Raw genomic sequence first — 72,089 nt, 5'->3', positions numbered from 1 at the left:
TGTGTGTGTGTGTGTGTGTGTGTGTGTGTGTGTGTGTGTGTATCTTTTTTTAGACACCACTCTGTAAAACCTGTAAAGAAAGGTTGGAAAGCACAGGTGCCCTGACATGGATTAATAGTCATTTCCACTTTTTGCTAGGTTTGCTCTGGAAGTCTGGTGAGCTCATCAGTCAGTTCCTATGCCAGGCTGCAACAGCAGTTTGATTGTTAGGGTAATAAATGTACATTCATATGCGGCCCTTATATTGTAGTGTTTCATACGAACGGTCCCACTGTGAGGGTGGGGGTCAAAGATACAGATGACCTGCGGTGGCATGCAAAGGTTGTTGACCCTTTGACGATTTACTTACTGTACAGTACGTCACTGATATTATTATTAAATGGTGTGGTTGAAATACTAGTTCAGCAAAAATAAGAGGCTCAGGATTTCTTTTTAAATAAATAAACAGGCTACAGAGAGAACAAGATAAGCCAGAACCGGCCCACTTCTGACTGGCCCACGGTAGAGCCATTTAGATTGAAAGTAGGATAGTTGCAAAGTGAAAGATATTCATGAAAATCTTCACAAAATGTGACAAAATTATTCAGGTACTGACTTCTGTGGCCTACTGGCAGAGTGCAAACGAGCACTGATCGGTGTATTTGTTTACATACAAGCTGTGGACATGGACGTGTGGACAAAACATCGGGATTAATGCTCTTCTAGATGGCTTAACCTGCACTCACACCAAAAGCGACTTGGCGACCAAAACAAAAGATGAGAACATTTCAACGCCATGGTAGTGCGCAGCTATAGAGTCTATCGAATCTGTGGGACGGCCAATCAGGGCAGACATGCTTCATTTCCTTCCCTGTGATTTCAACCTTAAAATGTAGGAAACTATAAATTACATTGTTTCCAGACAAGCTGCCGTTATACTGTGCTACTATTACTAAGTAATAATGTGAAGAACTAGAGGTTCGCGGCCCTTCGGGCCGCTCACATCTAGAGTCCACGCCCGCTTCTTTACTAAAAAACTTTTTTTTTCAAAAAAAAAAAGTTTTTTGAAAAAAAAAAAGTAAAAAAAATAATAAAAAAAATTAAAAAAAAGTAAAAAAAAAAAAAAAAAATGGGGGGGGGGAACTATTGTGGCGGAACTATTGTGGCGGAACTATTGTGGCGGAACTATTGTGGCGCAGCGCACGTTTCCGGTCGGACATATTTGACCGCCGGACGCACTTCCGGTGTTGACGGCCGGACGCACTGGAGAGAAGTGACTGTTATGCCTCTGCTATTTCTCTGCCCTCACTGTGGAGGCAGCAGCAGCAGCACGCACATGCAAACACAGTGGTGTCAAATTTCACTCCACTTACTGCGACGCCCCCCTCTGTTGAAATTGGATCCGCCGGTCCCATAGCTGGGAATGAGCCAAAGGAGGGCTGTCACCATGGCGACGGGGGGCGAATGATAGCGTTAGGGGCGGTATTCCTTACGTCCTAGACGACTACCTATGAGTTGAAGTCGATGTAAAGGGGGCGTGAATGGGCTTGGAAGTGGGATGCGGCAATAGGAGGAATGTATATATAAGATGCTGCACCATTCACTTCATTCAACTGTCTGGAACTTTTAAAAAATAACAGGCATGTTATTGCAGTAGAACCCCCATTGCTGGGATCTTTGGAATGAGATTTTGAAAAAACTTTATAAAAAGCTAAGACTCAAGTCTGATACCCTCTCACATCTGAACATCTAATGTTTTAGTCACATGCAGACTGAAGATTTTGCAAAGACTGCAGGATCCTGCAGGGTCACTATTTGCAAGAATACAAGTAAATTCCTTTTAACATGATTTCCTATCATATTCCTGGTGGAAGAAAAGCAATGGAGCAGAAACAGAAGCAGCTTTTGGCAAAAGCTGCCCTGTGTGTGCGCACGTGGTTTGTTCTGAAAAACAGACAAAAAGAAAAAGAGAAGACACAGCAGAACGTGGATGTACTGCGAGAGTGCACCTGTTGACAATGTTTACGTCATTGCACTTCATATGTGTCTCCGACAAGACTAAAGACTTCCGATAACGTTAAACACGTTATATTTTATTGGAATGTCAAGTTGAGAAAGATATTACACCACAACTCTTGCAAAACCCATGATTTTATTCCAACATTGGAAATGTATCTGCGAGTTGTTTGATACTTTTTTAACAGAGAGATTGTTGGATATTCTCCAATGAAATTCTTATCTTGCCACATTGATATACTATAGTCTGAATGTGAATTTTGAAAGTGGGATTCTGTAGGAGTCTCCTTGCCATATTATGTCAAACAGTTCTACCATAATAGGCATTGATTATTATTATGTTTGCAATACAGCCACGTACGGCTCAAACCTAAAGCCAATACTTCCAAAAGCTTGGGAAACTCTAACCACAGAACTTGAAACTTCTCCTTTCTTTTTAGGGAAATAACCAGCCGACAGTCTAGTCCAGTCTAGCCTTCATTCATGCCACAGAGCAGAGGTTGTTTAGTCAGTGTGTGCACTGACTCTGGGAGTGCAGCACTCTGAATTTTCAAATGACGACGCACAGACTTCTCTGAATTTCCTAACGACCAGAAAGCACTTTAACCATGTACACCTGATTTATACTTTGTCGTACGATGGTGCCGTGCTGCAAAAATAGCCGATCTACAAGCTCACGTCCCATCACAATGCAACACATAGGCCTACGTATAATGACATGTCCAAAATAGGGATGCCAAATTGAAAGTGGTTGCTTACCCATCTTAATTTTCACTAATTTTAGCATGTATTTATACAACTGATCATATTTCAGACAGCATAGAGACGCAGATGGGAATTATAGATTTTGCCTTAATGTCGTTCGCTGTACACCATTCTAATGGCCAGTTTTCTATTAGCCTGAACTTCATTGTCTTATCTGGTCCAAATTAAAAACAAGAACATTTCAGAAATCCATCTTACTGTAAGACCTGCTTTGTCTAGTTCTAAACTGTGGTAAATTAAGAATATTTCTTTCAGACTCTAATAATAAAACAGTATGGTTTGCAATTCTTGTTTATTCTCGAGATGCAATAGGGAGAACATTTGTTACAGTTTATTATCCTAATGTTTTCCCTTCTCGCCATATACTAATACAACACAGCACCTAGCTGGCATAGTAATAACAGTAATCAAAGTTAACAAACCGTAAACTGATTCTAGCATGGGAATCTATCAAAATCTGCCATGGAAATATTGTGGATAATTGTTGAACAATACCTTTCATGAGTAGTGCTGAAACTTGGGAAGGGGCAATTTTTCTTTGTATTGAGCTAATTATAACCTGAATCATAGGAGGCATTTGGAAATGTTTGGTTTGGTTTAGGAAATGCACATATTGCTTTAGTTATTTTGGTTTCTAAGGTAATAGGAATAGGTGACCTGTTTTGATGCCCTGGTTTAGCCCCATGTTATATGGCGAGAATATGTATTACTGAACTATAACTGATAATTATAGCTAACAGAGCCTTTCCATTTTCATATCACATTTCAAAAATGATATTTATACAAATATAAATATCATATTTTCTACAAACTGTTATGAGGGTGTACAAACAATATTGTCTATTTGGAAGTTACTATTGCTGAGTTAGGATTGGTTATAGTTTACATTAACAATGGGGTAAATAATGGGCTTCACAGATGAATAATAATCCCTTAGTGTCCTTTGTATATCCCTGTAGTGTAAAGAAAAAGAAAGATGTCTGCTGTTTGAGGGTATACTATACAAACTTCGGGAAACCATTGTAACTTGCATTGTACAAATCCTTAGTGTTATTTTAACTCAGAAGAGTGTACAAATGGAACCAAGTGGACCTTAATGAGTCATTTTGGTTCTCTTTGGGATTTTATTGTGTAGTGAAATTATGCCAGTCTCGCGATGGGAGTAATCACTGTGTGTGTGTGTGTGTGTGTGTGTGTGTGTGTGTGTGTGTGTGTGTGTGTGTGTGTGTGTGTGTGTGTGTGTGTGTGTGTGTGTGTGTGTGTGTGTGTGTGTGTGTGTGTGTGTGTGTGTGTGTGTGTGTGTGTGTGTGTGCGCGCGCGTGCGGCGCGCGCGCACGTGCGTGCGTGTGTGCAGTGCTTGCAATCCCCTCTGTTCATTAGGGTAAAAAAACAGAATATACATCAACTTGACACAAACAGAAGTCTTGCAGTCTGGCATAATTAATCACCCTCTGACACAGCCTACATCTAATGAGCTATCCAAATTGTAAACAGTTTATCATAAAATGCCTCTCAAATATACATACAGTCTCCATATGCAATAAATAATAGGAGTATGTTTGTAATTATAATGGGAAAAAAATCTGACCAGAAACACCAAACCTTTGAGGTTCAAACGTCTCATTTGTGTGTTTGCATCCTAGGGGAGGTAGGAATTGGCCCTACTTGATTACAATGGAAAATCCTCACCCTTCAACAGCTAAATATATTACTGTGGTCACAGTCACGCATTCAGAAATTGAATATTCTCCACCCATTCACTTCCGTTCTCTGCGAGCAAAGGGGTTAATAAAATATTCTTTTACGGCGGTGGCTAAGCAAATTTGCATTTCTGCTTCACGTAGAGTTCAACTTTGTTGAACTTTTACAGGGACTCGCAGGCTCACTGGAAAACTTAAATCCCAGGAGGAGCTGTGTGTGGATGCACACTTGCACAGGTGCGTGTCTTTTCGGGTTTTGTGGGCGATTTTATTCCGTTTTTTGGGGGGAAATTCTATTTATATATATATATTTTTTTTCTTTCTTTTTCGGTTCTGCATGGCGGCAGAAGCAACAATAATTAATAGATCAATATAATGAATGTCTTACCATTTTGGGCATCAGCTCAAATATAAACACAACGGCAGTCTGGAGTGTGCTTACCAACAACAGGTGTTGTGTGTCACACACCCACGTACACACTGGTTCCTACCAACAACAAAAAAGGTTCTCGCAACCACCTGCTGCCCCAAAAGCACCGTACTTCCCGCACTACTGGGTAGTTGGACTCAACTAAAAACAAAGAAATCTGAGTAGGCCGGAAGTAGAAATTATGTTTTTGCCCCTGCCAGTCTGTGTGTGCATGAGTAAGACTGAGAACAGCTAATCGCGTCACTACTGAACCGATCAGCTTGAAACTTAGCACACACACACACTCCCATGGCCAAGGCCACCTTTTTCAAATCGGCTGCATGGTTTTGCTAAAAAAGGCTGCTTCAGAAATGTGTGGGTGGGGCCTATTTGATAACACCATATAGGCCAGGGGTCTTCAACGTTTTCAGGCCAAGGACCCCTTAGCTGAGAGAGAGTGGGATGAAGCAGGGACCCCCACAACCTTTTCGTAGATTCATGATTTGACAGCACAATCATCAGTGTATTTTGGATTCATGTCAATTTGTGTTTTCAGATATTTAACCACTTGAACCGTCAATAATTAATAAACTTGACCTTTCACTTGGTACTTAGTCTGCTCTTTTTCCCCTCTACACCAAACCTCTTTTCCAAAAATAGCAGATATAAAGTTCTGGATATGGACACTAGAGTTCAAGTGGTTAAAATAAAAAAGGAGAACAAAAAAACTTTCTATCACTCAAAGATTTGGAGGACCCCCTGTAGTAACTCTGAGGGCCCCCTAGGGGTCCCGGATCCCCTGTTGAATACCCCTGATATAGTACACAGCATCCAAAACTCATTTGAAGAGCATTTGATTCCCCTCTCCTAGCTGAAATTATCTTCAGTGAATCCTAAGGTTATGCCATTATTATGTCAAGGCATATACATTCAATAATTTTGATTCTGTCTGACCCTTTTCTCCTTAGTGGGTTGAGCAAACCTCCACACAGGTATTGACCATTACCATGCAGACTGTAATGGAGCCAATTTTCTCTTTCCTCAAATTTAAGCTGTTTATTAGTGTCTGTGTAAACGGCAGAGATTCTGAGTTCCTGCGCAGGTGCTTTGGGCTCTGTTGTCACGGTTACCGTCCCCACAGAATCTCTAGCTGCTGGGTGGACTAGCTTTGGGCCTACATACTGTACACACAATGCCACACAGACAACGGCAGACAGCGCTGCAAAGTTTCAAAGGACTTTGAATTGGCGGCCGTGCCCACACAGGCTGACTGAGGGCCGCTTTGGATATCATGTCCATAGCACTCGCACGCACATTGACACGCTTCGATGCTGGGTCGTAACTGACCGGATTGTCACACATGCCACACCACAAGTCTAACCAAAAGCCTGCATATAGTTTGGGTGCGCATAATCCCTGGGTGTGGATGTATCATTTTTAAATCCCTGACAACAGTTGCAGTATCTGTATATAGATACACTATGTATTATTATGGGTATGGGTGGGACATTGTCTGTAAAAACTATATATAATAATTGCGGAACTGCCATGATATTCTACTAGTTATGAATTGACATTGTCCATCCATCTTCATGTCCCAAAATAAACATAAACTTACTTTGGTTGTACATTATGTCCCTCCATACACGCACGCACACACACACACGCACACGCACACGCACACACGCACACACACACACACACACACACACACACACAGTTATACGTACAGTATGTAGACACGTTCTCCATTCCCCCAAGTGTCCTCATTTCCATTGTATGTCCATTTCAACTCCAACGATCAGTGAAAGGAAACACATTTCCTGGTTGAAACCCATAACAGCACAGTGGAGCAGCTGTACAGTATGTATGTATGGATGGTACTGTATGGAAACTAGAGTGGGCGGTCACTATAGAGCCTTCATTACTCCAGTCCTGAGAGAGCAGCACTAAGCCATGTGCATGCAGCCGAGGATGGTAGGCTGGGAATATTCAGGGATGGTTTCCAACATGGAATATTAAGGAAAGGAACTTCATATTCGTACATATTCACCAACATTCTGACATCTCAGCAACTGGGAGACACCTGAATGTTTTACCAGCAGCAGCTGTTGTCATTCAAATTCCCTTCAAATCGACAAAATATTGACATTGGTGGCGGAGCCATCTAAAAGAATGTTCGCTCTAAAATTAACAGTGTGCAAGGAAAAGTCATGCACATGAGAGGGAGCATATAATATTCAACATTGAGGAGAACCGGGAAGAACAGACAGATTTTGATGACAGAGTTTTGCTTATTTATACAGTGTGTGGGATAATAAAACAACAAGGAGGGTAGCAAATACATTTGTTCAGGAAAACAAGATACTAGAATAATGTTTGACCCTTGGTTCTAGCTCTTAAGGTGCTTGAAGGAACTGTGCACGGTTTTGTTGCTTAACTTATAAGCATCTATCTAGGTGCCATTGTCCGTGGCTTTGTATGACACTGACTCTAACCTCAGATAAGCCGTTGTGTGGGGTGTGGGGGTGTGGGGGGTCTGGCTTCCACTGGCAGGTAAAGGCCAGGGTGAGGAGAGGTGGGATGTGGTTACTTTGTGTTGTGTAGAATATAGTCTCGCGAGGCCAGACTATTGCCTTCGTGATTTGGGCAAATGTACCCGGCATACAGTCTGGCAAACGGAAATAGAAACGATGAGTGCGAGATAAAGCGGATGTGACGCAACCGCTCCCTTGGTGGAGTAACAACAACATGTCCTACTGGAAGCGTTAAGTCACCTTTCAATATTTTTTGGGGTGTTATTTTGTCTTTCTCTGGTGTTATTGGTGTTACCTCCATGATGTTTTAAAACGTTTTCTTAAACTATACACCCATAATAACAACAGGCCGCTCGAATGACTTTGTCTGAGCTATTGTGCTTCTGTTATGTTTCCAGTGGGACTACAGTTCAGTGCAGCACTGGCTACTTCCGATACTCGCAGTTCGGGAGCTGCCGTTCCAGACTCTATATAGCATTCGGAGATTGTGGAATAGTTGTCTGGCTACGCGAGACTATGTAGAATAAGGACAATGCAGTTGGCCAATAAAAACAAAAAGTGAGCTCATGAGGTTAATGTATACTGGTTTGTTATACTTGGTTGAAATAGCGTAAGGTCAGAAGGGAAAGGGATTATTGGAGACCAAACCACTGGCTGTTGCTCTGTTAAAGATGGTAATCTACTGTAAATCAATAGAGCCTCACACTATTGGCATGACTGGGAGCTGACACAGCTTAATTACCAACCGGTCTGCCCTTTAAATCACATGAACGAGATCAAATAAATAATGACCAGTTAAAGTGCCGCTGTCCATGCGCCTCCGTCAAAACCGGCCAACGCGAATGAATTGCAAATGTATGGAAATGCAACAAGCACAGGAGGAATGCCTCGCGTCTTGGCTGACAAATTGTACGCGGGGAAACACCCCAAACTGTCTGCCTCACTGCCAAGTAAGACAGTTAATCTCTAGTGAGTCCCAGGCCACTTTATTCCCCCTGAAATGTGGGCTACTCTCCTCTCTCCGTCCCATGCCATCTTCTGCTATGACTGCAATGTCTAATTTATACTCTGTCGCTTGATGGTATCATGCACTGAAAATCGCTGATGGCATGGGAGCTTGCAGCCTGTAGCCTGTATCAGTTATTTTCAACACGCGACACCATCATACGATGAAGTATTATTGGGCTTAATTTGGTGTGCATTGACAGAAGGAAATTTGATTAGGCCTAGATATTGACAGTAACTATTCCTCTGTGGGCTTAATAACTTAAAGACCTCAGATGGGGATGAATAATTATATGCTTTATAGTGTCCCTCAACAAGGCTAAATGGAACATAATGAATAACATTATGCATCGTGTTTATGCACAGAACTTGACATTATAGTCATGCTGCGACGCATTGTGAGCTTGTAGATCTACTATTTTTGCTGCCCTACACTACACACACAACTAAGTATAAATCGTCCTTTATTTTATCAAAACCTCAAAGTCACGGTATGCACCTATTGACTACCATATAGTTGACAACATGATGTAGTGGTGACAGTGCAATGGATCCTGAGCTGATGTTTTTTCAGCTGGGCAGCAAACTCAATTTCCAGAAGTCTCTATTGATTTCAGTTTTCCTTCTTATTTTTTCTTATTTTTTTTTTTACCCCTCGTATGTTTGTAAGAGATGTGTGACAGGTGTCCGTGGGGACATTTGTATAAACTGGGTGTAAACATAATCTGCATTGCTTTCAAGACAGAGTTTGGAATGTATTAAAGCGAGAAAAAAGCAAGAAGCAAAATATACAACATGTTTGATGACAGCGGTGGCTTGATGTCAGATAATAATGACAGGAGCAGAAGCTTCTTTGGTAACAGACACTTAGATATAGGGGCCATTATAATGGGTTTCCCTAAAGTTCAGAAACCATAATTATATGCTGACCCTCAAAGGTCTGTTTGTACCTCAGAGCTTTGAGCATAATCATTGTTACCCTCATTTCTAGTCATCTCCCATTATTTCCTTTTATCTTCCCAATTCTAATAGGCCTGAATAAGTGAAAAAAATACACAATTTATGCTCTCATTAGAAACATATACGTAGCCTTGTACACACTAATTTGCACAATAATCACAAAATAATAGCCTCCTCGTTGTATATGCATATGGGTTAAATTAAGCCTTACCATAATGACTGTGTAGGCCTCGCTGCGAGCTAGCCCACCAGCTAAACACTCCAGAACAAACTCCACGGAGAAAGCTTATGGTCTCAAGGAAGTTTACTGATCAGGAATTTGTGAAACTGCAACAACAAGCATAAAACAAAATACAAAAAAGCATGTGTGAAAAAGAGCCGATCTACATACACACAACATGTGAAAAAGAGCCGATCTACAAGCACATAACTGAGTTGCTGCCAATTATAATTATTATACAAATGCAACATGACAAAACATAAAGATAACCTGCTATCATGAAATCAAAACATTTGCTACTTACAGACATTGCTTTATAGACTGCAAGCAAAGAAAGGAACAGACAAACAGCCGTAGACAGGAGCTGGCATGACTGACTGACTAACTGCAGGCAAGGCAGGTGTTATATATTCTAATCATTGGAGGCAGCACAGGTGTACAGTATGCAGACACATATGGCAATCAAGAAAATACACCCTATATAAGAAACCACAGGGTGGTGCTATTTCACATTAAGAACTAAACATTGACCTCTACAGGGTAGGGGCAGAACACTCCCCGCTTGGGGTCTTCAAAGATCCCACACTAAACACTACTTAACAGAATCAGTCTTTGGAGACAGAAGCAGGACTACTTCTGTAATAGGACGAGAGAAAGTCTTCTTAGTTCCGTCCTTGATGACTTCCGCTTCGACCTTTCGTACGAGTCCATCTCCTCCTGGAAAGGTTTTCGTGATGATGGCCATGGGCCACTCATTTCTCTTCGCTTGCTTGTCTTTCAGTAGAATGATGTCCCCTTCTTGGAGGCATGGCCTTTTCCCTTGCCACTTGTGGCGAAGCTGCAAAGTTTTGAGGTATTCAGACCTCCACCTGTTCCAAAAGGTGTCAGCCAGGCTTTGAACCTGTTTCCATTCCTCCTTTAAGAGATCTGCTTCCTCGAACTTGCCTGGAGGGGGCGGAGGTGCAGAGCTTGTTTTGAGGGTAAGGAGCATTGCTGGGGTGAGGATTAGTGGCGAGTCTGGATCCGAGGACACAGGGATGAGGGGTCTTGCGTTCATGACTGCAGCTACCTCAGCCATGAGTGTTGTCAGGACTTCATGTGTCAGATGGATTCTTCTCTGTTCGAGCAGCATGCAGTCCAGAATACGCCGGGCAATGCCAATCATGCGTTCCCACGCGCCACCCATGTGGGACGCGTGGGGGGGATTGAAGACCCAGGTGCAGTTCTGTGCGTCCAGGTACTTCGACACCGTTGTGTCCATCCCGAGCTCTCGGGAAGCGCCGACAAAGTTCGTTCCACAGTCAGACCTTATCTGTTTTGCAGGTCCCCTGACTGCGAAGAACCTTCTTAAGGCATTGATGAAGCTGCTGGCACTCATTGTCTCGATCACTTCAATATGCACTGCCCGCGAGCACATGCAGGAAAACATCACAGCCCAACGTTTGGAGTTGGAGTGTCCTCCTCTTGTGCGGCGGGAGATGACATCCCACGGGCCAAAGACGTCGACACCCACGTAGGTGAAGGGCGGTGCTACTTGGAGACGTTCAGCAGGTAGGTCTGCCATCTGCTGATGTTCCGTTTTCCCCCTTAGCTTCCTGCAGGTGACGCATTTGAAGAGTAGACTGCTGATACAGCGTTTAGCTCCCACCAGCCAGAATCCAGCAGCACGTATGGCACCTTCGGTCAGATGCCGTCCCTGGTGTTTCACAGCTTCGTGGTGATGCCGCACCAGCAGGGCTGCCAGATGATGTCGGCCGGGAATGATAATGGGGTGAGTCTCGTCTGAGCACAGACCTGACTGTTCTATGCGACCTCCTACTCGCAGGACCCCATCAAGGTCTATGACAGGATGCAACTTCCACAGGCTGCTGGAAGATGGAATGTTGGTCCCTGAGGCGATGCACTTGAGCTCTTCTGCATAGTACTCGCTCTGGACACTCTTTACAATGCATACTTTGGCCTTCGTCAGCTCTTCCTCTGTAGGATGACAAATGTGCCAACCTTGACACTTGTCTTGGACAGAGTGGGTGAAAGTATGTGCTACGTGGATCAGGTGTGCCACTGCTGTGAGGAGAGTGCTGTACTTGGAGAAGCGTTCAAAGCGTTGAGGGTCTACCACATCTTTGGTAATGTGCGTGAGACTTGTTGTCACCTGGGGACGTACCTCATAGTCTGAGGTAGGGTCGATGAGGGTATAAGCCTCGTCAGGCTCACATGGGGGCATGGATGCTTTCTGAAGAAAGGCTGGGCCTGTGAGCCACGTTGTGCTGCTTAGGAGGGCTGATGGCACGGATCTTGATCCAACATCGGCTGGATTCAGGTCTGAGGGGACGTACTTCCACTGGCTAGGACTTGAGGATTGATGGATACGCTGCACTCTGTTATGCACGTAAACATAGAATCTCCTTGACTGGTTGTGGATGTATCCCAATACAACCTTGCTGTCCGTATAGTACGTAATGCTGTCAAAAGTCACATCCATCTCTGCAACAATCAGCTCAGTGATCTCCACAGCGAGTACAGCCGCGCACAGTTCCAGTCTTGGGATGGTCAGATCAGGCTGAGGAGCCAACTTCGTTTTCCCAAAGACGAAGCCGACTTCGGACTGTCCTTCATGGCTTGTCACTTTCATGTAGGCTACAGCTGCAATCGCTTTCACTGATGCGTCTGCGAAGACATAGAGTTCTCTTCTTTGGGCACCCGTGGTTGAGAAGGATGTGTAAGGGCGTGGTAGCTGGAGTTCTTGCAAGTCTTGGAGCGACTCCCTCCATCTGGTCCACTCCACTTCTGTGTCTTTAGGGAGTGGCGTGTCCCAATCTTCTGCTTGAGTGGTAAGCTCTCTGAGTATTAGTCTTCCTTGGACAGAGACAGGTGCGAGGAACCCAAGAGGGTCGTAGAGGCTATTCACAGCTGACAAAACCCCTCTGCGCGTGAAAGGCTTCTGGTCATTAGCAATCTGGAACGTGAAGGTGTCTGTACGCATATTCCAGGACAAGCCAAGGCTACGTTGGATGGGCAGGTCCTCCGCAAAGAGATCCAAGTCTTCAATGTCCTTGGAGCGGTCCTCAGGTGGGAATGCCTCGATGACTGCAGGTCGATTTGAAGCAATCTTGTGTAACCTGAGGTTAGAAGCTGCAAGCATCTTCTGTGCTCGTCCGAGAACACTGATGGCCTCTTCCTCGGTGTCGAAGGACTTCAGACCGTCATCAACGTAGAACTCACGGTCGATGAATTGCCTTGCGTCGCTGCCATAGTCGGCCTCTGCTTCTTTAGCTGCTCTCCGCATACCGTATATAGCGACGGCAGGAGAGGGACTGTTCCCGAAGAGGTGGACCCGCATCCTGTACTCCACGACATCACAGGTAAGGTCATTGTTCCTATACCACAGGAAACGGAGGAAATCTCGGTGGTCCTCCTTCACCACAAAGCAGTGGAACATGTGCTCGATGTCAGCGGTGATGGCTACTCGTTCTTTCCTGAACCTCATGAGCACTCCTAGCAAGCTGTTATTAAGGTCAGGGCCTGTGAGCAGGACATCATTTAGTGACACTCCTCCACATTGCGCACTTGAGTCGAAGACCACTCGGATCTTATCCGGCTTCCTGGGGTGGTACACACCGAACAGGGGCAGGTACCAGCACTCTTGTCCTTGCTGAAGAGGTGGTGCGACCTCTGCATGCTCTCTCCTGAGCATGTTCTCCATGAACTCTAGAAAGTGGGCCTTCATCTGCGGTCGTTTTTCCAGTGTGCGCCGAAGTGAGACAAGGCGGTCGTGAGCTTGTTTCCGGTTGTTAGGCAGCCGTTGTCTAGGCGACCGGAAGGGTAAAGGTCCGACCCAGTTGTTGGAGCTGTCCTGCTGGAACTCAGCTTCCATGATCTGAAGAAATCTTATGTCCTCCATCGAAGGTGCAAGTTTGTTATCTTCAGCAGTACGAGTGAAGATCGTCTGTCCCAGGCTGTCTCCCACGAGCGCCATCGAGCTGTATGTGGAGGTTAGCGCTGGTTGATGTTGATGCTTGGGTGCTTGACTGAACATCTCCTTCACTTTAATTTGGTTGCTGCACGGCTCTAGAAGACTTGTACGCCCGTTCTCTAGGATGCTTGTCTTGTAACTGCTCACCTGTAGCGGTCTGTGGGCACCTCCAAGGCATACGTCACCAACGACGACCCATCCTAGGTCGAGCCTTTGGGCGAACGGTGCATTGTCCGGACCACTTATCTGCTCACGGACTTTGTGTACCCTCAGGATATCTCTGCCCAGTAGGAGGAGTATGTTGGCGTCCGGATCGAGCGGTGGTATTTCATCGGCAATGCGTTTCAGGTGAGTATGATGGCGTGCTGCATTCGGGGTAGGTATCTCGGCGCGATTGTTAGGGACTTGGTTGCACTCGAGCAGTGTAGGTAGAGGAAAGCTTAGTTTTTGGTCCACTGACTCCACAGTGTAACCACAGGCTCTTCTCCCCGCAGTCTCTTTGAGTCCAGCGCACGTCTACAGCGTGTATGGGTAGGAACACCCGGAGATCTTGAAGACGTTGAAGAAGTCGGACCGTGCAAGAGAGCGGTTGCTCTGCTCATCCAATATAGCGTACATTCTCTTGGACTCCTCTCTGCGACCGGTTGGATACACACTAACGAGGCAGATCTTAGAACATGCTCTCGCACTGAGTCCTTCACCACACACTTGTGTGCACCTTGAGGTGACCTCCTGGGACTCTGCTTTGTCCTCCTCCCCGCCATGGTCTGAAAGGGGAGGGGACGACTTAGACTTCCAGGTGGCTGGTCCTGGGTGGAGCGCCGCTACATGGCCAGGGCTCCCACATTCCACACATTTCACCTCAGCTGAACAGTTCTTGGCAAGATGCTCGGTAGAGGAGCAGCATCGGAAGCAGATAGAGTGTTCTTTCAAGAGCTGTTTGCGCTCTTCAATACTCTTTTCCCGAAAGCCTCTGCATTTCTTAAGGGGATGAGGTTTTTTATGTATGGGGCAGTGTTTGTTGGGTTCTGCAGGTTTTTTAGCTTCTTCAGCTTCAGGTTTTTCTGTTGAAGACACTTGAGTCTTGTGAACATTCACAGGCATCTTCACAGGCCTCTCCCACTTGTTCTTTCTCTCTGTTGAAGCTTGAGTGGAGAAGTTGAAGCTGGGATCTGTGCGAGATTTCGCTTCTGTTTGAATGAACTCAACGAACACAGAAAACGGAGGGTAGCTGACATGATGTTCACGCTTGAATCTTGACCCGAAACTGATCCACTTTTCTTGAATATTGTACGGGAGTTTCTCAATGACTGGATTAACCCCTCTGGGGGTGTCAAGGTATGACAGGCCTGGCAGGTAGCCGTCCAGCTTGGCGGCTTCCAGTTCTGACAGCAGGTCTGCTAGATCACGCAGTTTCTGTGGATCTTTCATTGTAACCCTGGGGAAGCTCTCAAGCTTACTGAAGAGAGCCTGCTCAACTGCCTCAGGTGCTCCATATGTTTCGTCGAGTCGATCCCATGCCATCTTCAGTCCAATATGCGGATGTCTGATATTGACTGCTTTGATCCTTTTGACCTGTTCTTTAGAGTCTTTCCCTAGGTACTTGGCTAGCAGGTCAAGTTCCTCTTCAGCAGACAGGTCTAAACCAGCGATGGCACTGTGAAACGATGCTTTCCACGCCCAGTAGTTCATCGGCTGGTCGTCGTATGCAGTGAGTCCTGAGGTCACCAGGTTGCTGCGGGCGAGATATCTTGCAAGGCCACTGGTTTGAAAAGGGTCATAGGTTGCTACATTGGGAGTTCCATACTGTGTAGGAGATGGGGACTGCTGATTGAAGCTCTGTTGTAGCGGTACCCATTTTTGCTGAGTAGCCTGAGATGCATAATGGGGTGTAGTGGTGACAGGAGTAGCAGCTTGCACATGGCTAGACTGAGGGACATGTTGTGCATGACGAGGTGTAGCATTAGCAGAGGCAGCACCTTGCATTTGGCTATGCTGAGGAACATGTTGTGCATGCTGAGATGTAGTGTACACAGAGGCAGCACCTTGCATTTGGTTATTCAGAAAGGCATTCATTGCTTGACGAGGTGTAATGTACGATGAGGCAGCACCTTGACTGCGCTGAAGAGCATGCGCTGTGTGACTGAGTGTAACGTGAGCAGTGGCCACGTCTTGCGTTTGATTGGTATTGTGCAGATTTGATTTGGATTTGGTTTGCGTAATTGACACATCGCTCGGTGGAGGGGCCTTTGGGACAGCGTCTTCTGAGTTTGGGTCAGACAGTTGTCCTGTACTCATCCTGCTGGCCTGCTCTTCCACATATGCAGCGGTGCGCTGGTATTGGTTGCTTTTTAGCGATCCGGATACCTTACTGCGTACTTCAAAATCCATTTCTAATAAACCAGCTTGTAATGACTTTGCCTCTGCTATAGCAGCATCTCTTTCTTTTTCGTCGTCTAATGCTTCAATCATGGCTTGAATGCGTGCAGATTCAACTTTTAGTGCAACAGCCTTTTCTGAATGTGCTGCTCTGGCTTGCGCTGCTTCAGCTCTTGCATTTGCCATGGCGATTGCCAGATTAGCTTTTGTACTAAACGTTGTGCGATTTGATCGCGAGCCTACCGAGCGAACATCTTCACTTCTTTTGATTGAATTGGTGAATTCTTCCATAATGAAGATGTGTTAGGAATGGCAGAAAGATTGTTGGCGTGACGACTACAGAATGTCCTTTTGTCTGCCACTTAGCTGTTGGGGTTGTGTAGCTCCGTTTGATGGCTGTCTGGTTCTCCACCGCAGGCTGTGATGCTGTCTTTTCACTGTGTAGGCCTCGCTGCGAGCTAGCCCACCAGCTAAACACTCCAGAACAAACTCCACGGAGAAAGCTTATGGTCTCAAGGAAGTTTACTGATCAGGAATTTGTGAAACTGCAACAACAAGCATAAAACAAAATACAAAAAAGCATGTGTGAAAAAGAGCCGATCTACATACACACAACATGTGAAAAAGAGCCGATCTACAAGCACATAACTGAGTTGCTGCCAATTATAATTATTATACAAATGCAACATGACAAAACATAAAGATAACCTGCTATCATGAAATCAAAACATTTGCTACTTACAGACATTGCTTTATAGACTGCAAGCAAAGAAAGGAACAGACAAACAGCCGTAGACAGGAGCTGGCATGACTGACTGACTAACTGCAGGCAAGGCAGGTGTTATATATTCTAATCATTGGAGGCAGCACAGGTGTACAGTATGCAGACACATATGGCAATCAAGAAAATACACCCTATATAAGAAACCACAGGGTGGTGCTATCTAACATATAATTTAGCGAATGTCTGTCTGTCTGAGTGAGTGAGTGAGTGTCTGTCTGAGTGAGTGTCTGTCACAGCGTTTCTCCTCAGTGGCTGGAGCAATTGATCTGAAATCGCATCACCAATAGCATATGAACACACCTGACATAACTGTGAAGCCCTTTTTTCACTTTCACAAATCGTTTAATTGATATTAATTTATTAGTGAATACATTTTTCCCATTGACTTATAATGGGAATCGCAAAAACTCACATTCAATATTTTTTTTCTCGCAAACCATAGGGGCTACAGTTACAAAACTCTGAGAGGAGATTTATAATGATATCAAGGATTAAATAAAAAATAACTTTGTCAGTTGGCCTCATGGTGGCGCTATAACAGTCCACTTTACGTTTCGGCCTGTAACTCTTGAACCGTAGGTCGGAACATTAAAATTCTTTTTTCCCTGGATTCCTTGGGTCAATACGCATCTCCCGATATAGGCCCCGCCCATTTGCGTCAGGATAGATTTTCCGCCATTTTGAATTTTCTCCAAAACACACTTTTTGCTCCTTTTCCTACATATTTTCTTCAAATGTCACGAAAATGGGTACACATGATCTCTGAACCCATGCAATGAACATAGTCAAGGGATATTTTGATAGTCCATACCGTTCGTTCGTAACGGGCCTCCAAAGTTAGCGGGAGGGGCCCGTTTTGCAAACAATAGCCATAAATCACAAACAAAACGTCGAGTCAACACTGAATTTCTGCCACAGGTTGCGGGTGGCTTACTCAACGAATCCCCAGAAGCATTTCCAATTCGACCCGTAGAGGGCGTCACAAACGCGCAAAACGTAACCGTTTTGTTCCAAAACGCGTTTTTCAGGCGGACCGACCCTCTCAAAAAGAAACACAGACCACTCTGCGGATGGTCTCACGGTCCAAACCGCTGCACACACACACACACACACACACACACACACACACACACACACACACACACACACACACACACACATAGCCATTAAACGAAACGGGTATTTCTTACATTGATGCTCCTACATATTATCATGCAAGTACCAGTTAAAGTTACTTTCCATCCCTCATATACCGTGTGCACAGTGCACATCCCATAACCCACACACTGCACATCATTTCGGAGCTCATATCTTTGAACGGGTAAGGACTAGTTTCACATTAAGAACTAAACATTGACCTCTACAGGGTAGGGGCAGAACAATGACAAACTTCATTTGGAATGGTTATGCGGACATGTTTAGGTCAACTGCAGTTCACATATCAAGGTACGGCTAAAAAGAATCCATTGAATCCAGGTGGCACAAAGGACCGGCACAAAGGACTTTCCAAGTCTTTCGCACCTCCGTCCTGGGTAGCGGAAACGGTTGTTTCCTCTCATACTCCAGTAACCAAAGATCTCAGGGTAGAGGGGATGGGAGGAGTTCTCCAAGATGGCGACCAGCTTCCTAGCTGTACGCACCCTGGCTATTTCCTCCACCCCCTGTAAGGAGGACCCAACGACAGAGCCCGCCTTCCTCACCAGTCTGTTGAGGTTGGCAGTGTCACCCGCTCTGTTGCCCCCCCAGCAAGACATTCCAAAAAAGAGAACACTAGCCATAACTGACTCGTAGAACATCTGAACATCTTACTTGAGTATTTCCAATTCCCAATGCTTTTACTTCTACTCCACTACATCTCACATCCAAATACCTTTACTCCACTACAAATAATTTAGATACTAGTTACTTTTCAGATATAAATGATAAGAAGTTCACATCTAGAGTGAGGTCCTCAATTACATTGTACTGCGTAGTGTAAATGTAGTGAGTAAGGATGGTGTTGGTTTGAGCAATGAGTATGAATGATGTACGTGGACAATTGGGTATAAATGCATATGGTCAGTTGTTGATGGAAATGAGATAGCATTTTTGTTAGATGTCATGGTTTATTGTCATGTTGTAATATAGGACAGTATTTGTTGCAACATATAAATAGTTCTACAATGAAATGATATCCAGAATGACAGTATGTCAGTATGTAGTATTAACAGTGAAACAGTAATAGGAGCATCTGTGTGTTGTTTCAGGGGGGGAAATGGCAAAGATCCGTTGAAGAGTGAAGGTAATGTGTCGGTATGCATCCAGATAGTAGGAGAAAATGCAAAGTGTGTGAGGTAGGCAAAATATTGGGCAACAGCAACATTAAAAAAAGAATGATGATCAGCGAAGTGTCTCTATAGCAGTAGTAGTAACAGCAGAGTCACATTTTTAATGTAAAAAAAGCTATTTGAATGATTGTCTCTTGCTAATTAAAGGAGTTCGCTATAAACAATGTTGTCAGTAATGCGTAATTCCCTCGTCATTATCCACAATTAAAACTTTTACGGCGCTGGCTCTCTCCCCTGGAGAAGGCTGTGTAGAGTTGGCCATGAGCGAACACAGTTTTAGACAAGTAGATGACAACTCGTTCATTCTCTTGGCCCTGACCCTTATTGATGGTAACAGAGAAAGCTAAGCAGCAGATAGGGAACTTTCGTCTAATGAAGGTGAAGGGAAGCTCATCACCTCTGTCATAGTGAAGTATTCTTGGGAGAAAGATTGTTTCACCCCTATTTGTGCCCACTGCAATCTCAAACTCAATGACTTTGTCCATCATTTGCATTACCACCATTCTGGTGCCATTCTTGAGAGTGCGGTCGGGACCTACTGGGAGGTTTCTAAGATGCATGACTGGTGCGCTTACTTTCAACGTGAGGTTATGATGATCCGCGATTTCAGAGGGTGTCAGTGATCACTTGTCATCAGTAGGACTAAGTCTGTGCGTGTCAGTGTGACGTAAATCGCATATGTGCCCAAAACTGCCCATACAGTACATGGAGATCTCTGTATCTGTCAGTCCATAGGCCTATCCCTTTTAGGGGCATATTGGTTGGATTGGAGGTTCTACTAAAAATGTTGTTGGACAAATTACATACTATTAACATATTAATGTATGTTGAGCCATATCATTTAATCATGGAATATTTCTATCCTTCTTCTTCAGGTACATTAGATCCTAATTCAGCAATTCCCAACCTGTGGACCGGGGCCCACTGTTGGTCTCTGAGGGTATTGCAAGTGGACCCCCAAATATTTGGCAAACTAAGATTTTAATGATAATATAAAATGAACTGTTCTATTTATTTAATTTAACAGACAGCTGTAATTTGGTGTTGAAAGGCAGTTGAAGCTGAAACTGTCCAGAGTGCCTAACATCTATCTATAAATGCGACAAATCTCTGCGTGTATGTATCTCTGCGTGTATGTAACCCGCGTATCTCGAGAACCGTTCGTCCCACCGGCTTCAGATTCGGCACGCGCGTTCCCCGACGCGGCACGGAGTGCAGTGCCGAGCCTCGACCCGACCCGGCGCACGGTTTTCCGAAACCGGCGCAAAACGTTCGGAATCTCCTTATGCAGAGCTGATTGTTGACATCAGGCTGTTCCGGAGGAAATCGGCGCAAGTGCTGACTCATTGTGACATCACTTCATAAAAGGCTCTGACATCACGTACGCCGGCGCGAAACGTTCGGAATCACCATATGCCGAGCTGATTGTTGACATCAGGTGTTTTGGAGGAAACCGGCGCAATCGCTGACTCATTGTGACATCACTTCATAAAAGGCTCTGACATCACGTACTCCACATGAGTCAACAAAAAATCTCCGTGAATGTGTATGTATGTATGTAATCCGCGTATCTCGAGAACCCTTCTTCCCACCGGCACGCGCGTTCTCCAGATATGGGCATAAAATGAATGCCCGTATGCGGAGCTGATGTCTGACATCAGAGTTTTCCGCAACCGGTACTGTGTGTGCAGAGATCTCCATATATGGGCATAAGGGGACAAAGGCAAACAGATGGTCAAAACGGGTCCTATGACAACAGGTATATTGGGGTTTGCATTAAAGGGTGGGGACAAAGGCAAACAGATAGATGGTCAAAACGTGTCCTATGACAACAGGTATATTGGGGTTTGCATTAATGGGGTCCGCTCCAAAAAAGATAAAGAAAATAAAAGAGACAAGACAAACATAAGACAAGCAACAAAGCGTGGGACTGGGAGGATGACTTGAATGATGCAGATTTAAGCAGGCTGCGTATTCTGCTTAAAGAAGAAACAAACAAAAAGCGACAGAGATCTCATATATGGGCATAAAATGGACGCATATAAACAGATATCTCCATATGCTTAAAGAAGAAACAAACAAAAAGCGACAGAGATCTCATATATGGGCATAAAATGGACGCAGATAAAAAGATATCTCCATATATGGCATATATGGGCATAAAATGGATGCAGAATCACAAAGATCTCCATATACGGGCATAAAGGGACACAGACAGACATATACAGAGATCTCCATATATGGGCATAAAATGGATGCAAATAGACAGATATCTCCATATATGGCCATATATGGGCATAAAATGGACCCAGGATTATATCTGCAGTGATCTCCATATATGGACATAAAATGGACGCCGACAGACAGACAGATACAGATATCTCCATATATGGGCATAAATGGACACAGGCAAACAGATGGTCAAGACGGGTCCTATGACAACAGGTATAATGGGGTTTGCATTAAAGGGCGGGGCATTCATTCCCTATTTACATCGTTCCCGAGTTGGCCAGGTCGCCGACTAGACGCTGGGCCGCCCAAAGGGCGGCCCAGCTTCTAGTTGAATTTAATTTGATATGTGCATATACACAATAGTACATACATACACATCATATCATTTGTGACAGCAACCGTACTGTGGCACCATTAGAGTAGCATGTGCACTTTACTTTCCACCACTCCCAAGATTGCTGTCACAAGCCTGTCATTTATTTATTTATTATTGTCTCCGCTAGGCCGAAGGCGTGGCCGAGACTATGTTTTGCACACTGTCCATCCGTCCATCTGTCTGTCTGTCTGTGTGTGTGTCCGTCCTTCCATCTGTGAACAGCTAATCTCCGGCACCATTGGCCCGATTGAAGCGAAACTGTGCACACACACTCCCTGGATGCTCCCCGGAGCAGAACCTCTGCCCACATCTTTCACATTGGCTTGCTATAGCGCCACAAGGAGGCAGATTTTTGCTTAATTACCAATAAATATTGTATTATAAATTGTTCTAAGTCAAGGGGATGGCAAAGTTCACTCCACACCTATAACAAAATATAATGGTGAACGATATAGTTATAGCTATCGTTATAATTACAGTGCTCATTGTGAACAGTCCTATGTCTTCAGCCGGGAATCTAACAAGGCAGGGACGCGATTATGTTGTTCACACATTGACCAGCCAACTACTGGTATAAAGCCTAATCCGCAAATTGTTGTACAGCAACTATCAAATGTGCTAAACCAATGATGATAATTATGATGAGGTTATTCTGTGGAGGATTCACTGAAATAAATACCCACAGTTCTAGAAGCTTATTCCTATACTGTCTTCCAAGAAGGTTCAGCTAATTGTCTCTGGTGATTTGTGTCAGTGTCCACTAGTGACTGTTCCGTGCCAGCCCTGAGTTTTTGCTAACCACAGTTTAGGTTCCCCAGTCCAAGATAGTGTCCTGTTTACTGTCATGGTGTGGTAACAGAGAATGTTGGGAGCAAGAGTGCCCTTTTTTATCTGCCCTGCGTGGGTCATTAATAGCTCCCAAGGAAATGCTTCTGCCTGGTTCTCATTTATACATTAATCCTCTTTAATTAATTCTCTTTCATTTACCTTGGTTAGGAGAAATCAATACCACAGGTTTCACTTAATTTGACAAATGTTCTTTTGCTTAATCCCTTGGTGCCTAATAGTATGTGTGTGTGACTTAAATTTGTGCGTGCTCGTGTGTGTGCATGCGTGCGTGTGTGTGGAGGTTGGGTATCTGTTTGTGACGTGTGTATGTATGTATGTATGTATGTAAGTATTGTGCAGGTTTGCATGTGAAACTGAGTGAGTCTATGAAATGGTATTCAGTCCATTTTTGATGGTATGAATTATATTGTATGTCCTGTGAGAGTGAATCAAAGATTGTGAAATGAAGACAAATCCCAAGGTCTAAGCTAAATGTATATGTTAGTTCAACACCATGTCATTGTGATATGTTAAGTATGTCAAGTAATACAATATTTGATAGCCAGTCTGGTTCTGCAGTACCGGAGCTATCTTGACTCATTGTTTCTACAAGTACATGTTTTTAACGAAAGACGGATGCCTTGATCCTTTGAGCTCTTTGTCTCTTTCCTAGCATTTATATACTTTTTTTTTCTCCGAAGCTCAAAGAGCCAGTCCCAAAGGTTTCAATTAGAAAAGTGGAGAGCATTGTAGTGTATTCACTTTAATAGTAGGAAGTGATCTCCAGGGTGTGGTGAAAGTTTACTGCAGGAAGTGTTGCTCTGTGCTCTAACTCGGGTTAATTGGGTTCCTTTCAGCATCGGCCAGTAGTATAAGAGCACATCGGAAAAGGAACAATCCTTTTTATTGTGGGCTGCAAATCTTAGCCAAGTGTAGAATTCTAATGTGTCCTCCGTCTGTTCCTGATATACATGCTTCTAATGTTCCTTGGAGCCTGAAAATAGAATCAGGCAAGTGATTTTTCACTTTGGTAGGACATTCCCATTCTTAATACCTCCAAAAGAATTTGATCTATAACCTTAGCTGATTCAGTATGCCATTTTTGGGGAGGACATTATTATAAATTAGTTTCTTTGTTGTCGTCTGTTTATGAACTGGGCTCTGATTTCAACATAAGCTCGTTGACAGTGCATGAACTACTCTTGTTAGTGTAAAAAATTATCTGCAATAGTAAAATATGACCATTAATGTATGTTTAAAAAATGTATTATTTAAGTAATTTTCATACTGGCCTACTCTGGAGAAAGTAATTGAAACCACTGGGAACTCATTGAAATTCTGAGCAAACAAGAATTATGAATTAACAGTGCTTATTACTTTGTGGTAGAATGTTAGTGCTCACTTAAAATATATATATATTTTTTGGTTAGCAACACCCTTGTACGATGGAGTATAACTCAAGCATTATGTTTGCCCCGTTTGCCTCCTCTAAAACATTATGGACAGGACGCACTATGACTGTTTAACGGTTATCAGAACCGGTTGGCCTAGCGTTGCATGTTGATGATAATTGAGTAAAATATTTGCTCCCCGACTCAACTGCTTAATTCAACATCATAAACCACTTTCAAGAATTTTCTGGCCAATTAACATATAAACTTGCATGAAATTACACATTTCTGCAACAATCATTTACTCGTGAGAATTTACTGCATCCCAAACAGAGTTGCAGTTCAGAAACTATGGGTGATGACGGAGCAGCAGGGCCAGACCTGGACTCTTCATGGTGCAATAAAACCACGTGGGCAGAACTGAACACCAGGGGTGTCGCACCAAATTCTGGGCCCTGGGTACAAGGATTCACTGCGGGGCCCCTGTGCTTTAACTATTTGAAAAATAGCAGATATACAAGCTCACAGCGCGGCACCGAGTGCCGCGCTGCGACCTTGTAGATCTGCTATTTTTGGAAAATCTTTGAATATTCTTTTTTTTTTTGGAAAAACCTATGTTTCTATGTCAGTGGAGCTTAAACCTTTTCATGTGAAGGACCCCCAAAATGGTATCTATATGGCCACGGAACCCCATCTCAAAATATTGAGTTCCAGGGACCCCCCAGAAGCAACATTTGAGTTACAAATGTTCGCTTAAAAAATACAAATATTCAAAGATTTGCACTCATTTTCACGACTTTTCAAAAATAGCAGATCTACAAGCTCGCAGCGCGGCACTCGGTGCCGCGCTGTGAGCTTGTATATCTGCTATTTTTAAATAGCTAAAGTATAAAATAACTAAGGCCCCTCCACCACCTTGGGCCCTAGTAACTCAGTCCCACTGTCCTACCCCTTGTGACGCCCCTGCTGAACACTGACTGTAAAACATAGAATCGATGGCAGTGTTTCGCATGTTTCCTATCCCATTGATAGATTATTTCACGGATCACAGCAAACAAACTGTGACTCATTCAGCAGAGGGAGTGTCCGACTATTCTGTAATATGTTCTTCTGATTACTATAAAGCTGGAACTGTTGAGGGCTTTTTTTTTTTTCTTCTCCTTTTTCCTCTGGAGTGGAATTAGACGCAGTGAGGGTATATGGGAATGCTCCAGTTTGACATACTACAGATGCCAAAAAGAGACAGGCATAGAGGGAAAGGCACATAATCTAAGTCATTATCAGACATAAATGAACAGAATGTGCAACCATCTCAAACGAACAAAGTGATTTCACAGATCACTGATGCCCTTTTCGGGAGATGGCAAATTAATGGCTGCACTATATATTTTTTCCTGTACTGTGAAAGTCCCCCTGAATGCAATAGCACTGAGTGCTATAAGGCTTCCTATATCAAAAAGGTATTGTCTGCAGCCTGAGACATAGTGTAATAGTCAAGTGAATGAGGGGAATTGATAATGGGATTCTGCTAATTGTACATTAGCAGAGCCTTGTTAATAGGATTCTGCTAATTGTAGATTAATTTCACTATTGATTAATTCACTGCAGTAGGTGTAAGTAGATGTTGGAAGATAATTGCCTGCAACTTCAAATGAACAAGGACTGAATCAGTTGCCGTGTCATTAATCAAGCTGAACATTGTAAATATGAATGGTTATTTAGTTTAGGTTCACGTTAGTTCTTAACAGCATTATTATGATTATGGAATAATGACTTTTTTGCCATTTTCATCCGATGTGAGTTGTTTTGTGCATACCAAATGGATGAGATGTATCCCCCTTCCAAGACATTTTAATGAAATTTGGAGCAGTTGAAGGTGTCTCCTACATATAATCTGAACGTTAAATTCATGGATTATTTGAGGACATCGCTGAATCCATCTGTGGCTGATGCTTTCATAATTATTCAATCTGCATCTCGGGTGATTTTCTTTCATTTTTGTATTTCTTGCTTTGGGTAATAATCAAAATGCTTTGTAATATAGTGGCCCATGTCGTGACTTTAACATCAAAACTGTTACTTGATAATAATTATGAAAGTGCTCTATGATTAGGCCTATATGTATATATATACATCCATGTTGTTCACAGTCAAATGCTTTGCTTGGAAACATGATAATTCATGGATACCATAAACACACATTTGAATGTGGAACAAATGCATCACTGAGTTGCCCATGGATTGATTACTTCCTCTTCCATGTTTGACACGGAAACACGGTATTGTTATGAATGGAACTGTCCATTCTTTACATGCATTATGCTGTTTTTGAATGCTAATTCAATGTTAATTTCAAATAGAAAAATCTGATAGTGGATCTCGGTTGCTTTTATGGGAATGGGAATGGAATTGACTTCCATTACATTTAAATATTTCAAAAAGTATAAAACATACAGTTGAGGTACACACACACACACACACACACGCACACCCGCACACCCGCACACCCGCACACACGCACACACAGCTAGCCTTTTGCAGAGCCACGGAAACTATGAAGCCAAACATAGGCCTACATTTGTTATGTGTTTATCAATGTAAATTCAGCTCAGTATAAAGTTACTGTATATCCAGGTCTATCTCTATGTAAATAAAGGACTTAAAGGTTTTAACAAAGGCAACCAGGGCTGCACGATATGGACAAAATGTCATATCTCGGTATTTATAACAAATATTTCTATATGGATATACGATATTACATTTCATACTCAATATTTGTTGTGTTATTTGTAGTGTTCTAACAGTGAAAACTAAGCATTATTCAAAGAACAGCTTATAACAAGTCAATATCACTTGATTTTAAGAGCTATTGGGTTCCCACACTTGTTATTTGATATTCTAATTGTAGCAAAAGGCAACGATATGAGCAATATTGGCAATATGGGCAACTATATGGCGATACATCGGCTATCACAATATCGTCACCTTTTACGATACTGATATTGCGCATGGTCATACCTCGATACGATACGATAACGATATATTGTGCAGCCCTAGTTGAGAGAGATAATGTTTTTTTTTTCCTAGGTAGCCGGCCACCCAATGTTTTCAAAGACTCCATCCTGTTGGCAGAATGCTTATTAATGGTACTAGAAGAGCGTCTAGTCGGCGACCTGGCCAACTCGGGAACGATGTAAATAGGGAATGAATCCCCCGCCCTTTAATGCAAACCCCATTATACCTGTTGTCATAGAACCCGTTTTGACCATCTGTTTGCCTGTGTCCATTTATGCCCATATATGGAGATATCTGTATCTGTCTGTCTGTCGGCGTCCATTTTATGTCCATATATGGAGATCACTGCAGATATAGTTCTGGGTCCATTTTATGCCCATATGCCCATATATGGAGATATCTGTCTATTTGTGTCCATTTTATGCCCATATATGGAGATCTCTGTATCTGTCCGTCTGTGTCCCTTTATGCCCGTATATGGAGATATCTGTTTATCTGCGTCCATTTTATGCCCATATATGAGATCTCTGTCGCTTTTTGTTTGTTTCTTCTTTAAGCAGAATACACAGCCTGCTTAAATCTGCATCATTCAAGTCATCCTCCCAGTCCCACGCTTTGTCGCTTGTCTTATGTTTGTTTTTGTCTCTTTTATTTTCTTTTTTGGAGCGGACCCCATGAATGCCCCATCCTTTAATGCAAACCCCAATATACCTGTTGTCATAGGACCCGTTTTGACCATCTGTTAGCCTTTGTCCCCACCCTTTAATGCAAACCCCAATATACCTGTTGTCATAGGACCCGTTTTGACCATCTGTTTGCCTTTGTCCCCTTATGCCCATATATGGAGATCTCTGCACACACAGTACCGGTTGCGGAAAACTCTGATGTCAGACATCAGCTCCGCATTCGGGGATTCATTTTATGCCTATATCTGGAGAAAGCGTGTGCCGGTGGGAAGAACGGTTCTCGAGATTCACATACATACATACACATTCACAGAGATTTTTTGTTGACTCATGTGGCGTACGTGATGTCACAGCCTTTTATGAAGTGATGTCACAATGAGTCAGCGCTTGCGCCGATTTCCTCCGGAACAGCCTGATGTCAACAATCAGCTCCGCATAAGGAGATTCCGAACGTTTCGCGCCGGTTTCGGAAAACCGCGAGTCAGGTCGGGTCGAGGCCCTGCACTGCACTCCGCGCGGCGGCGGGGAACGCGCGTGCCGAATCTGAAGCCGGTGGGACGAACGGTTCTCGAGATACGTGGATTACAAACAAACAGACAGAGATTTGTCGCATTTATAGATAGATGAACCTTGTTCGAGACAATGCTCCAAGGTTGAGAAATGACTTTAATCATTTTCTTTTACTCCCTTTGAAAAGCAAGACAAAAGGGGCTGATTTTCTGCTTTTTGGATGTGATCCTCCTAATCAACAACAGAATCCAGAAAATATAGTGACCTTTTCATGACAAAGAGACACCTCTATCCTCAGAAAACAACATTAAAGACTCCCTGTTGTTTGATCAAAAACCATGAGTCAGAACATGCACATACGTACGTGCAATTATCTCAGCCGAGGCTAGCATAATATTAAAACAGAATGCAATTACACTTGCATTTCCCTCTAGCTACTTCTCCTTAAAACGCTCTTCACTCCATTTGTTTTAGTGTCTTTCCCCATCCATAGTTTCTACACTCGGCTGGAATTGATCGGATTAACCAGCCGCATTTTTATCTTTGGTATGCTCAAATCTTCTGTTCCGCATTTTATTCACATTGAAGAGGCAAGCCAGAAAATGAAGCCAAAACGCGGCCATCATCGACAGGCACCCATATCACCCTATTTCAGACCCAGGCCAGTGCTATGGAAACGGGGCTTCTACTTAGTGTCACCATAAATGAAAGAGAAAAGGCTTTCACTGCTGACAATTACAGTAGAAGGAGTGACTGAGCCTAGTTTGGCTTGATTGCCTGAAGTTATTAGCCAACGGTAATTAAGTTTGCATTATTCTCCTCCGACATCAATTTGATTTTCTCAGCCCTGTGTCATTTTTGTCATTGTAGACATGAGACCATACATACTGTTCCACAGGGGTGTCGCACCAAATTCTGGGCCCTGGGTATACAAGGATTCACTGCAGGCCCCCCATGAATGTTCTTCATAGGGGGAGGGGGTTTAACCCATTTAGACTAGGAACGCATTATTTTGTGCTTTAACTATTGAAAAATAGCAGCTAATTTTTGAAGTCTGAATATTTCAAATCCTTTTAAGGTTTTTTGAAAAACCTATGTTTCTATGTCAGTGGCACTCGGTGCCGTGCTGTGAGCTTGTATATCTGCTATTTTTCAATAGCTAACGTATAAAATAATTAAGGCCCCTCCACCTTGGGCCCTAGTAACTCAGTCCCACTTTTCCCCCCCTTGTGACGCCCCTGCTGTTCCGGCTCTCACATTCCTATGAAACTGACCCTATTAGAATGTGGACACATTATGTCAGAGAGGGGATATGACATAGGGATTATCCCGGCAATAGCATGCTGATGAAATTGCCCAACTACTTCAAAAGGCCTATAAAATGGTTTCATTTAGATTTTAATTATCATGGTTTTTGGTTTAAATTTGTATCCTACACTGGCGATGGTCGTTTTCATTAGCACTTTCACTACCGGATAAAGCAATATATCATGCGTGTCAACTTTGGTTGCAGAACTGGACTGTGTAAAGGGCTTGCAAAAAACAAAATAAAGCTTAATATCATTACTGGTTTTAAATATTAATGTATTTTTACAGGAATATTTAGCTTTCATTTATAAAATAAATAAAAGCTAAATGTGCATGTAAATATGCATGATGTCTATGTTACAGTATGTTTGGGTAACTCAGGACGTTCATTGTAAGAGCGCTTGTTTTGTCGTTCACCACACACTAATCACCACCAGATGGCGACGACAGCCATTCACTAGTGCAGGCGCTGACGTCACTCGTTTGCGACTCTCTTTCTTTATTTACTAGCCTAGCTCGGCGGTGTTTAGCCATTAGCTTAGCCATTAGCTTAGCCATTAGCTTACTATGAGCGTTTATCGTGGGCTTGCCCAGGCCTTACGGCCTGGGCATAAATATAACGATTGCATTCACCACGGCTTCGTAACTCGCGCGGCGCTCCGCCGGCCGCGCGGCCCTGGCCCGCTCTTCGCAGCCACTCGCGCCTGCGGCGCTCGGGGGCGAAGAGCAGGACCAAGGTCCGCTGGCCTTCGCGCCGCTTGCAATGTCGTGGACAATCGAGCGGCTCCGCCTGGAGGACGTTGTTGTGGCGACCGCTTGTTCCGCCCCGTGCCGCACCACGAGTGCTCCGTTTCTCGACCGTACTGTTTCTCTAACAAACCGTGACATCTACATTAGATACTGTAAATAAGATGTGTTTATTTTACTTGTGCTGATTGAAAACACGAAAGTCTTCGATACTCTCTGTAATGGTTCATATTGGCTTTTGCAGCATTTCTTCTAATAATCCTAACCCTAACCCCATGACAAGCTATTTCTGCCACTTCGCCTAAATTCACCTGCCAGTGTCTTTGGAGGAATAAATCAATTACAGCCAATCACTCCCAACAGCTTTACATTATGATGACCAACACCGGGGCCAGCAGGCAGCAAATGTCCTGTTCTACGAGTCATTAAACAGAGACTCCGTCTTGACCGCTTAGCTTCAAATGCATAGGGCATGATCAAAGACCCCGAGTTTCGCTTGATCAAGGATGCTGAACACTAATGATAGTCCAGAGCCACTTTCTGACGAGTGTACACTACTAGTGGGGTGTTGTGCACATCACTTATGTGCCTCAGTGGTTATTTCTGCATGACATCATCTGAGTTAGGTGTAGTTGTGGTGTGGGTGAGTTTGAAAGGGGATGGAGAGAAAATAAATGGATTTAAACCTGAGGGGGTTCATGTTTTACCTCAGGGCGCAATGCACTTTAATTTATCCCCATGAAACCAGACCTGAAGTTTGCACTGCTTTCTACATGTAAGAGCAGCCAACTCTGAGCCCACTGACACAAGGACACTAATCTTTGATTTAGCTCAAGGTTTTGCTACATCAAAAGAAAAGCTAGAACGATTGCAGAATATATATACACTGCATGAAGATATCAACCCCCTGATTTAAGATCCATAATTGTGTACTGTACATTATGTAAAATGTATGAACAATCTGAGGTGTTCCCTAACCATGTGGTATTAGTTATATCTGAGAAGGGCTTTTTTTATGCATTTTTAGCAATGAAACGTCCCATGACATTAAGGCCTCGAGTCATAATGTCACAGACAGACAGACAAATAGACAGGCAGGCAGGCACGCAGGCAGGCAGACAGACAGACAGACAGACAGACAGACAGATAGAGGTGACTGAATACAAATTCCCGCGCAGCACGTGTTCCATTATAGACCTTTACATTAGCACTCCGTTCTGTAGCTGTTAGTTTCTTATCAGTGTGTACTGTACTGTACACAGTGTTTCCGTGAGGACAAATCGTTGGATGGGTGAATACAATGCCCACTGAACATAATAAATAAGCTGTAACACAGCACAATGTGAACAAGGCTGAACAGGTTAAGAGGACTGTACAACCGCAGCCTGTTTAATCATTCTCCTCAACATTCACATTCACATTCACACAACTAACACTGGCCCTCTCTCTCGCAGTCCCCCCTGCCTTGCTGGCATAGACTCACCCTGCTAAATTAGACGAATATAGCAGTCAAAAAGATGCGGTGAACACCCCAGACCTGCTCTCCTAAAGGACGTATACTTTAGATGACCTACCAAGTTGATGCAATACCTGTTTGATCTCACCACGTTATCCTCACAGCACGAGCAGCTCCAGACCATGTAGAAGAATTTATACCTTATTTTATCCCTGGCAAATTAAATGTGACAGCAGACTATAATGGAGGTAGAAGGATGGGATCATCAGTGAGAAGATTGGTTTACCCCACATGCCTTTTGTGTGTGTGTGTGTGTGTGTGTGTGTGTGTGTGTGTGTGTGTGTGTGTGTGTGTGTGTGTGTGTGTGTGTGTGTGTGTGTGTGTGTGTGTGTGTGTGTGTGTGTGTGTGTGTGTGTGTGTGTGTGTGTGCGTGCGCGCGTGTGTGTGTGTGCGCGTGCACAAGCACTGCCATGCGTAAGTGCGCGTGTGTGCGAATGAAGTATGGCATTAACTACAGGAAAGGAAGTTTGTCAACCAAAACTATAGGAGAGAGAGAGAAGACAAAAGACCTATACAACAAATACAGTGATTAATGTAAATACAATTTAGACCAGTCTTTCATCTTTCACTATCACATAAAGCCCAATTTAATTTTGTGTGTAAGATATGTTATGTGCACACTATCTCTTTATACTGGTTCTACAGTGATTCTCAACCTGTGAGCCAGGGACCACTGCATGGTGGGCCACTTATATTAATACAACATTAACATATAAAATATATATCTTGCTTTAAAACCTCTAAATAGGAATACTGTGATAGTTCCTGTGATCCAATCCTGAACACTATATTGATTGATCACTTAACGCAAACATATTTCAAGTGGGTCCTGATGCACAAACGGTTGAGAACCACTGCATTATAGGCCTGTAATACTCACACTACCTCTTCGTCACAGTCATCACATTTTATGTATAGTGTATAGTATAAATCTAGTACTGTATATATTCCCCTATCCAACTGAATCCCCTGTGCCTGTTTCCTTGTCCCCAATACCTGGAGAGGCCCGCCTGAGGAGACAGACAAGGCCTCCGGGTTGTTGAGTGTTTGGTCCCTCCGGGGGCAAAGGGCTGGCGTGGATTTTAGTTAGTGGTGAGACCACAAGTTCAATGGAGATGGCAAGAATGTGCACTGGTCTCACCGGAAGTGACGTAGTCTACCTGGATCTTCCTAGATTTTACACATTTATTAATGATAATTATTAGTATTATTATTATTTGAAAATGCACATACTGACTGTAGAGGAACACAGAAAGAAAAATAATCATTTAATGTTACTCTTTAGACCAGAGCATTTAAACTGTACTATTCAGATATTAGTTGTGATTAGTTGTGATTCCAGTGCATCATTACCATGTATTCCAAATTGTTCTTGGTTTGTGTGAAGATGTGGATCTTTTGTAGTGGAGCCTTGTTCATTCCTCTGGGTCCAGGAACTTTGTTACAGACAGAACTGAGAATTATATTATAGACTGTGACATTGTTTATGAAGGATATTAAGGGCTTATAATGCAACTGAGTTGTAGGTTTGAATACAAGAATGGTTGCCCCGAAAACAGTCTCCCGGGTCAAATCCAGCTACGTTGGAACGGTTAACTGTCACCCCACGTATGTCTGGCCACCAAGGTCCAGTCGCCCCAGTCAAATCCTGTGACGTAGGATTGAGTCCAATTGAGTTGTTGTTTGACATTTAAACAGGAGCTTGGAATAGGAGCACAACGTCAACGACAGTGTCGCCACAGCAGAGCAGACCAGGCTGTCTATGTTTACAGAGTAGACGCAAGCAGATCATGGAGCGTTGCACAGTCGTTTCAATAAAGCAACGAAAACCAAGAGAACCTGGTTAGGTAAATTAAATATATATAGGCCTATCAGAGAAATGTCAAAGCTCTTGTGTAACCAGATGTAGAGTAGGGTTGATACAAGAGGGCGCAAAATAAATTAGAGCTCATTGTCAATTCATAATCCAGAAGACCCCAGGCACACCAAGAGCCAATTTACCAAATAGGGGGATTTTGCATCGACGCGCAGCATTCAGTTTTGTTTGCAGAACTAGCTCGGCAATCACTCCTGGGCAGCTATTTGACAGCTATTTGTGGTGCATTGTGGTTGGTTGCTAGGGTGGGGGGGTTTGGCCTCAGGTAGATTATCTCCAGTATAGGAGGAGAGGGTTCTCTTTGCCCTTCCGGCATTTGTCTGTGAAGCCGTGGTTGGAATACTGCTCTGACTCTCAATGATGGCTGGCAGTGTATGAGTAGGTACCGTCCTGGTTAAATCCCTTGCTCCTCTTGGCTGTGTGTATGTCCCAGAGCAAAGACACTTAGCACCACAACGTCTCCAAGGTTGGTGCCTCGAATGGTTTCCTCTGCTGTCGGTGTGAATGAATGTGTAAATGTTCATTGTAAAGAGCTCTGAAGAAAGGCGCTATATAAATGCACCATTTACCTACTACAGTATTGGTGTGGGATATGACCGAAACAATAGCCAGAGTTAGCACTGTTTTAGATGATACATTTGAGAAACAACCTACTGTGTGAAGTGAGAACATTAAATCGTTAGTGGAACAGACGCTACAATTCATACACCTGTATGAATGAACCTTGTGACTCTCTGATACCACAGAATTATGCACTGATTTGCTTGTAGAACGACTACGCTTCAAAAGTCCTTTAGAAATGGCTATGAAAAACTTCATCCTAGAAATGCAATAGAATTCATGGTCATATTCGTTTTAAGTGTGTGTGTGTGTGTGTGTGTGTGTGTGTGTGTGTGTGTGTGTGTGTGTGTGTGTGTGTGTGTGTGTGTGTGTGTGTGTGTGTGTGTGTGTGTGTGTGTGTGTGTGTGTGTGTGTGTGTGCGTGCGTAAGCATTACTCAGACAATGAAATTGCTGTAGATGCAGATTCCTCAGGAAATAAAAATTAAAATCAATGTACCTTAAAATCCCAGTTGCACTTCTAGCTTTAACAACACTGCTTTCACCGAGAGTGAGTGAGTGAGTGAGTGAGTGAGTGCGTGAGTGAGTGAGTGAGTGCGTGCATGCATATGCGTACGTACTATACGTATATATATAGACTAACCTACCTGTTACACTTCATTGCTGGTAACTTGCTTCTCTGACTTATTACTGATTATTCTGTCTATTATCCTATTAAATTTGGCTTGTGGGCCTTTCGCATTTCAATGTTAAACCGGTGCGATTTGTGCCAAAACGTGGCATGTTGTGCCGCAAGGCAATGAAAATCTAGTGTTTCAAATTTGGCAGACTGTAATTCTTAAGAAAATGTGTATAAGGTTTTATGCAATATAACCGTATGTCCATGGTAATTACAATGAACCATAGGCCATTACAACCTGCCCACCACCTCTGCTCAAAACATATTGATTTAAGGTTTAAGATTTAAGTGTCTAATTTGCAAATTTGGACTATGATAGGTTTGTTGGATTGGTGACATTGTACTGCTGTCTCAGATATTGAGGAGGTACAGAGAAGCTCTCCACCTCCAGTGGAAGAATGTGAAAAGGGTGCTCTGGTGCAGGGGGTCTCAAACGTTCATGTTCATGCAAGGACCTCCAAAGTTATTTAGCCACAGACCAATTTAAAAATATTTTGTGCCAGGAACCCCAGAGAAGATGTGTTGATAATGCTAGTTCTAAGTCATTCCAAAATGTTGCACAATGTTTTGAAAATAGCTAAAAATACGCTGTGATGCAAAGTGTTGTAAATCCCAAAGTATAAAATAGGTTTTACAACTATATTAACACATTTTGCTGGGTCCACTCTGGAAACCCCTAAAGGACCCCTGGGGGTACCCACTACCCAGGCCCCACATTGAGAACCACTGCTCTAGTGGCATCTCCATCTGCATAGTCTCAAAGTGATGCCTATAACTGTAGAAAGGTTTGAGGGGGAAAAGAAAAGAAAAGAAACTAAGCAGTGCTCTTCCGAGCACAGGTCTCCACCAGGCCAGGCGTCCTGGTGGTGCTATAATAGGCCAATGTAAAAAGGGTGGCATGTGTAATTTCTTCCTTGGCCTTTTGCGAATGTGCGTGCACAATTTCATTACAACTGCAGGCTGTGTTCATGATTTGAGGCATTTTGTTCGAAACGGATCAATCCTGCAAAGTTTGGAGGCCAATCTTAGCCAATCAGGATGGAATATTTAATATGGGCCAGATCCGTCTTGATCATATGACTGTAGAGATACTGTGTACTGATTTTGGGTAAAATCTGAAGGAGTAATATCCAAAAATGTGTCTTACATAAGTCGGCCTCCTGGTGGCGCTATAAAAGGCTGATGTGAAAAAGGGGTTTTCCTTGGCCTCTATAGGGACTGCGCTTACAAAGTTTGAAACTGATCGGTGGACTTAAAGGTAAAACCACAGATCGGCCTGCGACCATGAGGCTGATTTCAAAAATTTGTATTGGCATTTCTTCCTCTGCCTAGTCAGTGGGAACGTGTGTGCGCGATTTTGTGATAATTGCACTCTGCGTTTGTGATTTGAGGCATTTTGTTAAAAACGGACCAATCCTACAAACTTTGGAAGCCAATCTTAGCCAATCAGGATGGAAAATGGAAAATTAGATAGATCCGTGTCGATCACATGATTGTCCAGATACTGCCTACCGATTTGTAGGATTTTTAGACAAAATCTCTAAGAGTAGTGTACAGAAATGTGTTTTGCAAACATCGGCCTCATGGTGGCGCTAGAACGGGGCCATTTGAAAAATGTGGGGTAGAGGTTCTGAATTGGCATCCAGGGAGTGTGTGTGCTCATTTTGGCAGCGACCGGGCCAACGGTGCCGGAGATTAGTTGGTAACAAACTCGAAGGACGGACGGACGGACGCACGCACGCACAGGGGCGAAAACATACTCTCCCCCTGCCTTCGGCTGGTGGAGACAAAAATACATATTTAAGTAGAGGCAGACAAAGATGGGCATTTTCACAAATGGATAGCAACATATTTCAAAGGGGTCAGGCACATCACCTGCATAATTAACTACATTTTGGTAAATTAGGTAAATTGAGGTAACATTTTTATTCAGCTTGCTTGATGTGGTTGTTGAAATATTTCTCTCATTAAACATTCAAAGGGATGTGATGATATCTTTAATCTGTCATATCTCTAGCACCCTCAAATGAGCAATGTAAAAAGAATGCTGTGGTTCTAAGCAATTCCTTTTTATGACTGGAAATACCTTCAAATCATTCAAGTACAACTCACAAAGTACACTTTGACAACATCACAGTTGTTAGTACAGTGCCCACCCAAAGGAATTGGAGTATGGAGACAAAACTAAAGCATATCATTGTCTGAACACTTATAATATCTAAAATCTAAAATATTCTTTTGTCAGGATTACAGAGGAGAGAAAGAACATTCTCATGTCAGTGAATGCACTTTTTTCCCCTTTGTCAAATCTTCTTTCTTTTACTCCCTACTAGCATCCACCTCCCTAAAGGGGGTTGTGCGCAGGGCCAGCGATCCTGCCACGTAAAAAACTTATAGCTACAGAAATCTTAGCCAACGAACAAAATGCTGGTAGGGGGATAGATGTCGATCAGGAAACTGATTTGATGACGGATGACAGCCAAACCCAACTGGAAGCTGGCATCTCGAGGACGGATATTCTCAGACCCAAAACAACACGTAGAGTAGGGTGCTGGAATGTGCGAACACTCTACCAGACAGGGAAATTAGCCCAAGTTATGAAGGAGATGGAAAGCTACAACATTGAATTATTAGGAGTGAGTGAAACCAGATGGACAGGCAGTGGTATAAGGCAGTTAGCAACTGGGCACCAGATAATGTATTCTGGACGAACAGATGACCACCATAGCAGAGGAGTTGCCATCATTGCCACTAAACAGGTACATAAATGCCTGCTGGAATGGAAACCTGTTAATGAGAGACTAATCAAAGCCAGGTACAACTCAACATTTGCAAAGCTGACAGTCATAGTCTGCTATGCACCAACTGAGGACTCCCCAGAGACGGAGAAAGACATCTTCTATGACCAATTACAAGAGCTGGTAGACGAAACACCTTCACACGATGTGCTCCTCATCATGGGGGATCTTAATGCAAAAGTTGGATCCAACAACAGCGGAAAAGAAAACGTCATGGGGAAGCAAGGCTTGGGAGACATAAACGATAATGGAGAAAGACTAATAGCCTTATGTCAGGAAAACAGACTAGTGATAGGAGGAACCATATTTGAACACAAAAACATCCATAAACCGACCTGGACATCCCCAGATGGTGTTACAAAGAACCAGATAGACCACATAATTATTAACAGCAGATGGAGAACTAGTCTCCAGGATGTAGTCGTAAAAAGAGGTGCAGATGTTGGTAGCGACCACTCACTAGTCATGGCAAAGATAAGATTAAAACTTAGAAAGTCCAAGAAAAAAGACCTAAGGGATCCGCCTCTAAATGTAGAAAGGCTGAAACAGCCAGCCTTGAGGAAAACCTTCCAACTGGAACTAAAAAATAGGTTTACCATTCTTAGAAACCAGCAAGAACTAGACCTACACAACTTCAACAAAGCTCTGACTGAAGCCGGAAAGAAGATATTAGGACCGAGAAGGAGACAAAAGGAGGCCTGGATTTCAGAGAACACGTGGAAGAAAATAGATGAGAGGAAAGAAAAGAAAAGGGTAATTTTAACAACCAAGTCAATCAGACAGAAGGCCAGGCTACAACAGTCATACAGTTCGCTAGATAAAGAGGTGAAAAAGAGTTGCAGAGCAGATAGGAAGGCATATATTGAGATGATAGCAGAGGAGGCAGAAATAGCGGCCTCGAAACAGGACATGGGGACACTCTATAAGCTCACGAAGAAACTGACCAATGGCTTCCGGTCATCTGACATCCCAACCAGAGACCAGAGTGGGAACATGATGACAAAAGAGGAGGACAAACTACAGTGCTGGAAAGAACACTTCGAGAGGGTACTCAATGGAGATGAACCAGAAACAGAGACAGAGGCAAGCATCACGCAAACGGCGGACTTGCTAGACATAAACATTGAACCACCAAATATTGAGGAGGTAAAGATAGCTATAAAAGCCTTGAAGAACGGAAAGGCCCCAGGGATAGATCAAGTCCACTCAGAAATGCTTAAGGTAGAGGAACATCTAACACCAATAGTCCTTACTGAAATCCTAGAAAAAGTTTGGATCTCAGAAGAAACCCCACAATCGTGGAAAACCGGCCTCATTGTCAAACTGCCAAAGAAGGGAGATCTGGCAAACTGTAATAACTGGAGAGGTATTATGCTGTTACCAGCCACCAGTAAAATCCTCAGCAAAATAATTTTAGATAGGCTAAGTGATGCAGTGGACGACCTTCTACGAAAAGAACAGGCAGGGTTTAGAAAGGGAAGATCCTGTGCAGACCACATCTTCACACTCAGACAGATACTAGAGCAGAGCAATGAGTGGAACACAACACTCTATTCCAATTTCATCGACTTCGCCAAAGCATTTGATAGCATAAACCGAACATCACTATGGAGAATCCTCAGGCATTACGGAATCCCAGACAAGATCACCTCTGTAATTAAGACACTTTATAGAGACTTCAGTGCTAAAGTTATCTGTGGATCCAGCCTCACAGAGGAATTCAAAATCACAACAGGAGTCAAACAAGGTTGCTTGCTTTCCCCTCTACTCTTCTCATTATGCATAGACTGGCTCATGAATAAAACAATCGGAAATAACAAACGAGGAATAACATGGACACTGATAGAAACCCTGGAAGACATCGACTATGCCGATGACATTGCTTTGTTAGCACATCGGCACCACGACATTCAAAGCAAGACGCAAGATTTAGAGTCATATGGCAAACAGATTGGTCTCAACATTAACACGGAAAAGACAAAACTGATTAAGTTAAATCATAAAACCAACCAACCCCTCATCATAAACAATAAAAATGTGGAGGAAGTACAGGAATTTACCTACCTAGGTAGCAAGTTAACAACAGACGGAGACTCAGGAGCAGATGTGGAGAGTAGGATAGGTAAAGCGCGGGGGTCATTTGCCATACTAAAGGCAATATGGAGATCACCCAAGATCAGCACAAAAACCAAGCTCAGCATATTTAAGAGCAATGTCCTCGGGGTTCTCCTGTATGGAGCAGAGTCCTGGAAAGTGACGCAGGCCATCTGTCACAAGCTGGATGTATTCCAAAGAAGATGCCTCAGGAGAATACTGAGGATATTCTGGCCCACGACAGTCTCCAATGAAGACCTCTACAGGAGAACAGGCCTGACCCCACTGTCAAACGTCATCAAGTTCAGAAGGTGGATGTGGATTGGACATGTGTGCAGAATGGACCCAAGTGCCATCCCAAGGGTAGCCATGAGATGGACACCACCGGGGAAGAGAAAAAGAGGCAGACCCAAGGAGACATGGAGAAGATCTGTGGAGAAAGAGATGAAAGAGCTCGGGTGGACCTGGGGCCAAGTGCAACATTGGGCAGAAGACAGACAGCATTGGCGTTCGTTGGTGAAGACCTTATGTGCTACCTAGCACGAAGAGGATTAAGTAAAGTAAGTAAGCATCTACAAATGTTTCTATTACATCATTCAAATTAAGCCAGTACACTATGTCCTAGGCTAGAGAACATAATAACCACATAAACCCTAGCATCTCCTTTGAGCATGTATTGAGCATAATAGGTGAACATTCAGCAAAAATAGGAAAACATTCTGTGAAAATAGCCGATTTACAAGCTCACAATGCCTCACAAGGTAACATAATATGAGCTTGTAGATCGGCTATTTCTGGCAAAGAGATTGCAATGTACTGTAGAGGGAAATAAAAGAGTGGACCAAGGATGGACCTCTGGGGGGCCACGGTCAACAAAGTATTTAGGGTACAGTGGTAAAAAGTATTGGTGTAGGGTAGGCCCTACCTACCCTGTAGTTGTGACCGGCTTGTGCTGTGTCGTTCTATGTGAAGCTGCCACTCTCAGGTGGAGAGGGTCCTTGAATTATTTTATCATAAAAACAGAGGCAAGAGAGCGTAATGGGCAGACACTCAACTAGTCTGCTGGCTGCAAACAATGGTACAGCTGTCCGTGCAGTGCAAGAGCTAAGAGAGAACAATCCTGTCCAGACCACCCTTGCTGTACAAACAATACACCTACAGTACAACATTAGTAAATGGCTCCACTCATATATGAACACACAAGACATTTGTTATACTGTGAAGAAATGTGTCCACAGCTAACCTTGTTAGTAGTATATACCCCAATATACGTCGTGGTACGACAAATGGCAAAATCAGATATCAGATCTACGTGCTCACATCTTAACTAGTTCACAGCCAAATCGCCAAACGTCGCCATTTTGAGGAGGCCCAGCCAGCCAGATTGCCAAACGTCGCCTTCCTGATGATTTTCTGATTTTTTTGGTATTTTTTTGACATTTTTAGAGCCATAAATGACCATTCTAGCTTCATTTAAGCTTCAGCAATGATAATGCGATGGAAATGATGTCATCGATGACGTAACCCGGAAGTCATTTGCATATAGCATAGCATATGCAAATTTTAGCATTGAAAGCCAACGTTTTTCTTATCAAACTTTACCATATGTAGACGGATTTTCATTCGGAAAAAAATGAGAGGCTGACAGAGTGGTCACCCAGCATCATGGTCGAGTGTTTGAAATAAACTGATTGCGCCCGTGAGGGCGTGCACGATGCTGTTTGTTTGGGCGCTCCGGCCGGCCGTCAGTTCCATTATAAACACAGGCTGCAGGTCATTCTCATTCAGTCTAATGAGTCAGCCTGATCACTTAGTCGTTGGCGCACTCTTGTGGTATACAAATAGACTGCAGTTTACAATTATATTCTGCATCATTGAACGTTGTATTGTAGGACTGAAAAAATAATAATAATCCTGGCAGTATAGGCGCACAAGCATATTGTAAATGGCTGGGAGAGAGAGCTTGGTAGATCTGCAATTTCTGACAGTTATGATGCAAGTTGGGAATGAGAATTTGCCCAAAATAAGGACACGATGTTTAACGATAACAGCCTGGGCTACTATTATTACTGTATAACAAATGAAGTGTCCAAAGACTTCAATTTCCTTTACATTATTGAAAATATTTTACAGTGGTCAAACTGTAAAATAGAATTTGGAGGCTAAACAACACAGACCCTTACATAATCCTTGCTTACTATGTTAATGGGGGGGATATTGCATTAAGTACAGTACATTTGGATCACTAACTTTTTTATAATATAATGATCTTTATTCATACTGCTTTGGTATACTTTAAACTATGCATTTAGTATCTATTTTTAATGACAAACACAAAGGAATCTCAACAAGCTAGTCCGGTCAAAAGTAACTAGTTCAAGATAATGTTGGTTATAAAAGAAAATCCTCTGTCATTGCTCAATTATTCAAGATTCAAGACAATGTTCCTCTCTCCTTATGTCTCCCCTCATCTGAATGCACAGCACTTAAATACAGCCCCATGATGTCAAAGGAAAAATATCTGTTCATTCCATAATGACGGTAGCTCCCCTTGTTTCCTGCTAGATTACCCTTCTGCTGCACTCAGGTTTATGAGTTTATGAATGGGATAGCTAAGCATTTAAACAAAGATGTATAAGTAGATTGCGCCATTATTATTGCAATACACATGTAAATACGGCGCTGCATCATTTCTGAATCCATTTATCTGACAGGCAATTGCATGGTTTGTGTGTTTTAATCTCACATTTAAGGTGTTCTTTGAGAGCTTGCATGATGCTAACTGTCTGGGGGGCAACTAGGCTTGCTGTTTTGTTCATATTTCCAGGGGTGTCACACCAAATTCTGGGCCCTGGGAACAAGGATTCACTGCGGGCCCCTGCACAATTATTTAGTGCTTCAACTATTGAAAAGTAGCAGATATAAGCTCACAGGCTCAGCAGAGAGCTTGTAATCTGCTATTTTTTAAAAATCGTGAACATTTGTGCAAATCTTTGAATATTTCAAATCTATGGAAAACCTATGTTTCTATGTCAGTGGTGCTCAAACCTTTTCATGTGAAGGACCCCCAAAATGATATGCATTTGGCCACGGACACCCATCTCAAAATATTTAGTTCCAGGGACCCCCCAGAAGCAAATACATATACAATACAATATATATTCAAAGACTATATTTTCACGACTTTAAAAAAATAGCAGATCTACAAGCTGTGAGCTTGTATATCTGCTATTTTTCAATAGCTAAAGTATAAAATAACTAAGGCTCCTCCGCCTTGGGCCCAAGTAACTCAGTCCCCCCCGTGACACCCCTGCATATTTCCCCAGAAGAGGTTAGCCTACTGTTTTGTTCTTTTAATGTGACTGGAATGAAGGAATATTGTGTGCCGTTTAGATGCTGTGCTTAGTACAGTGGCCCCTTTCACAACATTAGTGTTCATCGCCGGCTAATGTGAAGCTTTGAAGTTCCCCAGATGGTGTTTGTCATTATCCATGCTTATTTTCAAGGCTTCATGACTCGTAAATAATGCTCTAAACTTTTAGACATTTCTAGAATGTTACCAAATGTCAATCAATTACGTCATTGTCACATACTGTGTTGATATTCACTATTTTGTTCCATAGCGTGGTGTTACCGTGGTGCAACAATTAATTCATGGCATGGTAGTCTGAGACGTTGTGTATGTTAATGCAGTGCAATGTTTGTTTTGGCCATTAGAAAGTATTGTTTCTTTTTCTTCACCCCATCTTGACAATGATGGATTATCAAGGCTGATTGTAAAAAAAAAAAGTCAGTATTCTTTTAAAGGTTCATCTACAGTGTTATCTAAACAATATTGCAATTGCAATATTTGAGGGCTTAATTTATTTACCATTCATTGCATGTTTACAGTAAAATGTGACTCTTTTCACTCATTTCACACATTTGTGTAAAGGACAATTATTTGAAGACATAAATCTAGTTACAGAGAGACTTCAAGCAGTTTGGGTCATCGAAAAGTTCCTACTTTTACACATTAAATTGCCAAGAGATGTGGAATCAAATGTTGGTATAACTTTTAATGAGAACTCATGGCACCTTGTCAGGAATAAGAGATGATGCAGATAATTAGAATAGCTGGTGCTGTAAGAATTACATTTGACATTCAATTTAGATTTCATTAAAAAAATCAGGAAGGTATTTGAGCAGTGGGCAGACCGTCTCCTATGCGTGACTGTGTGTGTAATTACTATGTGTGTTTGTTTGTCTGTAGCATGAGCTGCAATACCGCTGGGTGACCAGTGGCAGGCCTGGGTGACCAAGTGGCGCTGTTGAGTCACACACACACACACACACACACACACACACACACACACACACACACACACACACACACACACACACACACACACACACACACACACACACACACACAGGGGTATAGCTTAAAGAAAGGAACTGCTCACATCCACAGCTCACTTCAAACTGGGGTTTTATTTTATTTTTAATTTATGGATATTATTATGGATATTCATTAACAAGAAATTCATGTTTGTAGAATATAACACGGATTAACTTTAAAGAATTTAGTTGTGGTGCTTGTTCAGCCTGGTTGATAAAAGTGTCTTGCCTGACAAATACATTTCAAGTGTCAATGCTGAGTAGATTGGTTGGAAATGGGGCAACCTAATCAATAATGAAGTATGTGAAATATGGGTAAATTAAACTATAATTTCATTAAAAGGCGGACCTAATGTACCGTTCCATTGATTTTGACACAAAGACAATTTGTCACTTTTGTCACTTTAGTATAAACTAGACCGGTGGCCGTTGGGCACTGACCTACTCGGGAATGATGCAAGTTGGGAACGATACAAACAGGGAATGCATTCCCTACTCTGTATACCCATTACAGCCGTTGTCAAAGTACACATTGTAACCGTCTTGGGGTATACAGTAGGGTTACGGTTAAGGTCGAGCTAACATGGGACTAAAGTGACACCATATTTTTTCATGGACACATTTTTCCAAACAAACTTTTCCCCGTATACTGGAGTCCTGTTAATAACCTTTTGTCCTGTACTGTATGATAACAGATTTCAGTGAGTGGCAAGCCTCTAATTGTTGGTGTCCTGCTGATGTCCTGTTGGTGTCCTGCAACTCTTCTGTAGTTGTATTGCTATTATTGCCCTGCCGCTAAATGTGACTTTCCTGCTGGCATGCCACTGTTTGTAGGTGTCCTCTAGTGGGCTGTTACTGCTGGCATGATGCAAATGTTTGGTATTTTACAATTTTACTGCCATAAGAAAGACTTCAGCTAAATTTCATCCACCAACAGGACATCAGCAGGACATCAACAATTAGAGGCTTGCCACTCACTGAAATCTGTTACAGGATAAAAGGTTATTACCAGGACTCCAGTACAGGGGGGAGGTTTGTTGTAGAAAGTTAGGAAAAATGTGTTCATGAAAGGATATGGTGCATGAGAGACTCAATTTAATGTTAGTGAAAGTGATAATGATCATGGGTTCACTCAAATACTCGCACAAAAATAGGGAAAATAGCCACTCAAGCTCACAATGCCATTGTTCTTTTTGAAATATTTGCCTATAATGACAGGTCCAAAAATAGGAACACCAGGTTGAAAGTAGTGGGGAGCATGCCTATAGTCCTACTGTATTTTCACTCAACCTTAACCATAACCCTAGCCTGGGACCGGAACCAGAACTCCAAAATGTATTCTAACTTGTAGTGCGAGTAACGAGAATAAACTAATTGATTCGCATTATTACGGATTTAACGTTACGTCATGTTGTGGTTCATTGTAGTCATCCCCCTTTTTTTTCTTTCTTTCATTCCGGTTTAGGCCACACCTGGATCGGATCACACGGGCCAGTTTAGAACGGATACCAGAGATGGAAGGTCTGGTGATGCGATCGGTTACCCCAACCCTAGCCTCGGAAACCCAGACTTTTAGCCCAACCCCAACCCTAACCCCAAGACCAATCCCAGTCCCATCTCTAAACTGAGGGAACATATTATTTGGAGCGTTCTCCACATAGTTGTGCTATCTGGTGCAGTGGAAAAGTGGCTAATCAACCTTCAGCTTTCCATGGGTTTCTTGCTGCAGAACCAAGCCAATGAAGCCTGGACTTAACTAACAACAGAGCATAAAGAATCATGACTGCCATCATCTGGATGGTTGTTTGAAGTAGGTGATTGGGGTTTGTAATCATTGGATTATTTTTGATTGGCTTTTCAACAAACAGTATAAGTGGGCCTAATAACAATTACTCCTCGCCATAGTACTTGCCTCCTGCTGCACTGAAGTCTTTAACGCCTTAAAACCCTAATTCCTTGACCGCAGTCGCCCAAAGGTCTATAGCCTACTAGGCTGCCTCCTTTTCCCCCTCAGCACGAAATAGTTTTGTTGAAAATAGCTTATGGTATCTAGAAGCTCACAATGTGTTGCGTTCGTTGTCATATACATTGTGAGCTCGTAGCTTGTGCGTTGTGAGCGTAGATCTTCTGTTGTCGTTGAATGTTCCCCCCCAGAATAGGGATGCGAGGGTTCATGTGGTTAAGAGACTATGTGAAATCACATCAACCAGGAGACCGGAGGCTACTGTGAAGTGATGCCAACATTTCAGCAGATTATACTGGTTACCCAAAGTTTAAGATATTCGTCTGAAGTAGACGGAAAAATTAGAGGAACTATAGGGATTCCAGCAGTCTGGCAAGTTGTTTCTGCGCTAGGATGATTTCATAACTTGGCTCGAGGAAACACACATCTACAAGCATGTGGTTCATGCATATGTTCTGCAATAGCGCCGGCCATACCACTTGGCTCACAGTTTTGACAGATTTGTGCTCCGCCATACGACGGTGCGCCTCGTCCCAAAAATGGTTGATCTACAAATTCACAATGCATTGCATCCACAATGCGTTGTGAGCTTGCAGATCGTCTATTTCCGGTGCACGTACGATGATGCATAAATCATGCTTTTGCCTCCCAACAACAAGAAGGGCGGAGAGAGGGATGGTGCTGCACACTTGAGCTAATGATTATTTGTGTCAGAGAAAGCCCAACCCCCCTCGGCCAACGGAAAAACAGCTTAGGCAGAGAGAAAATGCACAGAAAATTAAATGACTCAAATCAAAACTCATGCCATTGCACTGGATATTTATTTACAACAATCACTGATCTATCACAGATAGAAACATAATGTACAGATGTATTTGTACATACTGTACAGTGCGCATATTATATTGCTGTGAATTATTTATTCCACTGGTAGCCACATGTTAACATCTGTAGCCTATACAGTATATTCATACTTGGATTTGTACGGAACAAGAATAGTGTTCTCTGCTGGACTGGTTGTTGGCTTTACAGTACTAAAAACCAATATATTATCTAAGAAAACATTATTTCAGCTAATCTGTATGGTAGAGTATGTTCATAGAATTTACTCTTCTGCAGTGGTTAGAGGTGATCCCCCTATACCATAAGTTTACACAATGGCTTAATATTTATGTTTGGTAATATCTCAATGTAACCATTTAACTAAAGATATATGTTAACTAGAACTGCACTCTGTCGAGGTGCCAACTCACCACTGGCATCACCACAGCGATGCCGGTGACATCACCTCTGGCATCACAAGGCATGCTGGTCCCTCATTGGCTGTTAATGAACGTTGCCAGAAATGCTGATCCCTGATTGCGCTACGGGCTTAAACACACACGGCTACCTACCTATACATACGCAGCCGAATGCAGTACTTGGACGCTCTGCTGGCGCAAGTAATAACGACATGAACCTGATGTCCCCATTTTGGGCTGATAAAAACCTTTCTTTTGATGAAAATAAAAAGGTGAAAATAGCTCATCGCAATGTGAAGTGTTGTGAGATACAGTATCTATTTCACATATTTGTTGTATGTAGACTTAGGCTTAAAGTGGTTAAGGAAAATTTCCCCCATGTTTTTTTTTTTTTTGTTCTTGGGGGGTGGGGTTCAAATCGAACCCGAGGCTGAACAGATATATCACGATATTAGTGCAATCCTCTCCGCATGCCACCTCATACAAGACCCAAAGCCCCAATTTCTTTGTCAAAGTGTCTCTTTCAACACAGCATAGCTAATTTGAAAAGAATGAAACGGGGATATAATGAGACTGACAATGTAATGCGTGTGGCCCTGCAGCTTTGATGGGACTCCAACAACTATGATATTAATGCGAGGACTTGGGTGCTGGCCATTCATGTATTCTGCTTTCCAACCGAGAGAGAAAACACGCCTGTACTATTAGACCTACACGGGTTAGCACTTTTATGGAGATCACCTGAGACCTCGTGGACTTTTTTTCCCCTTTCACATCATCCCTCACATTGTCACGGTGTTGAGTGCCAGTCGGAGGACGTGACTGTGAAATCCCATAAATAATACCAATAGAGATCATCCAAGCTTGAAAATGGTCAATGTAAGTTATGGTTCATTATTTGATTAGCTTAAGGCCATTTATGTCTTAAGTATTATTGAATAGGTAATAAAGTAATGTTTTAAAGGGGAGAAGATACACCCTCAAATAGAATTGGCATACTGCAGGTTATATTGCGGTCCTGGACAGTTCAGTCAATATTAAAGCACATAAACAAGTGTCTTCCAAAGATAGGAATATGGGAGCCAAGGCATTATTGATGATGTTATCAAGAGAATAATCTTGGAGGATTTCCATTGTTAGAAAATGACAAAACACAGTAACAGCTCCTAGGGTGATTGTGCACGGATATGGCAATGAAATGCTCATTATATTCAATCTCAAACATTATAATTCTACAAAGCCTGCCTTCAATTAATCGTCGAATGAGCATCTCCACATTCTGTCTTGTCATAATAGTTTTACAGATTTGAGCATCCACTCGATTTTGGCTTAATCGGGTTGTTGCAGTTATTGATTGAACTCTCAGAAGCCATTATGTGAATTCAGTTTTAGCTTCTTTACATTTTCTAAATCTAAACAAATGTAATTGCTGTAACCGTTTTCATTATGTTTTTGATTTGCATATAAATTCAAGATTTATTTAAAGGCCACAGAACCTATACATTAGATCAACAAGACCAAACCGAAGAACAAAGAGCTCTATTTGTAAGGAAAGCACCCAAAATTACACAGTAAAAACCTGAGTTTTATCCATGTGTAACCTTATGAGTCCATTTGGTTACATTTGCACACTCTCAGAGTTAAATTAAGTAGGTATACAGTGGGAGCATGCAGAGGTCAGAGCTTCTTGAACAAGAGGACAGCACACAAGATGTGTGAAAGGGAGGACATCTTGGGGTTATGACTTCAACAGAGAATGGCCCCGGCAGCTCCGGGCCAAGGGAACAGATTGCTCCAATTACAGCAAGCCTCACGCGCCAGGGTCCCCCTGACACGTGCACTGGTGTATTGGAGTGGACTTTTGGGTAGCGGACTGTTGCTGTGGAGCACGAGGGGCCAAACCCGTCCCAACGCCAATCTGTATTCCGTTTGAACCCACCGATAGCTGCTTTTACCCCGGCTTCTCTCTCTGCAAACTCTGTTCGGATTGTACAGCCGCCAATTCAGGTGATTGGCACCTACTCTCTGAATTCATAACAAAATCAATTTTCTAACGGCATCCCTGAGCACATCAATCTCTGAGACGCCTTTTTTCTGTTCGCTCATTTTCAGCTTCGCTCACAGACACGCCGTGCCTCTAGAATGAATCCCGGGGTATATCTATACCGTACCGGCCCTCCGAGTTCTGGCGGGGCCGGTTTTACTTTTAATTGGCAGCATCACATAATACGCATCATGTTGGGGAGCCGCGAGCGATTGGGAATCGCCGGCCATGTTAATTGAGGACCGCTGTTGAGCGATTGACTAATTGATCAAGGCCTTTACGGAGGTAGATAATTCATGGCGGCAACAGCGGGGGGGAGGAGCCTTGTCAGTGATGATTCATGTGTCTCCTGGAGGAGGGAAGGTCTCCGTGGGCTCTTTTGTGCAGCAGGGCCTGGTGTGAAGGGGGGGGTTGTGTCATCAGCACCTCCGCCCCGACGCTCTGTTCTCCCTCTATATCAGAATTAACTCTCAGATACCTGGAACGCGCCCGAGTCACGTTCGATTTTGTTAACCACTTTAACCGCGATGTTATGCTTTAACTACTGAAAAATAGCAGATATACAAGCTCACAGCGCGGCACCGAGTGCCGCGCTGCGAGCTTGTAGATCTGCTATTTTTGAAAGAAACGTGAAAATGTGTGCAAGTCTTTGAATATCTTAGACCCGATCTTTGACCCGACTTCTAAATCCTTCCTTCTTAAATCAGTGGTTCTCAACCTTTTTCATGTCAAGGACCCCCAAAATTACATTTATTTGGCCGCAGACCCCCATCGCAAAATATGTTGTTCCAGGGATCACCCAGAAGCAGAGATTTGAGTTGCAAAAGTTTGCTTTGAAAAAATATATATTGAAAAATTTTCACACATTTTCACAATTTTTCAAAAATAGCAGATCTATTTTTGAACAGTTAAAGCATTCAATAATTCTAGGCCCATAATGGGTTAAAAAGGTGAGCCGAGTCTTGATAGGTTGCCACAAATGATACAGTGTTGCATGTCTGTGCGCTGCCCCTGGATGGCGGCGGCGCTCCCCCTGCGCTATCAAGACACAGGGAAGATGTATGGCGGTGCTTTAATGAAGGCATGAAGGGACCCTGGGCCACGGAGGAAATATCTCTATCACACAGGTAGAGCAGTAATCATGCCCTTGTGCACTGTACGTGGGAACAAATGAAACGCGTGACAACAGTGCGCGGCAGGGAGCGAGAGGCCGAGATGCCTCTTGTGTCTGTGGGATGCAGCGTGCACTGCTCTCTATAATAAACAATATCTCAGCGATGTATAGAATAAATAAATGTAATGCAGGTCCATGGGTCATGTGAGTGTTGTTCAGGAAAGTAACTAGATGGTTTGAGGGGGTGCAGGGGACAGGGCAAAGCTTGGCCAAGGGGACCGGTAATGAGGTTGTCGTTGGATGCTGATCGAAGCTTTGATTGGCTGAGGATGAGGTGGTAGCCGTGTTGTATAGAAGGAAGAGGCAGAGAGACACAAACACAAAAGGACAGGAAAGCCCGCAAATTATAGACCTCAAATTATACAGCAAATCAAATATCATATTCATGGTGCTAATGCTGCCGATATAATGCTGTGTATTTATAACAACCAAGTTTGCTTTGTATTTCCTTTTTTTCCCTCTTGCCTGTTAATGTTGTAGACACATAACAGTAACATTCACCTGACGACAAGGTGAGCACTTGGCTGTTATTGAGGCTGGCTATTGTAACAGGGGTTTAAAGGAAGTGGACCATAGTGTTTACTGAAATGGACACTATAAGCCTTCACAGCTCTATCCTTTTTTCTACCCCCTTTTCTCTATTTTTCTTAGTCACAGTTCAGCATATTTTTGTGGAAGGTTATATGGTATTATATAATTTATATGCCTGGTTATTTGGAAAATTACAAGTCCATGTCCATCCAAGTCCTTCTCCCTCTCCTATCTCTTTCTCTCTGGCTTTTTGTCCTTGCACCCCCCCCCCCCTCCCTTCCCTCTCCACACACACGCACGCACGCACGCACGCACGCACGCACGCACGCACGCACGCACGCACGCACGCACGCACACACACACACACACACACACACACACACACACACACACACACACACACACACACACACACACACACACACACACACACACACACACACACACACACACACACACACACACACAGAAGAAGATGATTGATTATGAAAATTGTTCGAGGTAGTAACTCGAGTTATATTCATGCTTTCACACAGCTTCATTTCAGCTATAGCTTACTGACATATTGAATCCCTGCAATTCTATATTTTGCATAACAATTAGCTGAAGATTATTAGATGGACAAGTTTAAGTCAGATCAAACACAAAATTCTAAGTCTTGTACACAATGTACAGGTTTTATCAGAGTAAGTCGGCTGAGAAATGTCCATCTGCAAATAAAAGGTTTCATGGGTGGAAAGGTATTATGGGCCCTGACGATGTCCTATGGCCACAAGGTCTTCCCGTTCCCATTTTAACTATATTGAAAGATGAGGCCCTTAGAGTAAACTATGAGCTGTCTTGACTTCCAAGTCCCTTCCATGGTGCTGCAGATGAAAACACATTGTCGACTGTCTACATCACGGTTTACACATTGTGAACTAATTAGTGCTTTCAAAATGGTGTTATTCTTGTTTTCAGATTTATGAAATCAGTGCTACACAGTAAATCTGTCATGTTAACTTAACTCTGACAGGATAGAAAGGGAAATATGAAAATACTGCACATTAACAATGTCTGGACCATTTTGAACACTTAGTTCTTAGGGCTTAAGTGGTTAAGTGAACTACGTTAAGTAAACTACTTACAGCATAATCAATTGAACATGAAATGAACCGACAGCCCTGCAGCGTTCCCCCTAAGGCCATCTCATCTGAGGAAAATAATATATAGGTTGGGCTTTGATTTAAATGATAGCAGTCATTCAGTCACTTCAGTAATGTGTTCAATTTCGATTTTTTTTTTGTGATTTTTATTTTATTTTGTACACTTTTCCCCCCCCTTCCTTGGAATGTTTGTGTTTGTAACAGACAGTATCAAAGGCATTTGAATAAACATCCTCCTTTTGAATGTGATGTATTATATATACTAGAATTTCGGGCCCCCTTCGGGGGCCCTCAAATCTAGAGCTCGGGCCCCCTACGGGGGCTCTCACGGTATACCAGCAATCAAATGGATTTGTAATTTTTTTGAGAAAAAACATTTTTTTGAGAAAAAATATTTTTTTGAGAAAAAATATTTTTTTGAGACAAAATAATTTTTTGAGAAAAAAAAAGTTTTTTGAAAAAAAGTTTTTTTTGAAAAAAAAAAAGTTTTGGCCTAATTGTGTTATTATTATTACTATAATAGGCCTGCCAATGTTTTATTTTCATTATTTCAATGTTTTCATTTTTAACACACACACACACACACACCCCTACACACACACACACACACACACACACACACACACACACACACACACACACACACACACACACACACACACACACACACACACACACACACAGACAGTATGTTGCTGTGAAGAGGTGAGTGGGCCGAACTCTAGATGTGAGTGGCCCGAAGGGCCGCCAACTTCTTGTAAGATACAGGCTCTCGGCTAGCTAGGCTCTCGCTGCGCGCCCGTCACTGCTGAAGCAAACTGTTACTCTGGTGACGAAAATTGCGTAGGAGACACTCTGGGGAAAGATTTGCATAGCAAACCCACACATTACTTTTCTACAAAGTGTACATCGTGCGAATACAATAGCTTCAGGAGAAGCTGCTAGGAACATTGGGGTAAAAATGCGCGATTTTTGTGCAAAAGGTGGAGTCTTTAGATGCAGTGTAAATGTGATTCTATCGCGGAGTTGCCTAAAAGTAATCGAAAAATAATCGCTGTCAATTAGTTGTAGGGATTCTTGTGGGAGCTCGACAACAGACGTTTTTAGATCATTGTCAGAGGAGCAGCCTGGAGTCATGGTACCCATGCCAACATAATAATATGACAGTGCGGTACTCCAATATTTGACATGAAAAGGCATATCCAAAAGTGTTGTTTCCAAACATGGGAAAATTGGGGAAAAGCATCGGTGGAAAAGTTTTCCTGGTAAAAGCAAATAAACTACCCACAATTTAATACTGTGGGCCATCATGTCTTGAAAGAGTAAAAATCATAGGTAAAAAGGTTTCTTCTTCATGTCAGACCACCTTGGTATTGGTGACAACAAAAGCCAGAATATGAGTCCTCCTCCTCCTCCAGCAGACACTATGCACCATGCAGGAACGCAGCTCCTCTGCGGTTGTGAGTCCGCCGTCCCTCTTCAGCAAGTCCAGGTTAGCCTTAGGCTTCTACCCTTCAAGGCAGTTCCCCTCTTGTACTCCCACAGTATAGTTGAGCAGGCGGAAAGCACAGTGTGTCAGACACCGTGGCCAGCAAGCTTCAGACGACGCTTCTTGATCTTGTGCTTTACTCTCAGCATGCCATTATAAAGGTCGGTGTTCCTTTACATGGTCCAGCCACGAAACATCAAGGGCCATGCGCAGCATGCGAGTAACAGCCGTCTATAGTGACTTCAGGGCCTTGGTCAGAATAAGGACCCACGTCACCGAGCTGTAGAGTAGGAAAACTCAATTGTTGAGAGAAACAGTGATCTTGTTGTGCTGAGGGCCGACGTCCACACTTTCTTCATGCTATGGAACGCCGACCATGCCAGTCTCCATCTGATCCTGAGATCCTTCGCACAGGAGTCAACGCAGGCGCCAATGAGATGCAGTCCTGTCTTCAGAAACTCTCCTCCACTGACAATAGAAGTTTGCGAGCCTGCTCTACTGCATCTGAGACCAGTGCTAGTGTTGAAAACTACCAGTACTGTAGGCCTATTAAGTAGGCTACAATATGGAGGTACCTACTTTTTGGGCTTTTTTTATGCCTTTATTGGATAGGACAGTAGACTGACAGGAAAGGGGGGAGAGATGGGGAGCAACACGCGGCAAGGGTCATCCGGATCGGGAATCAAACCGGCTATGCCGCCAGGCATCCATGCCTATGTGGTATGCCCGTGGGCCAGCGGGCGCCTGAGTATTTCCATTTTTCAATACTTTAAACTTTTACTCCATTGCATCTCAGAGAAAAATATAGTACCTTTACTCAACTGCAATTATTTGACAGCTTTAGTTACTAGTTATTTTACAGAGTTAAATTATTACAAAACAACCACCACTTCACAACATGCCACAACTTGATGCGATGTAGAAACATTTGAGTACTTTAAGTATATACTTTCACTCAAGTAAAATGTTGAATGTGTATTTTTATAATTAGGTATAAGTAAAGTACTTTCACTTCTTCAACCACTGACCAGCGCGCTCATCTCATTGGCGAACTCCAGGTCGGTGATAGTCGTTGTCGGGTGGAAACCAAACCCGTTTTTATTTACCATTTAAACAAAAAAAATCACACTCGTGTGAACTGAGCGGTGGTGTGTGTGTGTGTGTGTGTGTGTGTGTGTGTGTGTGTGTGTGTGTGTGTGTGTGTGTGTGTGTGTGTGTGTGTGTGTGTGTGTGTGTGTGTGTGTGTGTGTGTGTGTGTGTGTGTGTGTGTGTGCAACAGCGCCCCTCCCTTAACATGTGTGGTCAGAAAAGGTTACTGCAGGCTACAGACAGACAGACAGACACGGAGACAGACAGACAGACAGACCCACACACACGGCCACGTATAGGAGCGTTGTGACCACCGCTCAAAAAAGATTTAAAATTGTGAAAATAGCCGATCTACAAGCACACAACTGTAGATCTGCTTTTCACTATACTTTTGTGCGACGTACGGCCTTGTATGATGAAGCAGAGCTTTACTTTGCGAAAAAACATACAAATTTGAAACTTGGAGACACGAGGTTTCTGCCCGACAGTGACGATATGTGAGCACAATGATGGCGAACAGCTCAGTGGTACGGTCGGGCCGGGGCGTGGTGACCCCCCCTGGCCCGGTGTGTGCGTAGGATGCAGGCACAGCTTTCACAAGCTTCTCCAAAGTGCCCTTTGTATGTCCAGCATCCTTCCCCTGTGGACGGAGTCAAATGCCTCGTGGAAGACAATGAAGGGCATCACTGCGGGAAGGTTCTTGCTTTTGACCCCCTCTACCGAGTATCCGCAGTGCAATGACTTGCTCTGGAACTGAACAGACCTCTTCTCACGGAAGGATTAGATTTATAAATGAACATACCAAAGTCACCAGTACTCCTGTTGTCAGATCAGATAATTTACTTATTATTTTGCTCCAGTGGTGGAAAAAGTAGGCTACTCTCATATTTTACTTAAAGTTATATTACCATGTAACTTTTTTTATAAAACAAATCTTAAAATTGTCCTAACTCTTAAATCGCTAAAGTTTTAGAACACCCACTCCGTTATTTTCAGCTTCTGAAGCCTTCTCTTTATATGTTTCCTATGATCCTGACCGGGGTCCGGTTTTCGCGCAAAAATTACGTCATCATACACTACCGGCCAATCACAGCGAGGGTTATACACTGCCGGCCAATCACAGCGCATCTTGAAGTGGGGTCGCTAGCTATCACAATAGGGCGGCCATATTTGTAGGCGCCCGTGTGTCTCTATCTATACTCGGGTGAAACACTCCATTTCTCCGGAATGCCTGAACGCACAGGAACCAGGGACCCCTCTAAAGATAGATCTCGGCGAGGTGGAGGCAGACGCGGGGGTGACGCGGGGGTGTGAGGCCCGGTCCGCGGCGAAAAACGGCCGAAAGACGCGGACGCTACTGACCACTAGTTGAGCAACTTACACAGTATAGCTTTAAGTAAAAGTATCAATATTGCAATATAGAATCACTCCGTTACAAGTAAAAGAACGGAATTCAACATGTACTAGAGTAAATGTAGGTATGAAAGTGTTGGCAAAATATACTTAAAGTAGCAAAAGTAAAAGTACAAGATGTTTGAAAATAGCAGATCTACAAGCTCACAATGTGTCGCAATGTGACGTGTTGTGAGCTCGTAGATCGTCTATTTTCAAATAGCCACGGTATAAAATAGGGCTAAAGTGGTTTATGTATGTTTTATAATATTATAATTTATACCTGCAAAGTAACTAGTAACTAAAGTTTTCAAATAAATGTAGTGGAGTAAAAGTAGGCCTATAATATTTGCATCCGAGATGTATAGTGGAGTAGAAGTAAAAGTATTGGGAATTGGAATTAGTCAAGTAAAGTACAAATACTTAACAATGGTACTTAATTACAGTACTTAAGCAAATCTACTTAGTTACATTACACCAGTGGTTCTCAACCTTTTCAGGCTGAACCTGTGACCCCCCAAATAATCATATTTTAACTGGGGACCCCCCCCCCCCCCCCACCCTAGACGAGCACAAAGAGTTGAGGAATAACATTATGTATAACAGTGAATATAGCAGATCTACATGCTCACAACGCCTCACGTTGCGAGGCGTTGTGAGCATGTAGATCGGCTATATTTTCACAATTTCTGCCTCTAATATTTGAGAATTTGTCCAATGTTTAAATGCTCATTTTAGAGGTATTAAAATGAAGTCCTTAAATTATCACTTTAGAAATGTGTAGATAGTCTAGATAGCCTCTATACACTTAAACTTTATGTTTGTGTGTTTACTGTTGAGTGTTTTGCACATTAAGTTAATCATCTGGGGACCCCCCAAAAATAATTTGGGGGTCCCGACCCACAGGTTGAGAACCACTGCTTTCCACCACTGGCCAGTGGCCACCACTACTCATGTAATCAGATCAGATGATTTACTAATTATTTTACTCATGTAGTCAGACAACGTTCTCAAGCGTAATGGTTAGAAAGTGCTGGTGGAAACACAAGGCAGGGGAAGAGCGATTAAAGCACTGACAGTCATTGGTTCTAAATTGCCTTCTGTGTGTCATCCTCCTGATCGATGGCTGTTATTCTGCATAACAATACAGCGCTAGGCTGAAATCCAAGACAAGTCAAGGTTTTTTCATGCGTGTATAAATGTGTTCTATTAAAAACGGGGAAGAAAGGGTGGGTCTATTTAAAATAATAGAAAAGTACTCATTTAATTGCCTCCTTGATAGATGTTGCATATTCCCTAATCTGACAACTTTACGCATTTGATCATTTCACCCACTCTTTTACACCTGTAAACTTTGTGGTCATCTGGTTGAACTTTATAATGTAAGTGGAGATTTGTTTTGCATGGTGACAGTAAGTGCATTTTAAATACATACAGCACAGCTGTAAAACTGGTCAAATGTAAAGGATACTTATTTTTATATCAACACACCATTGTTACTATTTTGTCTTGTATAACAAACTGACGCGACCAAAGGTCGCAGTTTAGTATGTGAAACGGCACATGCTGACTCCGTCCGTCTGGACGTGTACAGGGGTATAAAAGGTTATGATGTCAGATGTAACTGAGTAAGCATGTTTGGGCTCTCACATCATATCTCCATATACAGTACATGGATCTCCATATATTGGTACCAGGGGTCTCCATATAAGGGTAACTGGTCCGATATACATCACTGGCCAGATGGCCAAGACATGACGTGACCTCGCCCTTTAGGGCAAGGTCGCTTGTCGCCTTACTAGTTTATACTCAGTTGGGCATAATGTCTCATACTGCAAATAGCCAATCTACAAGATCACAATGGTAGATTGGCTATTTTTGATGCACAACCAAGTATAAAAGTGCTGGTAAAAACAAAAGAAAGGAAGAGGGAATGAGTGGCTGAACAAATCCTCTGTGATCATGTGGTTATAACTTGTAGTAAGCAAACAAGTACGCCTTAAGCAACTGAGGATTATTTTCAGGTGACTAAATTTGTTGTATAAAAAAACCTGAAACCTAGTGTGTTAATTAAAAATAATAATTCAATTTCCTCACCCCTCACAGTTTACATAATCCCTATCCTGCCAACTCAATTTAATCTTTCGTGGAATCCTTCTTCAGACCTCTCTCTAGTGATCATGCTAATGCCAGGCTTACACACTCTTTAACATACAACTTGTATCCAAATAGAGTACTCATCGCCTGTAACCCCATTGGGTTTACACTTATAACTAAGGGTGTACTGTTTTCACATACAGTAGGCTTTTTAAATGAACCAACTCAGTCCTCTTAACATGGAGCAAGAGATTGGACCAACAGAACAGCAACAAGTGTCACAGTGTCTATAAATGTGCAAATGGAGCCACAACTGTAATGAAAAGAAAAGAAAAGGGGAAAGAAGAAAAAGATTCACAGTTCAAGTGAGAAACATGTGAGAAAGATAATGGCATTATACAGAAAGACCGCTCTTGCACATGCGAGAGGTTGTGTGTTCAAAACTGAGCAGTCCTTGCAGAAGGACTTTAAAGAACCCCAAAGAACATGTGGGTCATGAACAATAGATGTGAACTGTTGGAAGGAGGGTGGGTGTGAAAGCCCAATGGGAACACAATGGTTGTGGATGAAGGTTGGAATGAAGGACAAATTAATAATATAAAGACCCAAACATGAAACACTTCAAAGACATGAGGAAAAAAGGCTCATGTTCTGATATAATATTATATTATAAGGAAGGGATAAAACTGAATAACATTAGCATGGTTAACTACATTAACATAGCTTTTTTTGCCTGAGTTAACGCAAAGCTTTTGTAAAGATTCAGATTATTTAGTCTAGAGTACTGAGTATTGGTGTAGGAATGGGGAGAGGGAAATAGTATAGTGATAAGTCTACAAAGACAGGGAAAAAGAAACGTCCAAAATGACACTGTGTGTGTGTGTGTGTGTGTGTGTGTGTGTGTGTGTGTGTGTGTGTGTGTGTGTGTGTGTGTGCGTGCGTGCGTGCGTGCGTGCGTGCGTGCGTGCGTACGTGCGTGCGTGCGTGTGTGCTGGTGTGTGTGTGTACATATATGACATGTGAGCTTGTAGATCTGCCATTTTCAAACATTTTGTACTTTAACTTTTGGTACTTTGAGTACATTTTGATGCCAACACTTTCATACTTTTACTCAAGTACATTTTGAATTCCGACTTTTATTTTTAACAATGTATTTCTACATTGTTGATACTTTAATATTTGAGTACTTTTCCCACCACTGCGTATACCTGTGCATTGTCACATTTGTGTGGTCGTTCACATTTTATTAAACATGAATTCCTTGTATTCATTCTCTGCTTACCCATATGAGTGAAAGGTTTAGGAATTTGGTTAGAATTCCATCACATTGTGAGTTAGTAGTTCTGCGCGACACCATCACATGATGACGTATAAATTGTGCTTTAGAATTTGTCTCATGGACCATCACCAGGGAACCCCAACAAGACATTATACAAGACCACCAGTGGACTATTGATCATCCGTTTAAATAATGCATTCTTAAATGGTGTTTTAATGAGGATTTGCTATTAGACTGACATATGTAAAGAGGGCGGCTATTCCAGTGATTGATGGCACGATAAATGACTGTCTGATTCAAGGCATTAGATTTTGGGCAAGGCGACGCGATTTGGCACCCGCACTGTTCTTTTTTCTGTGTAAAAACCTGGAAATACACAAATTCAAATTTCATGGTTTGTACAATTATTGTAGATGCATACATCATCAGGGGTGTTGCACCAAATTCTGGGCCCTGGGTACAAGGATTCACTCACAGTTTCTGCCTTAACAATTGAAAAATAGCAGATATACAAGCTCACTGCGCGGCACAGAGTGCCGTGCTCTGAGCTTGTAGATCTGCTATTTTTTTTAAATCGTGAAAATTTGTGCAAGTCTTTGAATATTTCAAATCCTTCTAAGGTTTTTTGAAAAACCTGTTTCTATGTCAGTGCTGCTCAAACCTTTTCATGTGAAGGACCCCCAAAATGATATGTATTTGGCCATGGACTCCCATCTCAAAATATTTAGTTCCAGGGATCCCCTGGAACTAAATATTTTGCAGCGCTGTGAACTTGTATATCTTCTATTTTTCAATAGCTAAATTATAAAATAATTAAGGCCCCTCCACCTTGGGCCCTAGTAACTCAGTCCCACTTTCTCCCCCTTGTGACTCCCCTGTACATCATAAGGACAAACATTAAATAGTCTAGGACATGCCAGCCTAGACTTTCTGTCTCTATTCTGTGCCTCAGGTCATCGTATCTTAAAGAATATTCTGCTGCAATAACAACATAAGGAGAATTTAGAACTTTGACAGATTTGTCACTATGTGCAGTAATGTGTAGTTTAATAATATAACTTAATGCATGCTTGAATGATCAGAAATTTCAAGGACTAGTTTATAATAATTCCAAACACTGTTGCTGTTTCCTTGGTTACCAGACATAGCTGGACTTAGGAGTGAATTGGTTTTGCATGCATGGGAGGGAAACAAGCTAGTTGATGAATTGAAGTAAAATAAAACTCTAAATCAAAGTATATACAGTACAGGTTACCGTTAATATGAAGGTCTTGAAGGTTGAAAGACTAGGAACACGTTATTCCTACCAGTTCCTTACCCCTCCATCAGGTGCCCCGGCTAACCAATAGAAGGCAGTATAGAGACCAGGATAACTGTTTTTTTGTGAGGGTACATACATACCCTAGGGGACATGGGGAGAACATGCAAAGTCCACACAAAAAGGTCTTTTCACCAACCCCACCTAGGGCATGGGCGCTGATGATGCGGAGGAGAGAACATGGGGGAATCGAACCAAGGACCTTCTAGCTGTGAGGTGACAGCGCTACCACCGTGCCCCTCTTTCCCCCTTTTTTGAGTGGCGCATGCCACACCAACATCTGACCGTGTGTGTATGTCCATATCAGCATAAGTGTATGTCTCGGGTATGGTAACACCAGCCACTGCAGCCACTGAGCAGTGCTGTTCAGCAGCCTGCACTGCTCATTCACACTGGTTGTGATTTTTGTTTACCGAAAGGGTTCCCAGATTGGGTGGTCTTTAACAACACAGTGTTATCCATTTGTACAACTGTAAGCAAGTGGACCCGTAATGAGCTTGGTAATGTTTGTACACTCTCTGTACACATTCTGTTAGATTAACAGTGAGGATTTTACTGAGTAATGTGTACTGTAATGCTTAATGATTTGCCACCTGTAGGATGAGACACCTCTCAGGTCCATTTGGATACATTTTTGTAAGCTCACAGAGTTAAATTAACACTCAGGATTGCACAGTGTGGACCCTTCTTTAACATTATGAAAGATGAACATTTAGCGAATAAGACTGCGCTAAAGATTTTGTTAGCGTCCAACTAATTTGCTTTGATTAAACCTCCATTCAGTGGAGTCACTGCTTTATCATAAAAGGTGGATGATGAATCATGATCCATTTGAGGGCTGGATCTCATCATGGCCTCTCATCGTACTGTATATTAGTCTTAGTAGTGTGTGTGTGTGTGTGTGTGTGTGTGTGTGTGTGTGTGTGTGTGTGTGTGTGTGTGTGTGTGTGTGTGTGTGTGTGTGTGTGTGTGTGTGTGTGTGTGTGTGTGTGTGTGTGTGTGTGTGTGTGCGTGCGTGCGTGCGTGCGTGCGTGCGTGCGTGCGTGCGTGCGTGCGTGCGTGCGTGCGTGCGTGCGTGCGTGCGTGCATGCATGCGTGCGTGCATTCAAGAGCGAGAAAGTGACTACTTCACTGTCTATATCATGTTACAACCCTGCTCTCTTTCTCTTTACTCAAGAAGTCAAGAAGCAATAGAATTTATGTTAATTTGTGCCTTTTGCAGATGTCATGACAGTGACATGATAGATACTATATGGAGGAAATTACTACAAAAACAAAGGAACAGATGCAAACGAAGCCCTTGGCTTAAAGGATAATGCTAGTGTTTAGTTGTTGTTTTTTTTTCATATTTGGTTCCGTGGATTACGGTTCGATGGTCGTAATCCATCATTGTCAAAACGTGGATCAGTAAAGAAAATATGAAGCAATACTTTATAACGACTAAAAAGACACACATTGCACCGCATTAAAGCAGACAATTCCTCTGCATTGTATCTCTCCATGTTTTCTTTATTGTGCGACTTCCCATAACGTGCAGTTAAGATGAGCGTTTATAACTTTTTTTTCTGGATGTAAACTAATAGACATTGCCTTGTTTTTATAATATTGGCTCAGATCAACAAGAAGAGTATGATTCTTTTGAGGAACAAGAATAGAAATTGCATTGCTAGAATTCAGGAGCAGGGCCACACCTCAATTACGCTATTAGTGTACGACTTTCCTGTAAACCTAACTAGGGCAGGGAAATTTTGATTGATACTTGATCTGGGATTTTTTATATTGTAATATTGTGAGTCTTGACAAAAGAAATTACAAAAGTGAAAGTAGACAATATGTAAGCCCACAACGTGCCCTGTTGCAAAACTTTCAACAAACTAAAAGAAAATGCATATCAATACAATATCATACAGTAAATCGCCACAATATCGATGTTGAGGGACTTAGTCAAAGGTATTGTGATTATGTTTTTGTATACTGTGGGCATACACCTAAACCGCTACTTCCTCTTTACTTGCACATTCTGCGCCCCCACCAAGCCCCTAGAACGGCTTGTACATATTGAAGCCGACGACCATAGTGGCCAAAGCTGGAACTGCAGGCGGGGTGAAACATACATGACGAGCAAAAGAGCGTGCCGCTGGGGTCTACAATAGGGTTCAATGGACGTCGAGTGACGTTCGTGACGTAATTACATCCAGATGTGCCAATTTCCCCCACAATGCACCTGGATTCAGCTTCTTCCGGGTGATTCAAAACGCCACTGAGCACTTGCATTGAAATGAATAGCTGGAGGCAGGGCTATCCGCTCTCTATATTAACCTTGCCTCACCAGGCTTTCTGGGAGAAAGCCTGCATGGTCTTCGTTTACAAAACCGGTCGTTTGATCCGGTCTAGATCGGATGGCATCCTACGTCATTTTGTATTCAAAACAGACTACACTTTGGCAGGAAACACCAAACCGGAAACAGTTTCAACCCAGTTAGCGTATGCGCAAGTAGTTAGCGCATGCGCAAGTAGGGGTTAAAACTGTTTCCGGTTTGGTATTTCCTGCCAAAGTGTAGTCCGTTTTGACTACAGAATGACGTAGGACGCCATCCGCTCCCGACCGGATCAAAAGCCCCACCCTAAGCACCCACCTTGCTTCTTTTCCTGTTTCTTTCTTTTCACTCCCTCCTGCTCTCTGTCGGGCCCTGAGGGAGTTTGTCGTGCCTGCCTCCATGGGTCCTACTGCGGGCTCCCTACAAAGCGTCCCCATTCGGCTAACGGAAAACTACAGCAATCAATTCTCGCTTCGCATTCATTTCGTTTCTTTCATAGTAAATCTCTTTAAACACGTCATGTCGCAGGTGTGGTTCTTGCTAGTGAAACCTGAGTGTATGGTAGGAAGAAGGCAGGCAGAGACACTCTGAGGGGTGAGAGGATAGAGAGCGTGCTGGCGCAGGTACAGCTGCAGAGATATTCGCTTTGGGGAGTTAATGCTGGTGTGATATTGGATATTCTGATAGCGTAGCATCATGATGGATTTGGTGCTTTTACAAAAAATAACAAAATAAATAAATCAGAAATCAAATGTTAAGGCTTGTGAATTCATCCCGCCCCTGCTGGAGCATGTTGACTCTGATTTTACGTTCCCTAGTTCAAAAATGTTCCTTTGAACGGTGGAAATATTAAAATCTGAAATCTAACATAAACTTGTTCAGGGAGAATTGTTTTGCATTCAAACGGATTGCATTTCAATGAATGCCACAAATGGAAACGGTGCTCACATTATGAGTAGATGATGGCGACACATGAAGCACACACATAGGACCCAGTCCCAGAGCACTGGGGATATTCTTCCATTTCCCCGATAAATTGCAAGGATAATAGCCCTAACCCTTAAGGCCTGATGGCAGATCATGGCACATTGTCATGCCGATACAGTAAGTTGTTACTGTATACTGTATATGCATCCATTCCTGGTTCTAATCTGAAATCATCCACAGAGAAGTGTTCACTGCCAACCTGTAGATTGTGTTTCCTTGTTGTACATTTGCTGTTTTTAGGATTGGACAAGTGTCTATAATAGCCTCAAACCAATTACATTGTGACGCTTGTAAACAAATGGAAATGACATCAGACCGATGATGATTTACTGTTTCTAAAAACAAGTGTAATACACTTTAACGTTTATTGTTCATTGTTGATAATTCCTAAAACCAAGTTGTACAGTTTTCCTGCAGTACAACGAAGGGTCTTTGTTATAAATGAATATTTGATATTGTTTTTTTTTATCCATGTGTTGACAATGATGGATTATGGCTATGGAACCAAAATAATGTGAAAAAAGACAACAGGCAGTATCCTTTAAAGTCAGGAAACATCACTGTCAGACACACAGAAGCAGGCAGAGTGGCAAAGCCAAGCACATTGTTTTTGGAATTGAAATCATCGTGATGCAACTCCTGTGTTTTCCCAAATCAATAGCAGTGACTGGTCGGGTTTTGGGATTGGAATTCCACCAGAGATCACAAGAACCATGAAGCTAGACTCTTCTGCTATAGCAGGGGTCTTCAACGTTTTCAGGCCAAGGACCCCTTAGCTGAGAGAGAGAGAGATGAAGCAGGGACCCCCTCTACATATTGTATAAATGTGTGGTGCAGATTGTCATCGATTCATATATATTAGATTCATGTTAATGTATATTTTCAGACATTTAACCTCTTAAATTGTAGATATTTTGTAAACTTGACCTTTCACTATGTACTTGGTCTGCTCTTTTTGACCTCTACGCCAAACCTATTCGTCAAAGATTGCCTCAACGCCTCGCAGTGCGAGGCATTGAGAGCTTGTATATCTGTTATTTTTGGCTAAAGTTCTCCTTGGAGTAGGGATGCGAGGGTTCAAGTTGTTAATTTTAAAGAATTATCATATCACACAAGGATTTGGCGGCCCCCTTGTAGTAACTCTAAGGACCCCCTAGAAGTCCCGGACCCCCTGTTGAAGACCCCTGTGCTATAGCATTTCCTTCTCTTCCCCTGCTCTCATTGCCAAGGCAGGCAGTTGTTGTGGCAGAAACAGTGACAGGTCACAGGTGCCACAGAAATTAACCATCCTCTTCTCCCACTGAAAACAAGTGCAAACATTTACCCTCCCACGTGCTGACATATAACTGTGGATGCATTCACCCAGAGCATTAGATTATTATTTTTTTCACTTGTGCTGAAGAGAAGAATAGTCTCCTCTTCACCAGTGGAGGTGACTGCTGACCCAGTTTGCTGTTTGAGGATGGTCGTGCGTGTCAAGGTTACACACCCACAGGTTCGTTGTGTACATAAAGGGCATACTTGACTCAAGTCAGGTACGTGGAGGTGTGGTTTGTTATGCCTAATATAAAGTTTGGTTAACATCGTTGCAATGTGACACACACAGACACACACACACACACACACACACACACACACACACACGCACACGCACACGCGCACACACACACACACACACACACACACACACACACACACACAGCGAGACACACTGTGAGCTTGTAGATCTGCTATTTTCAGTGCACGACACTGTAGCAATTGGGCTTTAGTGTTTAATTTCTGAAATATTTTCTGATGTTGCATTTATTTATTTATTAATTCCCCGCTAGTATTACATCACCTTCTTTTTAAATTGCAATTTCTTTGTGTAATATAGAGCTCCATCAGGAATATTATATTTCAAGTTTCTCAGATGGTTTTACATAAGCCAGAGTGAAAATATGATATGCAATAATAACTACTCATAATTCTTTGTTTAATTTAATGTTTTCACATACATTAATTTGTAATTTGTTATTTCATTACTTATTGTTGTCACGCTCTGTTATTTCCTTTGCACGCACACGCACTCTCTCTATCACGCACACACGCACACACGCACGCACACACGCACACACACACACACACACACACACACACACACACACACACACACACACACACACACACACACACACACACACACACACACACACACACACAAACATAAAAACAGTACAACATATTTGATTATACCACACATTAATTAGTACGATTGGGGCATTCTCTAAATACCAGGTGTTTTTGTAAGCCTAGTGTACACATTAAGATAATATCAGACTTTTTGTCTTTTAACAGTGTTTTGAACACTTTAGCATGGAATCTTCTGCATGCCTTGCACCTCTCCCCATGATGTCTCAACATTCATTCCATGACTACCGCACTGGTCTCATAACAATGACCTGATTAATGCCTTTGCGGTCAAAACATTGTCAACAATGAATGTTCTGACCGTGTGGCCTCTGTTTCTCTTTCTATGTTGCATACTAAAATATTTAACTATGGTGTTGAGTCACTGCTATTTTGCTGCCACAATACTGCTCTCTGCTGGTTCACAATATTATTCTATGTAAAATAGACCCTGAACTGGGAAATTGTGGAAGATATTTGCAGAAAATAGGTATTGATATTTATGTCACATTAAAATCGGTCTGTGGCAATAGCAAAACTATGTTCCAAGATGTTAAACTCCAAACAGAAGCCCATTTATATCAATGAAATGTCCAGGCAAGAGTTCATATTGCATCACTTCATTGAATGATAAATATAAAATGTCTTTCCCCAGCCAAATAATTTACAATATAGGTGATATAATATAAAGAGAAGGATTTTGAACAAAAATGAATTCGCTCACTAATTTATACTTGCTGGAAACTTTGAAATGTACTACAGTAGTAGCTTGGATATACAGCATGTACAATAGGTAAAAGGTTGTTTAGCTTTACTCTTCCTCAGGTTAAATAGAAGAGAATACATTTAAGTCATAAATATTATCCAGCTTTGTGCGCTACAGATTATAGAAGACTAGGAAAGTCATACAGTATGTGGAATCCAAAGTCATTGATCCAAAAACTTGGATCAATGACAGATTCTCATGATGAGCTGCCTGGCCCACTTAGGTGCCACATTGTCAGTGGCTAAGATTTCCAAGCATAACCACTGGAACTGACCGCCTACCCCTTTTCAAACTCATTAAAGGACCCAAAGGGAAATCTTCCTTCAAGGGGGGAAACCTTCTCACTTCATCTATGCTATGCTTATTACTCATGTGGGTAAGATCAAAGCAGCTTAAACTATCCTCTCCACTCGCAGCCGGGCTGAAGATTCTTCACAGTGCTTGACAAGCCAGGTGAGAACTGCCTCTGCTTTTCCACCTCTTCAGCAGACTCTGCTCACCAGTGCTTTTTCTCTTGCCAAAATGCCATGTTCACCGCTCCAACTTCACAGCATGGCAAAATTTGCTTTTGTTGTGTTTGTGTTTTATACTTTATTCAACCTCTCACAGAAAAAGTGCATTTCTCCATACTTTAGTATTTGCATATGCATATGTCCCAATTGCCCGGCAATAATCAGATGTTATTAAACCCTTGGATCAGGCAGCAGACTAACTTGGGACGGCCCTCCCCCCTCCCACGTTGACTACCCCTCGAAACAGCTGTTTTATCTCTAATTAAAGGGAAAGTAGCAGGTGTCACCTGAGCCCCAACTGTAGGGGCACACCTGGTTGCATTAATTTGATCCAAAGTGGTTTCGACGGACTGCCTGCACTCTGGCGTCTCACGTGAAGCCGCTGGAGCTGAGCACCTGCGTGCAGAGAGCAAGCAACAGCACTGCACTGCTGTGCGTGGAGGCATGCCAACGCTGGGCGAGACTACTGTATGTCTCCTGGATGACCCCGGGGATGGCTCAGTCATCTCTCGCCTTTGAGCCACGGCAACATGTGTAAGTGAACGAGGCTGTGATGCGGACCTTTGGTCACACTGAGCTAAGGGCTGGGTGTGCCCGAGATAATTGGCCGTGGAAACCTCCCCGAGGCTATAATGGCTGCTTGTTTCAGACCTCCTCGTGATTTCACAGGACATTTAACTTTACACCTCTCATTTGTTACATCTTCAGGGTGTTATTTCCAGGCGTCCCATTAAAGGTATAACCACGGAATGGTTGCAACCCTTAACCTTCCACTGGTTTTTATATGCATGCATAATTTACTCCTTTAAATAAACGCGGTGACCTCAATGGGGTATTGACACTACAACCAAAGGAGTAAAACATGATCACCGGGACTGCTGTGTGTGTGTGTGTGTGTGTGTGTGTGTGTGTGTGTGTGTGCGTGTGCGCGTGTGTGCGTGCGTGAGCGCGTGCGTGCGTGTGTGTGCGCGAAAGTGTGTGTGGGCACCAAAAAAATGTCTTTAGACTATACACTGTAGTTGTAATACAGTGCCCTGACAACCCAATTATTAAAATGTGATATTTGCTTCATTAAAGTATGAAGCGATGTCATTGGCTGCTGCCTGAGGTCATGCTCTACTGTTCTGTTGCAACTATTTCTTTGTACCTCTACAATACATTAATTTCATGAGTCAACAGGCTACGACTGGCAGTTTGTATAGAGCTAAACAGTGTTTAATTGGATTTTGATCCGTGGCAACACCACCACGGGGTTGTTTTCCATCTTTTATTTCAGCAGCACCCACAATGTAAAATCCTGAGTGTTAATTTAACTAAAAGAGTGTAAAAGTTGACAAATTAACACTGAGGATTTTACTGTGCAGGGCGTAATGGGGGTGAATACATCCGTCTTCTGGCTTTACTGGCCCCTGGGAACGCACTGCTGACAGTCACGGTCCATGCTGTCCTGATACCCTGGTTTGGCTAGTAGCACCCCTGAGCTTGTGCTACTTTTTTGTTGCTGTTCTGGTGAGACGAGCCCAGTTTTGAATGGAGTATCCAAAAAAAAGTATTCTCAGAAGTCAGAACCCTTACAATTTCAGGCATTTACCACAACATTAGGTTATTGTTTAATGCACAAAGAAAGAATATACAATGGTCCATCTGGGGGGGAAAATAAAATAAAAAATACTACTGTTGGATAACATTATTTGCTTTTATATGTTATGTAATGTAGCTATTTGTATCACTAGCTAATGAGCACAAATTGACAGACATTGTATCACTGTTAAGGATGCTAACATCTGTAAATTGGAACGTTGGGTCATGGGCTTGAGGAATCAATTTTCTTTAAAAAGGGGGGGAAGAGAAAAAGGATGCACACTGTGTAAAAATAAAACCCTTTAACACTGTGAGTGACACCAGCTAACAAGTCCCCGTGAGGAACGGACACAGAGGTATCTCCCTTACCTACCATGTAAACCAGAGAAAGGTCACTAACCCCTGCCGAAGAAGAACTGGCAAGATAGGCAGCACATGAAGACAATGTTGACAGCACAGGGAGATACAACATCGCTGGGCCTCCGACCTTCAGCATAGCCCCATGCCCTCTTACAACCACAGAGCGAGACATATCTGAATAATACATTCCCCTCTCCTGGCAGGATTACCCCCCCCCCCCCCCCCCCCACCACAGCCACACACAGAGTTAAACAAACATGGCATTCGCATCATAGTATGAGGTATGTCTCCCACAGCACTACACACTATACATGAGCAGCTGATGAGGCTAGGGGGCCCTGCAATTCTCGTCTACATATTTTCCTTTGCTCACAGATACTCAGACCATCTTATCCCATGACTACCTGATATCCTGAACACTCTGTTTTGTCCAATTTAGTTTACCAACTCTGCCATTAGTTGATTAGGCGTGCTGATTGATGTAAATTGACATGATTGGTAGCACAGCACGTGCCTTTACAGAAATGGAAGGAGGGAACGGCCGGAAGGACGAACACAAAAACACTATGCCTCTGGCCATGGCTGTTGCTGGCGGAGACAAAATTATATCTTTGCTTGATCTTCTCCTTTTAGAATTAATCTGTGATTCACTGTTGCTGACTGGAATGCCAACAAGGAATATAATCAAAGGTTTAGCGGGGAAACAGTGCAGAGTGCATTTATCTGCTTCCTTTTGCTGTCTCACAAGTGAACAGTGGAACAAGATTTTGGAATTCTGGTGTTTACATTGTGGAAATTAATAGAAATGCATGAAACATTTCAAAGTCCCCTGTGATTCCCAGAAACGCAGGATCTCTTGTTTCCATAAGAATATCTCCACGTTTGCTCTGAGATTATTTGAATTTCATGGGATGTTTGACAGTCGACAGTAGTGTTGCATAGATAGATTCTCAAGTCTGCCTCGGGCTTATCCAATATGCAATGATAATTGAATATGAAAACTCAAACATCTCTGCATGACATCAGAGAGATGAGACCACATTTGTTTAAAGGATCATACCAGTCTAATTCTGACTTCTAGCCATTACAGAGATTGCCCCTGTCTTCAAAAAATGTTGTGTGCATACTTACTGCAATGTATGCAGTGTATATTTTAGTAGAGCTAGGCCTACATTTTTGTAACATTATTCGCTGACATTCGGGTGTTGAAAAACCACTATAGCCATCTCTTCCGCCCGGCACAAGACGGTGCAAGCGAGCAGCGCTATTATCATTGCTTTCTTCCGACCGACACAGTTTTCCTCAGCAGAAAATTGTTTGTGTCTCCTCCAACTTGCTAAATCTGTCATTTAACTATCAATGTGCTATGACGAAGGTTACCTGGTTGCATCTTTAAAGATAATGAGAGCCAATGCTCTGATTGGTTTATATGCGCAAAATGCACCCATGACTAATTCAGAGGTTTGATGCCATCTTTTACTTGACCTTAGTTTGCACCTACAGTATAGGCCTATATTCTGTTTAACTAGAAACATTAGTGTGGACACACCCCTGACGCAGCTTGCACCATAGATCGTCTAAATAGGGCCCTATATGAGACTTTTTTGCTTGGTTGGTTGGCTATAGATACTGTAGGCTCCTAGGGTGCTGCGTTACTCTCCTCTGGAGAGCCTGGCTCTTTGGTTGACTGGTAACGTTCCGGGTTCGCCTCCCGACTGGATCGCAGTCACGCTACAATAATTCATCAGTTTGAAAAGATAACCTGTTATTTTATCTAAAATTAATGCATTACTCTAATAGGGCATGTCCGACCGTTTGACCTCAAACTTGGTGTGTGTGTGTGTGTGTGTGTGTGTGTGTGTGTGTGTGTGTGTGTGTGTGTGTGTGTGTGTGTGTGTGTGTGTGTGTGTGTGTGTGTGTGTGTGTGTCGCAGATGACCCGAAGGTGTGCAGTGCAGAGTGGATATTCGGTTGTGTCTGTGTGTTTGGGAGGGTGTAGGCATATGCCTGCATGGCCAATCTGACCAACTGCTTCATCTCTCTCTCTCAGCTTAGGGGTCCTTGCCCTTGAACATTGAAGACCCCTGGGCTATTGGGCTACATGTTGTAATTGAATAACGGAAGCATAAGATTTAAAAAATAAAGCATCCGAGGAAACTATGTGGTTGATCAGTGTGTTGACAACATTTTGACTAAACTCTGCATGGTTGCTGCTGGCTCAAAATTGGTTCAATTACTATATTGCAGGTCACCTCTTAAGGCCCTTTCCCATGGGCACGATAACGATAAAGATAACAATATGTCGGCATTCACATCAATTATGACGGCTTTATCGTTGTGGTGTGGACGCTGCCATCCACTTCTATTGAAAACAATATTTTTTATCGTTATCATTTATCTTTATCGTTATCACGCCCAGTGATAACAATAATATCTCTCAGTACAGTCTCACTCCACCCTAGTGAGGCAGTTTAGTTACTTTGCCACACCACAATTTTAAATATTGAGCTGTATTATTTTGTCAAATATTTGACGAGCTATAGTTCAGTTTGTTCAGGTTTCGAAGTAATACTGACAGAGAGAAAT

The sequence above is a fragment of the Nannobrachium achirus genome (assembly GCF_963921795.1).
Source record: "Nannobrachium achirus genome assembly, chromosome: 4".
Classification (NCBI taxonomy): domain Eukaryota; kingdom Metazoa; phylum Chordata; class Actinopteri; order Myctophiformes; family Myctophidae; genus Nannobrachium; species Nannobrachium achirus.
This window is presented reverse-complemented; position numbering follows the sequence as displayed.